The sequence below is a fragment of the Periophthalmus magnuspinnatus genome, chromosome 19 (genome assembly GCF_009829125.3).
Source record: "Periophthalmus magnuspinnatus isolate fPerMag1 chromosome 19, fPerMag1.2.pri, whole genome shotgun sequence".
Lineage (NCBI taxonomy): Eukaryota > Metazoa > Chordata > Actinopteri > Gobiiformes > Gobiidae > Periophthalmus > Periophthalmus magnuspinnatus.
Window position 1 is genome coordinate 13909866 of NC_047144.1, and position 72089 is coordinate 13981954.

Sequence of the window (72089 nt, forward strand, 5' to 3'; positions counted from 1 at the left end):
CTCAGCCAATGATGTTTGCATCAAGGATTTGAACCACCAACCTTAATACTGTAATGTGATCATTTTTAGTTTCTTAAAGCTCCACCAAGTAACTTTTAATAAAAAATAAAAAAAAAGCCAAATACCAAAAGGAAATGCAATTCTGTCAAATGGGCAATTGGCAGACTTGAATTTTCTTTTGCTATGGAACCTACCTGGACAACTGAGGGATTACACAGAATGACCTAAAGCATGTTTTGTTTTTGTTTTTTTGTTTTTACTTTAAATGTTTTTATTGCTCTAAATATCGAAAAACATTCTTATGCATCTCAGTAAACCTGACTTTGAGACATTCTTTGTGTAACAAAGTATGAAAAATATAGATATCATGATAAATGAGGATTCAAAAGAGGCCTGATAAATATATATATATATATATATATATATATATATATATATATATATATATATATATATATATATATATATATATATATATATATATATATATATATATATATATATATATATATATATATATATATATATATATATATATATATATATATATATATATAAAAACTCTACAAAATAAAATACACAGTGAGCCTACTAGTGTGTACTATTAGTGTGTACAAATAGTGACTATGGGCCATTCCTGTAGTGCCTCTGTGTTATTATTGTAACACTGTACAACTGGCAGAAGAGTTAACAAAAGTAAATTACCTAAAGATACTCCTCCTGATATACTTTATAACCTAATCATCTTGTCCTTAGAAGGCCCTCAGACTAGAAAGTGTTCCACGAGACACTTCCAACAATGGAGAGGAAGCTGTAATGTTTATTAGTTCTACTTGTATTACAAGTGATGCTCAGCTTGGGTGAAGTCAATTTACAAATGTTTAAATATTTCTGTTCAAAAATAAAAGCCATAATTTCAAACCTCCAGTGTCACCACACACTCTGCCGGTAGTTAGCAGACAATACCAATCCCACAATGACAAAATTGCAGATTCATGACATACCATCAACCTACAAACTTTGGACAAAAGAAAAAAGTCAAAATTTCAGACCAGTTTTGATTTTTACGACAGTCCTCTGAGGCTACATTATCAGAAGAGGAGGTGCAGTGAGAGTGGGTGCTTTGATGGGTGTTTTTTTTTTCTTTTCTTTTTTTCTCAAGAATCTCAACTATCTCAACAACTAAAGCATATCTCAGGCAGAAAAAAAAAAAAAAAAATTCCATTCCATACTAACAGGAGAATTCTTGTCGCAAAATGTACTAATTTTTTTCAAATTGGGCCTATTATTGAGCCCTGTGGAACCCCACTTCCAAGTAATGTGGCAACTGCATTATGGTTTAGTGAACCTACTACACATTGTACATTGGGGGCATTCATACAGTTAAGGACTTCACACGTGCACAAACACCACATTAAAACTAGAACTAAACCAGGAACTAAACCTGGACTCGACCAGGACTATAGGACCAAACCAAATCAGGATTAAACTAGACTCAAACAAGGAACTTGTGCAGTAGACAGTGTAATAAAGTGTGATATATATCCGGTTTCTAGATGTTATACTGTAAGGTCACTGCCACTGATCCACAGGTTGGCGGTGCGATTCCAGCTCCCACAGATGAATACTGTTGTTGTGTCCTTGGGCAAGACACTTGACCCACCTCAGCCCTAGTATCTGCGTACACTGGTGTATGAATGCATGTGTTAAACTTTTTAAGGCGTCTGTTAGTTTCCCGTCAACATTTTTTCACTTCTTCGCTAACTGTTTTTGTGCTGAGTTTGAACATAAAAGGTGGTCTAAAATGTCCCCGTGTTTAGGTTTCGGAGGCGTGCCGTGCTCCCTGCTCTATCATTAAAGCTGTAATGAGCCACTTTTTACACTGCCGAACATTGTCTGGGATATCACAGGAGCTGCAGGCTGCTAGAGACAAACACTGATCTGTGCAGTTCAAACGGCTCATTCAGACCCGAGCCGTTTATCAGAGCTCAGAGCAGCTCTCTAAATACGAGCCTTTGTGAAGACAGGATAAAAGACAGAGCTAATCGTCTCATCACAGACTGAGCACATGGATAATTATCTCCATTTGACCCTAATGTCCAATGAAAATGCTTTATACTGATGAGGTTTTTGTTGTTGCTGTCTTTAGAAATGTGTTATTCAGTACGGCCGCGTCATAATTAAGCTTCGTCAGTTTAGTTTACCGTTTTGTGCTCAAGTATTTATCTAAAAGTACTTATCTTAAGACAGTATTTAGTGTCATCACACCACTATAACTGCAATGTATAGGAGGAGAGGAGAGAGGAAAGAGAGAGAGAAATGTGTGTAAGAGAGACAGGGGGAGAGAGAGAAAGAGGATAGGAGAAGAGAGCAAGAGAGGAGAAAAAAGGACAGGAGAAGAGAGACATGAGAGAGGAGAGGGAGAAAGGGAGAAGAGAGAGAGGGGAGAAGAGAGGCGGGGTGAGAAGAGAGATATGAGAGAGGGAAAAGAGAGGATAACAGAGAAGAGAGTTGAGAGAGCAAGAGAGGAGAAGAGAGAGAGAAATGTGTGTGAGGGAGAGACAGGGGAGAGAGAGAGAGGATAGGAGAAGAGACAAATGACAGAGGAGAGCAAGAGAGGAGAAAAAGAAAGGATAGGAGAAGAGACATGAGAGAGGAGAGGGAGAAAGGGAGGAGAGAGGGGAGAAGAGCGGTGGGGTGAGAAGAGAGATATGAGAGAGGGAAAAGAGAGAGGATAACAGAAGAGAGCAGCGAGAGCAAGAGAGGAGAAGAGAAGAGAAGAGAAGAGAGAGGGGGAAAAGAGGATAGGAAAAGAGAGAGAGGCAAGATAGAGGGAGGAGAGAGAATATGACGAGACGGAGAGGAGAAGAGCAGAGAGAGAGGAAGGAGAGAGAATATGACAAGAGACAGAGAAGAACAGAGAGAGTGGAGAGAGAGGATAGGAGAAGAGACAAATGAGAAAGGAGAGCAAAAGGAGAACAAGGGAGGATCAGAGAAATGAGAGATGAGTGAGAGGAGAGGGAGAAAAGGGGAAGAGAGAGAGGATAGGGGAAGGTGGAGATTGGGGAAGAGCAGAGAGAGAGGAGAGGGGTTGAGAAGAGAGAGATGAGAAAGGGAAGAGAGAGGGTTAGAGAAGAAGGAGGAGGAAGGAGGAAGAGTGGAGAGAGAGCAAGAGAGGAGAAGAGCAGAAAGAGGGAGAAAAAGAGGAAAGGAAAAGAGAGTGGGAGGAGAGGCAAGAGAGGGAGGAGAAAGAATATGACAAGAGACAGAGAGGAGAAGAGCGAGAGAGAGGATAGGAGAAGAGATAAATGAGAGGAGAGAGAGCAAGAGAGGACAAAGAGAGAAGGATAGAAGAGAGATGAGAGAGAAGGAGAATTGGGAAAGAGAGAGGGAAGAGCAGAGAGTGAGGAGAGAGCAAGAGAGGAGAAGAGCAGAGAGAGGGTGAGAGAGAAAATAGAAAAAGAGAAAGAGAGAGAGGAGAGGCAAGAGAGGGGGAGGAGAAAGAATATGACAAGAGACAGAGAGGGGAGAGAGGAAGAGAGGTTTTTTTATCATAAAGAGGAGAGAGAGCCTTGTTCCCTTGACCGACCGTCCCATCAGTCGCCACACTGAACCAGCCACGCCTCCGCCACTTTTAAATGTCAACGATGAAACTATGTGACTGTGTGAACCCTGCTGCAGCAGAACAAAACTCATCATTTATGTGAACAATTTGAAAATTAAAATTGTCTTCTTTTTTTTTTCCTTAAAAGGGCCGTAACTGATTTCTTTTCATGAAATACAGTAAAATTGGTATAGTACTAAAAAAAAAACAGCTCACGGTCAGAACAAAACTTGTGTTGTCTGCATCTAATTATAAGGGGCTTTCAATGTGAATAGAATGGAGGTGTACTGTTAGCATGCTAGTCACTTATAAACTCATATTGGTGAATAATTAGGATGTTAGGAATGAATTTGTTCTGTTTTTCACATTTTTAAAACAGTCTGGGTAAAAAAGTGCCTATAGAATTGAGTACTATGGTGTGTTATTTTTTAGTTATTTCAATTTAAATTTTGTAAAACACTGTTACTTAAATTACTTTTTTGCATGTAATAATTTTCTCAATTTTTTTAAAATTTTTTAAAATTTTTTATTTATTTATTTAATTTTTTTTTTTTTTTTTTTTTTTTACAATTTATATTTACCAGTTCCTACATCACCTACTTTTTGCAGTAGACACTTTCCAGCCATAATCTGCCTTTATATTGTTGAAGCGAGTCTGGTATAGGCCAAATAATTTAAAGTATGTCAGGATGAGCGGGTGGATGATCCATTTCTAAATACGTCCATCTAAACATATCCTACAGTGTGTTTTTATAGCCCCACAAGTCAAAATGAAATCTAGATATTTACATTCACCAAGTGTCAGGGCATCAAGTCAACACGTATCAGGCAGGTCAGACTGACAGGAGCACGCTGTGTTTAGATTTACGCTCTGTGGAAGGGCATCTGGAGAGACCGGGTGGATTTAGTGAAATATTTCTCACATATTTTTGGTTCTATTGGATAATCACAGGTCACGTCTGCAGCTCGGGTCAGACAAGTCAATTACACTCAAAATACAAGGTGAAATGTGGTTGAAATGGGAAGAAAAGAGGTTAACACTTTATAATAACAAAGTTTGAATTTGTTTTAAAGATACAGTGTGAAACTTTCTGGAGGTCTGTTGTCCCGGGCCCCAGGGTATTAAAAGCCCAGAATTGGACCCTCAGGTTTGTGGAGAAGCAAGCTCGATCTCAGTAAGGACACATGCTTCTTCTAAATTTGTCAGTGCAATAAAGAAAAAATTCATAACATTATTAGGAATGAATCCCTCTCTCTGTTACTACGCAGTCGCTATTGAATCATTCTTAATAAATAGTGTGTTAATTATGAATGAAGTCTTTGTTTATGTTTTATTATAGATAACTGAGATGTATTTCTGAAGTGGGGCAAAAAACAGTACTCCACAGTATTTTCACAAACGAAATTACAGTTTCAGTTTTCAAATATACATTTTGGTGGAAGAAATAAATAGTTCAGGGACAAAAACTGATATGTAATTTTTGAAAGACATTGACCAAAAGTATTTTTCTCCCATTTTCTACAGATATTAGCATTTGACTTTTGAAAATATTGATGTATGATAACTTGTTTTTGTAAATACCTCTTCAAATAAATCTTATTAAGTGATCAAACAGGGTAAAAAGACCACTACTACTACTACTACTACTACTACTACTACTACTACTACTACTACTACTACTACTACTACTACTACTACTACTACTACTAACTACTACTACTAACTACTACTACTATTATACTACTAACTAGTACTAACTACTACTAACTACTAACTACTACTATTATACTACTACTACTACTACTATTACTATGTTTACAACTTACTACCTAAGATTACAATAAATATTAACATAGGTAACGTGAGCAATTGATTAATGACTATTACTATTATACTACAATTATACTACTACTATTGTACTACTATTATACTACTATTATACTACTACTACTACTACTACTACTACTACTACTACTATTGTACTACTATTATGCTACTACTACTACTACTACTACTATTGTACTACTATTATACTACTACTACTACTACTACAACTACTAACTACCACTACTACTACTACTATTACTACTACTCCAAGAACTGCTATTATTATTACAAGTAAAAGTGCTCTTACTTAAATTAAAGTTACAAAAAACTGCAAAAACTGTCCCAAAAAGTATTGTATTTGAGTTAGCTAAATACAATTACATAATAAAATGAAAACATTACCAAGATACTAATTACTACTTAAAAAAATAAATAAATAAATGCATAAAACTAATAATAATAATAGATAACAGATCATTTGAGCAGATCCTCAATATGGAAAATTCTATGTTGTTAATTAAATATAAAAAAAAAAAAGAAAGATTAAATTATTTATATAATGTGTTATTTCAATAGAACTAGTAATACGTAATTGGTTTCGTGCTGTGGTATTAAAATAACTCACCAACTTTTTTCCCCTTTAGTATCAAATTTGAGTATTTTGACAACATTAGTATTATTTGAGTAAAAAAGGGGTGTTGAGTTTATTTAAGAGAAAACACAAGTGGAATAGAGTTCTGGTTTTCAGATGTAGTTCCTCGCGGTGCCATTGTAAATAAACTCTTGTCCTAAAATGGAAGAAGTGGGCCAGTGCTGTGTGGTCCCCGCTCCAAACCTCCACCACGTGCAGCTCTCCACACTCACAGCCTCCTGGAAACACCACAGCTGAGGAGGCTGGGACATTTTTGAGGTTTTCCTAAACTTCTACATCAATTTGTCCACAAACGCTCAACTACTGCACATTTTCAGATACAAGTACACACAGAGTTACAAAGTGCACATTTACATTCAGAATATTCATTGTTTGGAGTAGTTTTAATGTTAAATCAGCAGTGCGGATTTTTATTGTGTTGCGTTGTGCTTTCAAGTCATCTAGTAATGGTCTTATTTAGGTATTTTATTGTGAAAGGGAAGAAAGAATGTTAAAATAAGCTTATGTTCTTTACGGGCTCATTTCAGTGCATCACCTGAGACTTTTATTGTGAAGCTATGAGGAATGTAGCGTATTAAAGTGTACGAAATCTTACAATATACCTAATGTTTTTTATTGTTAAGCGGGGGCTGATAATGTTTTTATGGCATGACAAAACTGATATATCTATAAACTTTTATTGTGAGAGGGAAGTAATACAATCTCCAGGCCTGACTGTGAAGTGTCTTGCTCGAAGACGCAAGAACTTAGAAAATAATGGGAACTGGTATCCAACGTACAGCGCTTTTCATATATAAATACAAACTAGTAATGTCAAAACACATGTATTTGCTTTTAGTTATGATAGTTTTATCATATCAGCTTAAAGGTTCCATCACAAACAGACCTGGAGTTGTGTTTTGTTTCATTCACACATGTTTAACACACAAACCCTGCACATTTAGACAGAGTTCTTCTCTCAAACTGAAAACACACTGTTCCACCTTGTGATGTCATCATGGGGTAATACAGGAAGTGCTCCACAGTGTTTTTAAACTCCACACACTAGAATCATTTGGATGATTTCAGCCCTGTAATTGCCAATCTCTACTGAACTAAAGGTAAAAGGAGCTGTTAACTTGAAAATTACCACTTCATGACATCACAAGGTGGGACAGAACATTTAATAAACAGTTACTCAAACATGTGTGAATGAAACAAAACAGAAATCTGAGTATGTTTTTGAGGAGGTAACGACATTATAACATGACTTAAAGCTCACAAGAGTCAATTTTTTTGTGTAATATAGGACCTTTGAAGCAACTTTGGTGGTTTGGGGCTTACCAACTGCTTGTCTCCATGGAGATGTCATTGTTTAACCTGTAAAGCTTCACAGTACGGCATAAAACTTTGCAGCTAGTGAAACATACCTTGAAAAAACATGCGTAAGTACAGATCTGTCTGTCACTTGGCCTGTTGGTGTCTCCTGCTTCTCTCCATGAAGGCAAAGCAATAACATCTCCATGGACACGAGCGCTGTTCCTATATGTCCGGTTTTATCTTTGTTATAGTGTCACGCTTTGCCCTTTTACTTCGTCCGAATATAATAAGACAAGATGTTTTTTGGGTCTGTTTTGTAGTTAGCCTCTCTTGGTTCTTTTATCCAGCTGTACGCCTTTCCCCGAGCACCTAAAGAGCAGTAAAACGATGATTAAACTTCGGGGTAGTCTCCAAAAACCCTGACCCCTGTTCTTCAATACTCCCTCTTAATACCACTTATGCACTATGTATAAGTGATGTAGAGGTTTAGAACTTTATCAACACATTACTGAACAGAACAATCCACTGTGAAAGCTCCACAGTGCAACTTTAGTCCACTCCCAAGCTTCTAAGAAAATTACTTCATTAAATCTAACTTCTTCTTGACAGGAAATCCCTCTAAAAACAGAAAATGGAAGTGGTCCAGGAGGCAGAGGAAGGCCACGAATGTTAAAGTTTACATAGGATATTTAATACGGCTTTAAATCAAAGACACGTTAAAGTTGAACCAAAATAAAAGTAGCTATTGAACCTCTTTGTCCCAACTACACAACCTAGACCACTTCATTTACCAGTTTTGACTTTAATAACCTCTTAAGGTGGACACGAGGGGTCTACACTACGCACAAGGCGCTGAGAGGTTTGTCGCAATGGAGGTAAACGGGTACGAGAGGCACTAGGAAAGGTAGTTTTCAGAGTATTGCCGGTGCTACGGACGTCAATGTACAAAACTCACAGGTCAGTGCATGACTAGACACAGAGAAGCAATAGTTTGAGTGATCCTTACACGATAAAGGACAAAGAACATGTAAAATACAACTCTTTATATACAGAAATGTAACCACAGACTCCTCCCTGCTTAGTCATTCCGAGAATCAAATTTGCATCCTCTTTTCTCGGTATAACCAAATTAAGACTTCTGCGGTTTACACATAACACAACGTCCTTTCATCTGTAGGTGCAGCGGACACATGATACCACATAAAAAGTGTCAATGTGCATTACGCAATACGCAAACACACATATTGTTGTACCAAACCGTGTGTAAGATCTTCCTGAAGAATAAAAAATGTATAAAATTATAATCATGAAATCACCTGTTATTAACGATTATCCCGATAAACCTTTAACACAAAAGTAGATCTCTCAATAAACATTTATATTTTAAGGATAAAACTTGTAAAAATACTGCAAAACTTGAGGTCAAAATAAATTCAAATGACATAAAAATTATAAAAATAGATTCAACTTATAAGAGCCATTGTAATACTCTTGTCCCTCTAAACCACATGTGTCAAACTCAAGGCCCGCGAGCCAAATGTGGCCCTCCACATCATTTTATGTGGCCCTCGACACGGCAAATTTAAAGTCTTAAAATCTCAATTTATCAGGAGATACACAGTTACACAACCATATTTTTACATCTAGACAAATGCATATGCAATATTTAAAACTTGAATAAGTAATAAATACAGAAACAGTTAATTAACAAGTTTTAAATTAGTTTGATTTATTTTACATTTGGCCCTTTGAGAGCTGCCATTTTACTGATGTGGCCCTCGGTGAAAATGTGTTTGACACCCCTGATCTAAACAGACACGACGACAGTGTTCATCTGTGGAAGCTGGAATCGCACCATCGACCCGTGGGCCACTGGATCTTACCGCCTTACCAGTGAGGTTAATGTTGACAGCGGGATTCGAACCGCCAACCTTTAAATGAGTGGTACCAACTCAGCCACTGTCACATTAACATTGGTTTTCGATGCTGTGTGTTCCTAATAAAAGTTACCATGAGTTTACTATGGTATTGCATCTTGTTGTTTTCTGTTAAATACTCAAACGCTTCCTGATCTGAAGGTTGGCGGTTCAAATCCCATTCTTGACATAAGCCGTGGCGCAGGTGGAGTGTCTTGCCCAAGGACAGAACAACACTAAGCCTTTCTAATTATAAAAAAACACTAAAGTACCTGAACTAAAACTCATAAAAAATAAAGTTTGTAGTACATTTTCTCTCATGTCATTTGACTTCCACTCCCTAAAGGAACTCCAAAGTCCAACCTTGAGGAGCTGTACAGGGAAGGCCCGACCACATGTGAACACATCTGGTACAACGTAAACAGTAAAGGGAAGGGCGGAGCTGTAGTGAAGCCTTGTTTGTCTATTTCCTTTGTTCCTCATTGCAGAATCTGTGTGAGCTCATCCCATACACTTGACATGCAAACCAGGCCTGAACACAAGGAAACGCCTTTGTTTTGTATAAATATCACGCAGCAATGATGGTAGTAGCCAGAAAGTACAAGAACTGTTACTTCAAAATGGTCGGAGTACAAATTAGTGGTAATAAAAAAAAAAGAGAGAAACTTTTAGTCTAGTAAGTGTCTGGGGATAACTTTTGATTCACAATTTTAAGTTAAAGCAGATCTATTGTGCTTGCGTCTGGTATTTAGTTCTAATCTATGACAACCGTGGAAAGGCTTAATAAAAGAAACAAGTTCGCTGACTTCTGTTTTAGAAAACTGCAGTGTCCAATGGGAGCTGACGTCACTGTAAACGTCAACAAAACAAGGAGCTGTGTGTCACGGTGGGCCTGTGCCGGTGGTGATGAAAACGGAGGTCGATCGGCAAAATTTCATCTTGAAAATAAGCAATTAAAGATCGCTCGAACATGCACAAATCACTCCAAATATAACCTCAACAGGGTCAATGAGAAGGAAACAAGTATAACATTGTTCTGAAACGACGGTGAAAAGTTTATTAAAGACAAAACATTAAACGATAGATAAAATCTGGCACTGTATTTTCCGGAGTATAAGTTACACCAGCGAAAAAAAGCAGCATAATGAAGAAAAAAACATAAGTCGCACTGGACTGTAATTTATTTTACAAAATTCAGGATCAAGAACAGACATTTTATCTTAAAAGGCAAGTTATAATAATAACAGTAAAATAGAGCTGAATATCAGTACAGCACACTAACGTAACACATTTATATTTATTCAGCTACATGAAGCATAAACAGGAAAATGAATGTGTCTGGTGTGTTAACGTAAGATATTAACAGTTAATCCGAGAACTAAAGCATAAAAAACAAGTTTATTCTCGATCTCACTCCAAATCACTAAATCCATTGAATTCTTCATCCTCAGTGTCACTTCTGAACAACTCCGTCTGCTCCTGAAGTAAATGAAGCACCACTTCCATGTGGCTGTTACTGCTACACGAGCCTAGAGTGTCCTCACACGGTCGTCGATGTGAAATTATATATTTTAATAATTTCACATATAAATCGCATCAGAGTATAAGTCGCACCCCCTGACAAACTATGAAAAAAGTGTGACTTATAATCCGTAAAATACAGTATTTTTGAATTAACACCGCAAAACTGAACAATCATGTTTGAAGGAAGGCAAGACACACACACACACACGCACACACCCCCACACACACACACACACACACACACACACACACACACTAGCTTTGTTGGCAATGTTCCACAGTATGGTATTCCATTTATCCATTCTGAGTAAATATAACAGTGAAGCCCTTTTGCTCAGAGAGGAAGTCCAAGGCAGAGGTTAGATCCCAGGGCCCGGAAGAGCAGGGAGGTGGCCCGGAAAACCTGGACTGACAGCGGGAACGCGGGAGGAAACGTGACAGGAAAAGTCTGACTGCTTTTGAATAACAACAGCCGGACACGTCGGGTCACACGGGGTGAAGAGTTGTGGAGAGTCCCTGTTGACTGGTGACACCCAAGATTCCATTGTAGTTGATACAGATTTGTGAATTCATTGAGGATATTTTGAGAAACAGAGGTGTTGCCAAAGTGCGTAGAGGCCAAGGGGGCGGGGCATGGGTCTGATTGACAGCTGTCACCGACTTGTGAGATAATGTCAATTGGTTTATGTGACTCCCACTCACTTTACACATTCAGGCACATCATTTTGGTCTTAAAATGTTCGTATTAATCCACTGTACATGATCCTGGTGTTCTTATTTCACTATTGTGTCTGTAAATCAAGATATGACCAGGCGCCTTATTTCCCAACATCGCTCTCACTAGCGTTAGAAACAGGTTTGATTGACAGTGTTGCTAAGCGTCTGCTTCCTGCTAAACGTCATGTGAGTAAATGGTGAGAAGGAAACAACTATAATTAAAAGCTCTGAAAAGTTGGCTCTGCAGAACAGGTCCTTTAAAATGTCAATATAAACTCATGACGCTGTTGTTTGACACACTGGTCACATACAGGAACTCCACAGATGCAGTAGCAGTAGTACATGCAGCAGGTTTTGCATAAAAGAAAATAAGAAAGGAAATGAAAATAAAATAAAGGCCTTGTCTCTGCAGCTGAAACTTAAAACTATGAAAACTCAGGAACTGGGAAACAGCAGCATTCATGAAGACACAAGTCACATGGACATCAAAATCTGTCTCATATCAGGAAAGACCAACTCTCCGCCCTGGCATTTAATACTAGCTAGACAGGATTTCTCTGTGTTTTATTGTTCTTTCCCTATGTATTGTATTTGTTTTCTGACTTTTTATGTGAAGCACTCTGGGCAGCTTAAGTTGTATGTATATGTGCTATATAAAAACAACCGAATGGAACTGAAAAAGAACAAAAAAATGTTTAAAAAAAGTCTTTGAGTGATATGAAATAGATGGAGGTGTTAAGTAAATGTATGGATAAGGTTTAATACATAAATAGTGGAAAAAAAAGTGAATTGTGCATATCTTGATCAAATGATAATGATAAACATAATGCATCAAATATGTGATTTAAAACTGGGGGAAAGGGGCAGGGATAAATATGTTTATACAACAGCGGCAGTAGCTCAGTTTGTGTCACTTATCTGAAGGTTGGCGGTTCAAATCCCGCTCTTGACACACACAAAAAAAACATCATTGGTTGAGCGGGCAAAGCCACTGATGCACAGGTTGGCGATGCGATTTTAGCTCCCACAGATGAATTTATTGAGGAAATTTTGTGTCCTTGGGCAAGACACTTGACCCACCTCGCTCCCAGTGTGTGCTTTGAGTTGAAGATGGAAAAGTGCTATATAAAAATGTGACCGTTTACCGTTTACTTCCATCCACTCCTTTGTAAAGATGTATATACAGTGGCCAATCAGGACGCAGAACACAACGCACGTTTATACACTGTGGAAAAAAAACAAAAAAACAAGCAAAATTGTACAAAAAAATCCACAAAACAGCGAGGCCGTGAAAGGTGAACCGCAATATAGTGAGGGACAACTGTATATGATTACGTTTGAGGTTGACTGAGGGTAAAATATCACAGTTTCATTTAAAACATTTCACAAACTTGATTTATTCCTTTGTTTTTACTGACCCCGACCTTTCAGCCAGTCCAGATACAAGAATCGGTCATGTTTTGTTTCTTTCGCTGGGGCCAAGGTTTCATTTACTCCACATCTTTGCTTGATCAGACACTGGACTGGTCATTGTTTAGTCTGAGATTGATTACGCACATCACATCCGACTTTACTTAACCTTCAAAATCTTGTTTCCAGAATAATAATACAGATTACAAATAGGCCTGAAATCATAATCCTGTTCCAAAGGTGCACTGTGTTTGCCTCGGACTCATAATACACACTTGTCTGAGTCTTGAGTCAGTTTTCAGAAGGAGCGTGATTGACAGGTGGATTAGCCAATCAGGGACGAGCACGGTCCATCTGTATTGGAAATAATAAAGGAAAAAAATATCACAGGGAACTGATTTTATTTGTAAATTATAAGTGACCAATGAGCTCCTTTGTTTCACATGTGTCACTGAAAAAAAATAAATCTGATTGGACGATCACGTTTGACCAGGTTTGAGACACAATGGAGGACATGGGGACTGGACTCATATCAGTCTGTATAAAAAAACACAGAGAAAGATCATTGTAGATTTGCCAGACAAGCACTATGTAACTTTCACTGTTGCGTCTCCATGGAGATTTTATTAGTTTGCTTGGAATGTTCCACAGTTGGTAAATTGTCACATTTTTAAAAAAGTGCTTTTCCATCTTTTCCATCAAGGCATCACTCACTCACACACACACACACACACACACACACACACACACACACACACACACACACACACACACAATCATACACCAATGTACGCACACACTGTAGTAGTAGTAGTAGTAGTAGTAGTAGTAGTAGTAGTAGTAGTAGTAGTAGTAGTAGTAGTAGTAGTAGTAGTAGTAGTAGTAGTAGTAGCAGTAGTAGCAGCAGCAGTAGTAGTAGTAGTAGTTGCAATAGTAGTAGCAGTAGCAACAGCAGTAACAGTAGTAGTAGTAGTAGTAGTAGCAGCAGTAGTAGTAGTTGTAACAACAGTAGCAGTAGTAGCAGCCGCAGTAGCAGAAGTAGTAATAGTAGTAATGTATGTTTTGAAGAAATACTGGTAAGATAAGATAAGACAAGTCGAAAGCCACACTATGGAACCTTCATGGCAAACAGTCGCTACCAATAACCTCTTGACATCTTTTCCCCCTACAGAAGTTCCATAGTGTTCATTAGTTTTTTGTGTTTTTAATCAGTGCTTGAGCTGCTTTTATATTCCAGACGTCGTATTTTGACCATGAGCATAACTCGTGTCCAGTCAGACCGGTTTGTGCTGCAGCCGCTTCATTAAACATTCATCACTGTGTTGGACCACACTCTCATTTACAAAGATGAATTGTGTGTCACACCGCCTCAGCTCCACTCAGAATAAATATTTGACTTTTCTGAGGTATGTGCACACTGCTTTGGTTTTCTAAGCAATGCAAGGACTGTTTTTTTGCAGAACAACTGTATACAACTGTACCAAATCACATACATTTCTGTTAAATTCTATGGAGTTTTGAAAATTACTATCTGTGTTTTTCATGTTGTTACAGAAGATTACAAGGGGTTTACAGATCGAGACTAAACACGACTGAAAAAGATGTCTGCTGTTGTCTTAAAGTGAGTTTTAAAAAGAACAGAAACGTGAAAAAGATAAGGCACAGGCTGAACAGAGAACATCAAGAGCGAAATGAAATGTACTGGCGCCATCTGGTGGTTGTAAAGAGCATAGCGTCACCTGGAACTGTAAATTGTGTTGATCTGTCTTGTGTTTCTTTTCTATATTTTGTCTATGAATTGGATATAAATATGTTGTATAAAGAAATTCTGTTACTTTTTGTAAGGAGTATTGCGTGGAGGAATTAAAACTATAATAGCAAATGGATAAATGTGATAAAGTGAAAAAAAAAACAAACAAAAAAACAATGATGATAAAATAATAATAATAATAATAACAATAATAATAATAATAATAATAATAATAATAATAATAATAATAATATTTTTTAAAAATCTGAAAAATCAAGGTTCAATTTAACCCTTCAAGGACTGAGCACATAGGCCATTAGAGCTCACCTACACTCTTTTTTTTTCTTTTTTTAGCCATAAAAGTCATGTTAAAAAAAAGTATCAGAATGTACTTTTGCCTTTTTTCACACAACTACCTCTATTTTACATATCCATCCTTATTTTTCCTTTAATACATCAAATAAGTGTGTAATCTCAGTTGAAGTAGAAGAAAAATATAAAAACTAATGTTACTGAGTAACTAATCTGGCCAGCTTAGAAACACATTAAATTACATATCTGAACAATAATCAACATTTATACAAGAGATTATGCATATTGTACTTAGGGTTAGGTTTTCACAGCCCTTCCTATAAAAAAAAATGTCAGGCGTTTATGCAGCTAAGATACTGATTTTGCCAGGTCATACTTTTTGGATCGTCTATTAAAGACTATCTGAAGTTCTGCAGCTTATAGGTTTGCAATCTTTGGTCAAATATCCTTTAGCAATAGTTTATTTATTTTGTTTGCGATGTCATTTTCTATATTCAGCTTTTTTAAGTTGTTGCTATCATTTATTATTATTATTATTATTATTATTATTATTATTATTATTATTATTATTATTATTATTTTATTTTATTTTTTTTCATTTTAGAAATCAGTTCTATTAGGCACTATTATTGGTTTGGCATATTTCTTTCTGAAAACAAGTTAAAAAAAAAAAGATCAAATTAAATGTTATGTTCATGTTAAGTTGAAAATGCTATGCTCAAACTCTACAAAAGTTCTTTTCTAAATCTACTTCATATTTGATCAAACCTTTGGCCTTTGAATAACACTGCTCCACATGCACCACTAGAGGGCGCCTTCACATCACAGTAAAAATCTCAAAACTCTGTCCACCACCTGCAAATTAGCTTCAAGATTGTGCATGAAACATCACATTTGAATCATATTTTGAAGAATTTGAAATGAGAGCTTCCAATACTTCACATGATTTTCAAAAGTAGAGATCACTTCATCACGTTCTATTGCACAGATGTGAAGTTGGATGGTTACTCCCTGTGAAGCCTCATATATACACCACAGAATAATCGCTCAGCTAGGTACTCCTGATAAAGATCCTCACTCAAACTGTGCCAATATAAGCTTTGTGAGTAACATGTCACATCCTGCCATAATTAAGTGCATTAATATGTAAAAAATGGTGCTGATTTCATGTGTGTACAAGTCTAGAAGCTTCTTACTAAATGACATTCTTGGGCAAATATCAAGGCAAGAGACATGTAAAACGTTTGATATGTCTGTGTATTTTTTTATACAGATTGATATCAGTCTTGTCGTTGTGTCTCAAGCTCGGACAAACGTGATCGTCCAATCAGATTTGTTGTTTTCAATGACACGTGAAACGAAGGAGCTCATTGGTCACTTATGATTTACAAATAAATTCAAATTTCTCTCACCTCAGATTAACAGTTTAGTGCTTTGCTCACTGGTATTGCAGAAATCCTTGATGTTTTTCAGCCTCCTGTAATATATTTTTTTACGTAATGGACCATGCGTGTCTCTGATTGGCTAATCCACCTGTCAATCACATCCATTTGGAAATTTACCAGGGACCAGACTCACATCTTCATACAGTTGTGAAGAAGTGTGTGAAGTGCATGTTCTCGATCCGACGCAAGGTACAAGTATTATTGCCTCATAAAATATTGGGGCAGATAAAAACTTCATATTGGTAAGTTTTAAAAAAAGCATTGAACTTTCTGTGATGTATTTATTCATTCACTGGATCCACATTTAGCTGCAGCAAAGACATTCCATTATTAGATTAGACCAGGGGTGTCCAAACTTTTCTCATTAAGGGCCACATATAAAAACACAGACAAAGCTGAGGGTCAATTGAGGGCCATAGACTGGTCGCCAATACAGTGAATACTTCAAATCTGTGTTATTATTACAAGTTAGACTGAACCACTAGACCTTTATTCATGTTTACATCCTCAATAGGACACATTAAATATTTGATATGGGCTTGTTAAAGTAGATTTTCAGAAATGTGCAGTAAAAAGTTTTGTTTAAGGTAATATGGGTCAATTCACCTGGAAGATTGAGGGCCAAGAAAAATTGGTCTGAGGGCCGCATTTGGTCCCCGGGCCACAGTTTGGGCATGCCTGGATTAGACCATTTCATTAATCAAAACTATTTTTTTTAGAATGAACCCCAAAAACAACAGTTACTATGGGCTTTTAATGTTAATCAGTGTAACTTTTCATTAATACCCATACTAATACTAATACTTATTTACAAATTTGCATTATTTACTTTACTTTATTATTATGAAACAACTTAATGGGCCTGTAGCAGATTTTTTTCCCAGGTAATTAAGAAAAATATGTAATGTATTACTCAACTCCTGAGGTCAAAATATGTGCGTGTTAGCATGCTAGTTAACGTTAGTGTCACCATCGTGGCAAAACTCTGCTCTGGCCTGGTCTGAAGGTTGTGAAAAGTGCTTATAAACTCATCCAGGTGAATAATTAGAATGCTCAAAATGCGTACAGTAAGTGAGGAATGACGTCGGACCAATGCACAATGTTTTTCATGTTTTGAAGGCAGCAAAAAATCAGGTACAACCCCTAAAATGCACTCTCAAAAGTATTAAAACTTAAGAAGTACATTTCCAATAGGAGGAGATTTGCATAGTTTAGATATGGGCAAATTACCATAACAAACATCAGGGCTAAGTGTAAATATTAAAAACACCAGAGGCAGTGTTAAAGATTACCAGCTTTTATTTATTGAAAAATAGAGCTGTTATTTCAAAAGAAGAAAAGTGAAGGAGGTGAATATATTAATATACTGTAAAACCAGAAGAAAGAATATGAAAGACTTGGCATAGCGCTACCGCCAAAAAACAAAAACATTTTATCTGCAGTCCAGTCATTGGGGCACTTAAATCGTTTTATAGTTCATTTTGGTCAAATCTTTCCAGAATTCTCACCACGTACCATGAAATTGTACAGTATTTTATTTCTCAAAGTACAGCATGTCGGCTTGGTTAAACGCAATTCTTTTCAAATACTTAAAACTATCTGCAAATGCGCTACTTAGTGTTACAGCCCTGGCATTCTTCACTGCTTTGTGTGCTGGTACCGCAAGGTCAAATAGCAGATAACATAGTAGACTGTAATATAAATTCACATTGTAAGCTTTATAAACAGCTGTAAAAAATGTATACGTTTTTTTCTATGGTATGTACAAAGTATTTGGGAGAATGGCAGCAGCTATCTCAACAATCATAAGAAAACACTGGAAATTTGGCCCGTAACATCAAAATGTAAGACTTCAATATCTATAAGTAGAAAAATAAACCCCGAACCCCATATTATAAAGTCCACAGGGGCTTGTAACGCTCTCACCCGCCTCAAAACTGTGAGCAGGAACCACAAATACAGCTTTTAACGCTATTATTACGCTATTTTCTGATTTGTTATAATGTTGTTTCCTCATCATAAACAGACCTGGGGTTGTGTTCGGCTTCATTCACATTTTTAACACACAAACACATCTGTATATTTCAGCTGAGTTCTTCTCTCAAACTGAAAACACTCCGTTCCACCTTGTGATGTCATGGGGTAATACAGGAAGTGCTCCATTGTGTTTTTAAACTTCATACATCTTCGCTAAAATCATTTGTTTCAATTTCAGCTCATCTCTACTAAACTTTAGGAGGTAAAAGGAGCTGTTAACTTGAAAACTACCACTTCGTGACATCACAAGGTGTAACAACGATGTAGATGAACTAATAATCCATTACTCAAATGTGTGAATGAAACAAAACACAACTCCAGGCTTGTTTTTGAGGCAGTAACATCATTATAACATGGCTTGAAACTCAGAAAACTCACATCACTTGCGTAATATAGTCATAGTAATAGTAACTTTAACACAAAATGAAACCAGGCATCAATCGGGATAGGAACAAGTTGTGTAAACCTCTACTTAACAACTACCACGTGATAAATGATCAAAAAGCCGTGTGCCAAACATCACAAGCGCACACCTGTCGTCTGCTTTTGTTGGACCAGAGTCAAAGTCCGTTAACGGTTCAAAATTGTTTACTGAAATTTTGGAAATTCCGGTTGATTTAATTATCCGTTGCATTCAGTTTTGATTTGGGGTTGTGTGAAAATTTAAAAATACAACCCGCCTACTCTTCCTGCCTGTCTGTCTGATGTTTAAATAACACTCTGAGCACATCTCATTCATGAAGATAAACTTAAAGGGCACATATTACACTCTTTTCTGATCTATGTTATGATGTTTCCTCATAACAGACCTGGAGTTGTGTTTTGTTTCATTCACACATACCCTGCACATTTAGGCTAACTTATTTTCTTTTCTTCAAACGGAAAACACTGTGTTCCACCTTGTGATGTCATGAGGTACAACGCAGGAAGCGCGCCACTGTGTTTTTATGATAATATATAATAATTTAAGACCTTGAATTGCCAATCTCTACTGAACAAAAGGTAAAATGTAGCTGTAAACTTGAAAACTACAGCTTTATGACATCACAAGGTGGAACAGAGCATTTTGAACGTTGAGTAACCTTTTATTATTCATCTGTCTACGTCTCCAAACACATGTGAATGAAAAAAAATACAACTCCAGGTACGTTTTTGATGAAGTAACAACATTATAACAAGATTTTGCGTAATATAGGACCTTTAATATTTATTTTTGATGGTACCAATAGATCCACTTCAAATCACGTAACTTCTGTTTATCTTTTGACCGGCTCCAACTGATCCCAACATTTTCTGTGTGTCTTTTTTTATTTCACATTTTTTCCATTTTCAGCAAAAGTGAGTGATATTAAAGGCGCACTATGAAACATTTTCTGGTGAAGGGGTGATCTGCTACCTGCGTTCAATGCTTTTCTTGGAATGTCCCACAGTACAGCATTAAATGTATCTATTTTGCATTTATTCAAATACAGGTGAAAAAAAATACACTAAAAACATGCATTTCATTAGTGAACAGTGATCAAAGCTGTAACTTGGGCTAGTTGGGTCTTCAGGGAGAAGTTTAATGTCATACCGTGGAACCTTGGAGGCAAGCAGGTGACAGACCTCCACCAGAAAGTTCCCTAGAGCGCCTTTAAACATGTCAGCTAAAGTCCCCTGATAGTTATAGGAGTGTTCTTAGTGTCAAGTAAGTGCCACGATGTAGAAATTACGCCGCAAACTGCAAATGTTTTCAGATAATACATTTTACATACAATTTTCCCTTATAAAATTAACATACTGTAGTGCCCAAAGATACGAGATACGATTATCCCAGTTCAAACGGCTCCTGTAAGTCCATAAACAGCACGAAGCAAATGGGGATATCCACACTGCACTTACAAATCATAGTTTCACTTCCACTTCTCTGTAGTGTCGAATGTGTCAATTTTTTCTACTTGACATATGACTTTTGAATCGCACAATCTCCATGTGGATTTCATGTGACAGACCATCGCAGTTCTTTAACCTTGTGGTCCAAAACCCTTTGCTTCAAATGCTCGACTGTCATGGTAATATCCCAATGGCTCGTTCAAACAATATCTCCGTCTTTGCTCTCATGAGAAGGGCGCTTTTTAAATACAGGGTTCATTTTATTATTAATTAAAAAGAGAATTCTCCAAAGAGCTATATCTCCCTTGTGAGTAAGGCTTAAATGATTATTGCTGATGTCAAGATATGATTTCAAGAAGCAAGTACGACCTTTGAAAAGTCTTTTTAAAGTCTGTAGATACTTCAGAATGACAAGTCCTTATGCCCATTTAAATGTTTAGCTTACACTCGGATTTCATCATCGTCGTCTTCATCCATAAATGTAAAATCCCCGTCTTCTCCATGCCGTGGAGAGCTGTACTTAGCGCTATCCGTATCGTCGTGGATATACTGGCGTTTGTCATTGCCGATGGATTCGGCGCTAGAAACGGAGTAGCTATCGTCGTGGTTGTTCATGTTGTTTCGGGTTTGGATGGCGAAGTTGTCAATACTTCTTGGAGGCCTTACCGGTGGAGCCTTCACCTCTGCATCATCATCGTCGATATGTGGGATATAAGACGGCGAAGCTCTACCGTCACTAGCTTTGTCTTCCTCAAATCCCAAATCGTCATCTTCCCATTCCTTTTTCTCCATTACTTCCAGAATATCATCGAGCATGGAAGGCCCCAAGTCGATATGGAACGACATCATGGACTCTGCGTGCTTCATTGACGTTGGTTTAGGCTTGGATGGCGGTAAATCTGTTAGTTCGCCGAAATTACGCTCATCGAAGTCGGTGTCTAGCGTAGCCATAGCCGCCGCTCCATTAGCTGGTTTCATATCAATTTCTGGTAAATTCTTCACCGGGCTTGAGGAGACGCTTTTTGGCAGACGATTAGCGCCGTTGTTGCTAGCATCTTCGTTAAGATAAGGCAGAGAGATCGCGTTTTTGACATAAGGAGCCGATATGCTGTTGTGTGCTGGCATGTTGTAGCTATCCGTGCGGTTTACGGACTGGGAACGCTTGCTACTTCTGAACGTACGAGACAGTAGGCTAGGTTTGGATACAGGAGAACCTTGTTTGGTCTCTTGCTCCCTCGGTGGTTCCCCCGATCGGGTGCTGAGGAAGGACGTGTCCCCGAATGCGTCCCCGCCCCTTCCGACATGCATCGTGTGTCGGAAATCTCCCAGAGGAGCGCTAATCATCTCAGCAGTCAGGTCAGCACGAGACCGCCGCTTGGACTGGTGGGAGTTGGACACCAGCTGTTTGAGGATCGGCATGATGGCAGTCTTTTTAGAGGGGAAAATCCACAGGAAAAAAAAGGAAGTAGATGAAGTAGAGTCCGGGTTTGGATATGTATAAATCTGAGTTGTCAGAACAAGCAGAATCTGAAGAGGTCACGATATATTTCCATTATGGTCCACGATGTTGAAGTGACGAGACGGAGATCTGTAAGAGAGAAGAGAGTAACATTAGAAACTAGACCCAAGACAACGCAATGTAATGTTAATTTTGCTGTTGAATGCGGTACCTTTAAAATGTCACTATCTCAACCACATAATCTGCATTTGTGTGTGTACAGTACAATCCTACAGTGATATTCATGGGTTGTTCAGTCACTTTCATCCCCGGGCACCATTTTGAGGACTATAGTAACAAACAAACAACAGCAAAATCCTTACTTTTTTCATTCCATTCCTCAATTACATGACCTGCTTTATGAAATGAAACTTGTTGAAGAGAAAGTAGTTTATTACTAAAACGATGTGTTAGTTAAAAATATTGTAAACTCAAAAAGCACTACTATTAGCTAAACATTTTGTCCCGGTAAAACCCATGGATAAAGCAAAGAGTTGAAGTTTTATGCAACAGAAAAATCTATATTAATTTTATTTATTTAATTATTTTTTTTACATATTTCTATTAACAAAAATAACTGCCGTCCACAAGCATTTCCTTCCACACAGTGTAATGGTCTAGACATGATCCTTCAAACTTCATTCAGTCTCGTTTCAGTCTGTTGCTGTGGATCCAATTGAAAAAAAAAATAAAATAAAATCCTCAGAAACTAATTACGAAAAAAACATAAATGGACACTCCAGATGTTTTTATGTATTCATATCTCCTAACACTTGGCACTGAACAGACTGAGACTAAGAATCTTTTGTCTAGCGTTGCCAATAAGCCCTACTTGAGTATTTTCTCTTATTCAGTCGCCTGTAAGGGTGTTATATAATACCAAAGAAAAGCTCTCTAGGCTAAAGTTCACAACGCTTCGAGCCAACCAATAGAAAGAGCCAAATTTGAGGTTACCCATCCCATTCCGTCCATTTTTGGGGTTTTACTTTAAAAACTTTAATATGTCGTTTTCATTTTTCCAAGGCGGCTATCACTACTGTGCCTTATAATGCGTTCAGGCCCCTCGCTGTTACATAAGCAGCGAGACACAGGATGCCCGCAGTCTGAGCAGTTCACGCTGGCAGCAATGAAAGAAAACTGCGAGGGGAAAAAATGTAGCGGAGCAGCATTTGGAGCTCAGAGAGTCCAGATCGTCGGCATTGTGTTGAAACTGCGCTATCACCAAAGGGATAAGATTCTGTTTGTTTTTCAGCAAATATTTCAACACGTCCAGCTGAATATCGCACACCACTCATCACAATTGTGTCTGTTCAGTTTAAAGAGACAGTGCAATGTGCTTTCAATTGATAGTGTTCCCAAAGGTAGTGCAAAGTCAGCGTAGTGGCGTTTTGTAAACCCGAGCGGTGGAATAAGATAAACGATATGGAATGTCCTGTCTTGTCGTGGTTGTTACAAGGTTAATAGAAACCATCTGGAATTGATCTGAAAAGAATCTTTCCTTCAGACGAGCCAAGATAATGAAAAAACGTTGACTATGGTAAAAATATTTGAAAATGAGTTTATGACCTGTCGATTCTTTCTAGTCGGGCGCTATGCTATCGACCAGCAAGGTTTTCATCAAAGCTGCTCTCTGTAACTTTTTTTGAAGAAAGGGTCATCACCTGCTTGTCTCCATGAATTTAGCTTATTCCGAAATGTTGCACAGTATGGCATTAAGCGCATCGATCTTACAATAGTGAAGTAATACTTTCGATCTTGCAATAGCGAAGTAATACTTTCACAGACAATAGTAATACGTTCAAAGACATGCATTTTTACTATGAGCAGTCTCGCCCCTCCACAGATCTGATTTGCTGCAACTTTGCCTAGCGTCACCACCCATTTGTCTCCATGGAAATAAGCAAGTTAAACTATGTGTCACTCAAAGCATAGCGATATTATCTCCACAGAGAGAAGCAGGTGGCAGAACCTCTATCAAGAAAAGTTATGAGTTACATCTTTAATATTCAAATGCATTTATCCATAGTGCCAGACTGTAATGCTTATTTTCTATCTATTATAAGCTACAGTGATGTTGTGGAAATTTGTTGCAAAAACCGTTAAAAGCAATAAGAAACAGATGGACACAAAAATAAAACTGGAATTTAAGTAAGACGCATTGCCAAATTATGCCATACTAAAAAATACACAGCTTTGGCTCTGATAATTACGCCTTTAGCTGGAGCATCGGACCAAAACAGAACTCATTTCAGTAGGATTTCAAACAAGTGTCCTTAAGTCACCGATAACGTCATGCCATAATTGAATCTTATTGGAGACTCCGTTTAAAACACCCACTGGCCTCGTGCGTAACTTTAACAAGCCACTCTATTGTTGTACGCAGACAGCAAGACTATCCTTCAGCAGTATTTTCGAAAATCCCAGCCAATAATACCCCACACTCCGGGCCTGTCTGTGAATGAGCTTCAGTATTTTCAAAAAGCAGCAACGTCAGCAGTGAAAACATTTACATCCCCCCAACAAGACGCTATTGAATTGGAAAGGCAACAGAGGCACTAGAGGGAACAGAGACGGGGTTTGAGTAGGTCTATGAGAACTGCATAATGCGCACGACAAGGGCATTGTTCAGCGCTCAACAACTTCATTCAAGCGATCATCACGAGATAGGGCTGAAGTGTCGTGAATGGTTGTGTACTGTAATTAGATCGTTGTGGAGTAGTCCATCAACGCAATGAGTATGTAACAAGTATGAAATCAAATATACCGTTTCTCCAGTCAACAATTAAAAATATTGCTAATTAGTTGGTACATGTGACCCATAGGCTGTATATATAAATGGATATAGCTAACCTGCTAGCTGCTACGTTCCAAATAGGAAGTGAGCATGGGCGCGCTTTCGGCTCTATCGACTCTGGCTCCAATTCACTTTACATAAAACTGTCGGCCTTCTCTCTGTAACTGCTGCAGTGAGCCTCGTCATTTTGGTCTTAAAATGTTTGTATTAATTCACGCTACATGATCCTGGCATGTATTTCGCTATTGTGTCCATAAATGAAGATATGAACATTAATAACAGACAAATCAGGTGCCTTCTTTCCTTGGGGTCACTCCCGCTAACCTTAGCAACAGGTTTGATTGACAGTGTTGCTAAGTGCACGCTCCCTGCTAAACCGGTAGTGTGGGCGTGAAGGGGTTACCGTTACTTTCAACGGCCTGGCTCCCAGTTGGCTCTTTGGTTGCCATGATACTTGTGGTCGGAATTAAATTCGAAATGTGGCTCCAAATTCGCCGAATGCTATAGTTGACGTCACACTCACTTAGTCCACTTCTTTATACAGTCTATGGTATGAACCTAGATTTTATGACTTAGCCCCAAATGCAAAATAGTTGCAGTTAGGCGTCAACACAAGAGTTTGCATCACATGTCTGTCCAATGACGACTGCAGTTAAGTTATCAGTATCAAAGGTCACTCTTCAGAAACTGATGTGATTTTTATCGGTTTTATCTCATAAGTAAGCCAAGGACCAATAGTAGTGTCAACACAAGCTGAAAAACAAATGTCTTTAAAAAAACAGTGCTACTTTATTTTAAACTGTTTACTTACCTAATACATTCCCAGCATCCTGTTATTTTACCATAATGAGTTTATAAGCACTTTTCACAACTGACTTATAATTAGATGCAGACAGAACAAAGCGGTCTCATTTTGACTGTAAGAGCTGCTTTTATAATATATCTGTACTGGGGCATTTTTATTACATGAAAAAGCACATCAACTGGCTCAAATTCACTTTCTATTGAAAAAACCCTCCCTTAAAATGGTCTTAAAATGTTCGTATCAACCCGCTCTACAGGATTCTGGTGTTTTTATTTCACTATTGAGTCCGTAAATCAAGATATGTACATTAACAACAGACAAATCAGGAGCCTTCTTTCCACAAGGTCACTCCTGCTAGCGTTAGCAACAGGTTTGATTGACAGCGTTGCTTCAACAGCCTAATATGGAACTCAGCCCAAAATTTGCCCCATAACTTCTAGCCTCAATGAGCTTCATTTGACTGGAGCCGAGCGCTATAGGTGACGCCACACTCGCTTAGTCAACTTCTTTATACGGTCTATGATATGAACAGTATAAGTAAAGCTATGAAGTATTATCTATCAGCAGAAGGACAAAATGCTGATGTTATGTTAAGTTCATAATAATTTTGTCTATGCAGCAAGGGCAAAGTTTAGTTTTGAGATCAGTAACCTCGCCGAAACCAGCTTTTTCCACAATTTCAGGAATTCCTTGCTTGCATCCTTCCTCGCTCCTTTATCTCTTTCCTTTCTAACCTCTTCCGAATTCATTTAGGATTGCCTTTTATCCAACGTCTCATTTTTAAATCACTCACGGCACTGTAGAATAAAAAACAACATGAGACAATAGAGAGTCAGACACAATATAAAAAAACAGCTTCCGACAGCATTATTGCATTATAGTATCCAAAGCTGTTTAGGCTGTGACAACATTGCCAACTTATAAGATTAAAGCTTAGTGCAAACAAACAAATGCCAAGGAAGGCCCCGGGAGCAGATTTGCGGTAGTTAGATTAGCATAGAATCATCATTAGCAAAATCCTTTATTACTTAATGTGTTGTGAAACCGCCAATTAGTCTATGCAGCACAAAGCTCACTGACTGTATGAGTGACCGCTATAGAAAGACCCCCATTGGATACATTGCCCCCTACTGGAAAATGCTTTGTACTTCTCTATGGCAACTGGAGTGGTGTCAGCCAACCAAAGTTTCCTGTTTCTAAGCTGGAGAGAGGCCAATTTTGTTTTTTTTCCTGTCCTCTGTAACGAGCTTTAGACAAGATAGATTAACCCTTCGTGGGGGCCACAAGCAGGGAGTCCGAATGCTACTGTTACTGGGAATGCTTTTGAAGTGTTTCATCACCGGAGGGGATTCAAACTTGGAATAAAAAGGTGTCGCTTGCTACTCAAATATCAATAGGTCCCTTTTGCACCCAGGTTGTTTCTGGAAGTAGACCGTTTCAAGCCATTTGGGGCTATTCGGTTTTTGATGGGATCTGGTTTTAAAGGACCCTCCCCATGGATCATCAAATCTCCAATATTGTGAGCATGGCTAAAGATGAAGGCTAGCCCTGCAGCCAAACCCCCCTCATACACACGACTCACTTTTCAATGGACTTTTGAAAAACAGAGAGCCAATGTCAAGGGCGATTCTGTTTCAAAAACACGATGGCTTAAACAGCTTGGACTGATGGTAAATGTGCAACCACGTTTAGCATATAAAGTGTAGCTTGTGATGCTAGCTTTTGGACTATAAAGTAGGGACTTGTGAAGCAACATTTCAAGATTAGCATGCTAATTTAGAGCTATTTCTGAAGGAGATCAACTGAGGTGAGGGGGAGTATCAGGCTAGAATACTGTTGCAACCAGTGCTAATCTAAAAAATACATATCTAAACATTTCAATCCATTGATTAGGTGTTTTATACAAGAGAAAGTTATACTCTTCTTGAGGGAATACTGTTCAATGATACTTGTTTGATTTTGGCTATTCAAAACTGGCTGTTGTGCATACAAGCAAGCAACCCAATAATTTAGTGTATTGTGTAGTGTAAGTAGTAGCATGAAAAAGTCAAATACTGTACTTCCAATAGAGCATTACGTTTAAATAAAATGATTACACAGAACTGCTTAGACCTGGCTGAGTTCTGGCTGAGTTCCAGCTTGGTTCAGTTTTTCAGGTTTAGGCCTAGATCTCTCATGGTTAAGTACTGGTTTAATATAACTGTGAAGTAGAGTTTAGACATGATTTGGGCAAATATTTGTTCATTTTGTTGTATTTTCGGAATTTATGCTTTTGTCAGTAGTTAAATTAACCAAAATATAATCAATATTTGTAATGGTCCTTTTCCAGCCTTCTTTATGTAACTGAGATCTGAAAGAGCAACACGACTCCGGTTCATATATGATTTAGTGCCAACAGCAGTGACTTCACCAGCTGAACTCATGTAATTCAAGGCTTCACCTACAAGTCACTCTCCCTCCAGTGAATACACAGGCCAACTGGCTTTGGCTACAGCTTAGGTTTGTCACAAGTATTGAAAATTAGATGATATATATTGACTTATTGCCCCAGTTTTCATATATTGAACTATATCTTTTGGGGCTCAATATTTATGGTGAGTACATTTTATTTGTAAAAGTGGGAGATTTGAGGTATTTTTGTTCAAATACGATAACATGTGAACTGTGGAGGGGTGAGTAAGTCCCTTCTATGGCTAATTGTAATGATCTATTTAAAACATTATTTAAATCTTAATATTGAAGTTACTTTATGTCACTAATTATCGGTTATCGCAATATTTTTTTCTGTAGTGATATATCATGCTTCAAAATTTGTTATAGTGACAGACTAATCGACACACAAATGAGTATCAAAAGTAGAGATTAATCGATGTGTATGTGTATGTGTATATATATATATATATATATATATATATATATATATATATATATATATGTTTTCATGGCTGATGCCGTTACCGATTGTTTAGAATCCAGAATAAGCAATGGCCCAAAAACTCTGCTGAGATTTTTGGGCTGATATGTAGGACCAATTTAGAATATTTGCTCCCAAATTATGTAATTTAAATTTACTACAAACTCCCCCCAACCCTTTTTTTTTTTTTTTTTTACTGGAAACCTATAAGAGAGCGGTGCCGTCAAATTTTGTGCAGCTGTCTCTAGATTTATTTTTATTTTATTTAACCTTTATTTTAACAGGTAGGTCGGTTGAGAACCAATTCTCATTTTTAATGACGACCTGAATGAGATTCTCCTCATTTGAGCAGGTATCATATGAAATATTTTGAGCTGTTTCAGAACAAGTATGGAACCTACCTGGACCACTGAGGGATTATAAACACCACAGGTAATATAAAAGAAAGTACTATGATTTAATGTTGAAAATAACATACTTTTGTCGTCGTGGTATCGGCTTCACTATGGAGTATCGAGTCTATTCCTCAGTATCGAAATCAAGTTATATATCACTTTTGTGACAACACCACTATAACTCAAGAAACACAAACAAGGATGGGGCTTAAATACAGTTGAATATTTTAACAGGAAGAGATGAGATTATCATTTATTTATGCCATGTGGGAGACTCAGTACAACTGTGAAACTGTGTCAGATGAATGGTGGTTTCTGAAAGTTGGGAACCAGTAAGAGCAATAGCTTCATATGCACACATCCCCCGTAAAGTCCAACAGACATGCTCTTAGCCTGAAAAATTGACTGGCGATGCTAAAAATAACTTGACACACTTACTCATCTGTCCAGGTCCAAATGGTTATAAGAACTGCTCAAATGGTCTTAGTGTCCATCTTGGATTTTATGTTTTATGTTTTAACTTTGTCATTTTCTTCAACATAAATTTTAACCTGAATCTGAACCATGAGTGGAAAAACATGTTTCAGAATGAAGTGTTAGCTACACCCACTTTGTCACGTCTGTCACTCTGTTTCAGACGATCCCAGACTGATGTTTGAACCATAACCATAATGCACCCAACTATATCCGAGATTGGACAGAATAGCAGTTGTTTCGTTATACCTCAAATTAAAGCCGTTTAAATCATATATGCAATATCATGTAGTCTCATTATTTGTTCTATAGTAGCTACTTTCATAATACACTGCATGAATAGTTATTACATTTGCTAGTTCTTTATTTAAAGGTCTTATATTGCAGAAAACCAACTCTTGTGAACTTTAAGCCATGTTATAATGCTGCTATCTAATCAAAAACATACCTGGAGTTGTGTTTTTTTTCATGTTGCGTTCATATATGTTTGAGTTATCCTTTATTATTCGTCTGTCTACATCTCCAAAGCTCATAATGCTCTGTTCCACCTTGTGATGTCATGAAGTGGTAGTTTTCAATTTTATTTTAGTAATTTTAGTAGAGATTAGCAATTCCAGGGCTGAAAGGTGAAGATGCATGGAGTTTAAAACACAGTGGAGCACTTCCTGTATTACCACATGACATCACAAGGTGGAACAGAGTGCTCTGAGTTTGAGAGAAGAAATCAGCCTAAATATGCAGCGTTTGTGTGTTAAGCATGTGTGAATGATACAAAATACAACTCCAGTATGTCTGTGGTGAGGAAACAACATAATAGAGATCAGAAAACCGCATAATATGAGCCCTTTAAAAAATCCCAACCTACCTCTGTTATGTCGAAGTTTATTTGACCAAAGGACAAGTTTGATATCTATGAAAAAAAAATAGTGCCATATTGGTATGACGTTCATGGCTTTTCTAGTGTGATTTGAGCTTGAAGAAACTGAGAAAAGCAACAACGCTTGCAGCTTAGCCACAAGCTCTAATGAAGCCCTGCTAGCATTAACATAAGCCTATATCTTAACCTTGAACTAGGGACAATCTCCTCCATTGTTAAAGTCCATAACAATAGAACCACACAGCCCCGTCACCAGCTCCATTGATGTGCTAATGAGCATACAAGTTAGCCTAGCCTCAGTAACATTTCATAATCAATTAATCAATGGGGCCAGCGCAAGAATGGAATATACGGGACAAAGAGGAGGACAAACCTAATCAGGCCCAGCGGTATGAGGCCCATAACCTCCAGCCCAAACACAGGATTCTCACGGGGGGAGGGGGGGGACGGGAGCTTCAAAACAACAGGATCCAGTTAGACTATGAGTACTATCTTCCAGGAAGTTGTTAACTGAATACAATGTAATCTGTAAAACGCTTTGGGTATCACGAAAGGCACTGTATAAATCCGCTGCATTATTATTAGTTAAATAACAGCGTTAAAAGATGTTTGAAACTAAAGGCCGGGTTTGTCTTCACCGTGAACTCACTCGAACTAGTATTGTTGGAGTGATTCATGTTTGAGTAATTTTGTGATCAAGCATTTCCAGTTTTCACCTATCCCCTATCCCTGCCCACAGAATCACACTTAAAGCTGCACTATGTAACATTTTCTCATTAGACTCACCACCTCCATGGAGATGATGTTGCTTTGCCTGAACAGTTGCATAGTATGGTATTGAACGTATCTGTAAATATTGCAATAATAATTTTTTTTTTTTTATTGTCATGCATTATTACTGTGAGTGAGGACGCCTATCCGCAGATCAGAGCTGTAACTTGGTAGCTTGGCTTGGTTGTGCCACCTGCTTGTCTCCATGGGAATAAGTTTGACTGACTTTGGAAAATTTCATGTAAAGCAATAACTTTTCCATGACAAGCAGGTAGCAGACCCTCAAGAAAACGTTAGCTGCAGCAGGCCTTTCCTTGTCTTGCTATATTAAAGAAAAGGGCCAGATTAGCTAGCAACAAAAGAATAGTTTATCAGCAGTAACAGCAGTAGTAGCTAAGCTCTCAAAAAACAGTCAAAAAACTTCCATAGACTTCTGTACTTTTAATTTCTTGTCTTTTACTTCCACATGAGTAGCAGAGTACATCTTCTGCCTCTAACATTTTCTTTTCAAATTGAGTGAGTTGCTGATTTATGCTTTAGCATTTGCCAAATTAGCATGAAATTCCTACAGCGGAGCTTCAAAGCGGTGGGTAGATAGGTGTAACAAAACTAAAAACTGCTTTCAAGTGTTACGGGAACGCACTCCCCTTCAAAACTGCAAGCTAGCGTGTTTCATTTAAGTTTTCAGCATCTCCGTTCTCCACGCAAAATCGAGCTAATCACTCTCAAGTTGCCGCTCTACAAAATTAAGACAGTTGTGTTGAAAGAAAATAAGAGAAAGTATAAACAAACCGTGGTTCTTCATGCTTTAGATAGAACCGGTTTAACTTGTCTAAGCAATTTCGACACAACAACTCCCAGGTTACGTCTTGGGTGACAAATGGCACAAATATCTTCAACACAATAGACTCGGCTTCTTGGAAAAATTAGCATGAAGGAGCTATTTAACGCAGGTAAGTCTGGTTATTAGCAGACGCAAATCCACTGTCAACATCATTAGGGCGACAGGTAGTCTCGCCCGGGGCCAATTTGCTTCCGCAACACTCCCTCTGTTTCGTCAACACTGTACAAATGTGTTACATATCGTACGCATGACTAGACGGAGTGATGACGGTATAGAGTTACAGCTAGCAATTTAGCACAATGTGATATTAGAGGGTGTGTGCAAATGCTCGTACAGCCGGGGAGTAAAAAGTTTTGATCAGATAATAAACTTTTCAACTGCTCCCAAGGAAATTGCGCTACATCAAAACAATGCAGTAGCTGATGCTCCAAACAAGGCGGTGGTGGCTCAGTTGGTAGAGTGTTTGTGCACTGAATGTTCCTGCTCTCGATGTAAGCGGTCTCATCCACAGAGCGGTGTAATTCCAGCTCCCACAGATGAATGTTGTCATTGTGTCCTTGGGCAAGACACTTAACCCGCCTTGTGTACGAACGTGTGTGAAGTGGAGTGAAGTGTGAAGGAGTGGTTCCTTGATGTAAAGCGCTTTTGAGTGCCTTGAAGGTGGAAAAAACGCTATATAAGAATGTCCACATTTACCATAAACATAATTTTGTTGTTTTCTTGAGTGAATGTATGAAGTTCTGTTCCACAAAAAAGGTGAAAAGTAAATATTGAACATGTTTGTGGGTTGTCTAAATCCAGTCTCCATGTAGTCAAACAGATTTTTTTCCCAAACTCACTCCATTCTTACAAAAAATGTGTTTTATATTAGTATAACAAAGGCAGTTTTGTGCATTTTATAAACATCATGAATGAAAAGGTACTACTAGGAAAATGCCATATTATTTCAGATTTATGTGTGAATTATTGTTGCTATTTCAGAAAAAACTGACTTTGACATTAAGGAAAAGACGTGATACTGGTGTTCTAGACCTTTAATCCTTACTTATACTGATTCTGATGTAGCTCAAGATCATTCCAAAACTATCTTTTGACACAAGAGTAAGATATAGTGTGTAACTATAACAACAATAGTGTGTAACTTGATAAATCGACACTGACACAAGAAACATCTCTCTTTACACACAATATTTAACCCTGAAACATGCCTGAGGAGGTCTTGCACAAGGGTCAAAGGCGTATTTGGTTTACCACCTGACAGCAAGATGAACAGTCCCTGTATTGATGCGAAAAGGCAAGTCCTAACACCTAAACTGGGCAAATATACCGGCATCAGCAGTACCACGCAACTCTGTGTGTGTACACTGTGATAGCCTGGCCTCCGGGGGCCCAATGCCACACAGGCAGAAACTAAACCACACCAGGATTAAGGGCAGCGCGAGCAGAGGGAGCAAACACAACCAGCATGCTCGGGCTGGCCTCTGCTCTGAAAGGACGGCTCCGACGCTAACCATATGTCAGGGGATCTATTTGGCAGTGAATCGTGGGCTAGTGAAGGCGGTAAGTATTTTAAAATGTTGTTCTAAGCATTTCAGGAGTAATAATTCAAATTCAAAACAGAAAAAAACGTTCACACTGAATAACAATATGTAAGATTGATCTATTTGACCATGAATCGTAGCTACGAAAGGAGGGTAAGTATTTTAAAATGTTTACATCTTTGGTCAAACTCATCGTGTTGTTACAAGTACTTTACACCTCAAATATAAGAAATACGACTTGGAAATGTCATTTTTCAACTCCGTGAGTGTGTTTTTTGTCTTTGGAGCAGAGCACTGGTTTTACGTAACTGTTCCTGATCTTAAGTTCATGCCATTCATGTAGTCTTTTTTCTAGTTTGGAGATATATTAAGGTTTATGTAGTTTATGAGGTTTATTATAACAAAAATAATTCAAACGTTATACAGTACATTATGAATAACCATATGTAAGGAGATCTATTTGACAACTGACTAGGCCTATCATGAGAAATACTATATCAACTTATCGTTCCATACATAACAGATGGAACAATCATTTTTGGGGTCAATATGGTGGATGCTTTGACTTTGTACTACTGGGAAATATTTGGCACTACGATGAGATTTGAGCTGTAGAATTATGAACTTCTATGACTTATTATAGACACAAACTACTTAATTGTTAGCTGTTATTTATTTATTCATTTATACATTTAGAATAATGTTTGAGAGATGACTTTGCTTCATGGTTTGGTTTCAATATTATCGTTTATAGTTACTTCGACAATGTAATTCCTCAGTCGTCCAGGCAGAACTATAGTAAACGCCAAAGTTAAATCTGTCAACTGGACAAAAAGTTGTAGAAGCAAAGATGTTTCGCTGCTCATCCAAGCCGCTTCTTCAGTTCTGGTCAGACACAGCTTTTTATCCAGTTGACAAGATTTATCTTTGGCTTTTATTACTTCCACAAGATATCGCACTTTAAAATGTGTTATAGTCATGACAAGAGTGTAAAGTATAAAAAGCACAATTATTATCGATGTAACAATTCAAAACAGAGTCAGGTAGTACAGTCATACTCATTAATATAAATCACGGGAATGCTAATTGAGTACAGTTACTTTAAAATATTAATACGTAAGTAGTAGAACAAAGTAGTGGTAGTGGAAACTACTCAAGTGAGAGTAAAAGGCTTTGTGGTACTTTGGGGTAATCTAATACTGAGTTACTGTTGGCAGACGTGAAACACTTACTCACAATAAGTAAATAAAATGTTTACTCACATAGAAGTACTGTTACACCATACACTTATATTGCACTAAACTATACTATACTAAAGTAGGAGTAAAAGTATGGAGTCTAAAAACTTCTCAGAGAAGTACTCAAATAAATGTACTTGATTAAACGTGAACTGAAACTGAGCACTCCCCTCCTCTGGTTGGAAGTGAATTATTAAATGAATGATAATATTGTTGTACCAATTATGACAGTACTACAAAAAAAATAAAAAAAATAAAAACACACAAAAAAAATTTGACTTATTACATTCCTATTACCACCTACGCCGTCCGGTTCCCCACAGTCTGAGCGGCTCTGTTTGCATCACCAATCCCTCCATTCAGTCCTGAGGTTACACAAGTACATGCTCCTGCAGGTTGACCTCATTACACTGTAAAGGCAGGAGTCACGTGACGCACATGAAAGATGGTTTTTAATCTGGTTCAATTAAGCCTGTCAAGATAATTATTATGTGAGTATTTATCTGCGTACTTTTCCTTTGACTACTGAGACATTTTTGATTATTTTTTGGCTATACGATAAGATTTAAGCTGTAGAAGGTTACACTAATACTACTATGACTCATTACAGAAGTGTTTCATGATTTTTTTAACAATATTGTAGATTTAGAATAGTTTTTGTACTTTAAATCTGCTCTTAGGTTTTTGTGTCAGTGGCATAAATTAGTTTCAGTATTATCGATATCGTCTATACTTACTTTAGTAATATATCGAACTTCAAAATGTGTTATCGGGACAGGCCTTGGTTCAGTAATAGAAACAAAGCCTCCTCTCGTGATAACTCAAAATGTTAGCACAACATCAAAAAAATAAGAAAATGGAACCTAACCCATTCATATATTTTAAATTGAAGTCCATTTTGTTCTGAAGAGGACAAAATCCCCTTATCATGGTCTTACTATGGCATTGTAAACAAAGATCTGAACACCAAAAGTTCATGAACTTTTTCACTTAACATCAATACAAACTGCCTGGACAAAATACGAGCCTATAGGTACGAGTCAGGTCTATGTTCAGCAACAGTCTGTGCTCCAAGAATGAGGTCAGCTGACACCTGAATATACTGAATGACCAGGTTATTCCATCAATCGATTTTTTCTTCCCTGATGGCACGGGCATATTCCAAGATGACAATGCCAGGATTCATCAGGTTCAAATTGTGACAGAGTGGATCAGGAGCATGAGACATTATTTTCACACATGGATTGTCCACCACAGAGTCCAGACCTTAACCCCATTGAGAATCTTTGTGATGTGCTGGAGAAGACTTTGTGCAGCGTCAGACTCGACCATCATCAATGCAACATCTTGGCGAAACATTAATGCAACACTGGATGGAAATAAATCTTGTGTCATTGCAGAAACGAAATCGAAACAATGCCACAGCGAATGAGAGCCATAATCAAAGATAAAGGCGGAACAACGAAATATTAGAGTGTGACCTTTTTTTTGGTAGCAATTTTTTTTTTTGGCCAGGCCGTGTACATGATGAATTGTAAATTATCACATTTTTGTATAGCACTTTTCCATCTTCAAGGCACTCAAATCGCTTTACATTAAGGAACCAGTCACCCATTCACACACATATTCACACACCAGCGTAGACAAACACTGGGGGCTAGGTAGGTTAAGAGTCTTGCCCAAGGATACAGCGACAGTCTTCATCTGTGGGAGCTGGAATCGCACTGTTCCACCAATAATGTTTATGTCGAGAGCAGGATTCAAACCGACAACGTTCCGCTCAGAGGACAAACACTCTACCAACTGAGCTACTGTCGCCTGGACTCGTGTTATGATTATGTAAATACAGCCAATACAGCTATTTTTAGCCCGATCGGCCTTCTATTTGCATATACACAGATCTGGGGGAACCATCCCTAAACAGTATTCCTGGATTTACATTGTGTGTGTTTGAACATTTGGGTAAAAAAAAAAGTGCAAGCTGCTAAAAATCCCAACTACATAATAAAGTTCCCATTTTCTTTTGATGCTTGGAAAAATACCCGGAAGAAAAATGCAAAAAATGCCACCATGTTTCTGAAGCAACATGGCCATTGGGAGTTCACAGAGAGGAACGCACAGATGGAGGAAAAAGGGGACAGAACCAGAGCCTCAAAGGAGAGACCGAGGGTGTCACCAGTTTTTGGATCCAATCTGTAGCGTCCCACGCCAAGCCACAGTGGCAGACGCTCTTTCACCCTCGTCCGGAGAGACATGTACCCAAAAATCCTCATTAAAACTACAGCAAAAGGACTGTGCGGCGCTGTTTGATGAGGAATGCAAGTCTAATTAGTCATCACGATCCTCCCAAGAGTTATGGGACAAAAGACCAAGCCAATGTCCAACAGCAAGTGGACATGACAGGAAGTAGTACTGCCCGGAAGGTTACGTTTGTGGCCAGTTACAAAGTTTTACACCACAAGAATCAAAAGTAAAACAATTTAGTCCTTTTGAGAAAGGACAGGAAAGGGTCATGTAGTTGTAGCAGTTATAGGAGCAGTTGTAGTAGTAGTAGTAGTAGTAGTAGTAGTAGTAGTATTTCATTTTCTGGAAAGTTATTAGGTTTTGCCATCAGAATAACCCACAACAAGAACATGTAAAGTCATTTGTATTGGAGCGAGAGTGGCTAAGTTGAGTTTTTGTCCACCGATCCAAAGACTGGCGGTGCGTATCCCGTTCTCGACATAAGTTGGGGTAGTAATGGAAACAATGGAAGTAGTAGCAGTAGTAGTAGTAATTAATACCAGTAAATAAAGCCATCTTTTGTCCTTTCCATGCGTATTATGATTTCTATTAGACTAGACCGGTGTACACGTCCAGAAAAGAACGTAAACTAAATTTCAAATATAAAAAAGTTAGCCTGTTTTGTCTGTTTCAACTTCAAGCTTTCTTCTTAGTTAGTTTGAAGAAGACCTTATAGCAAACCAAAAAGATAAGTAGGCCGATTCCTTTGAGGCCACCTTTTAAGTCTATTTTGACAAATTCAGCCAGGGCTTTTCATCGCGCCTCTAAAAAGATAAGTGACTGTATCTGCGCTGCGTCAACTTCTGAGCACCTTCTGGCCTTTTTTAACAGCGTGTCCCGGCTAAACGCCAAACAAACTCACAGCCGGCTCCAAAGCACTGAGCTAACAACACCAGTTCATAAACCCCATGGCGCGCGCTTTAATGAGCCAACAAGCCACGGCAAACAGGGGCCACTTCACACGGATAATGGTGGAAAGAGACTCAAAGATCAAGACCGGAGCGTGTCCGTGATGAAGCATTGTTAATGTAATTGCTTCCTTGTTTGATTTTGCATAACTTGCCTGACATTAAAGGTAGAATGATATGATTATTGCCCATTAATGACACAGGACACGAGCTAAAAGTAGACATAGATAATGATGTAGATGTCTGTTAAATTACCGTAAATTTCGGACTACAGAACGCACCTGAATATAAGCCGCACCAGCTAAATTTGAAGAGAAAATCAATTTTGTACATATATAAGCCGCAGGTTTTCATATTGTAACATGAGATATTTACACAGAAAGACTGTGCACCGACACGCTTTTTTAAAAACTGTGCCTGAAAATTGGCACCAACACGACATCAACACGGGATGAAAACATCTGCAGGTTTAGAAAATAAAACTGCACCAACACGGAAAATCTGCTTTTATTTCCTCTGAAAACTTTTGTCGTCTTTTTACATTGACCAAGTTGGATTCATTGATGTCGAGCTTACGTGCAGTGGCTCTATTTCAGGGGTCGGCAACCCGCGGCTCCGGAGCCGCATGCGCCTCTTTCAGCCTTATACTGCGGCTCTGCGTGGCTGAAGTGTATTTTATTTGTGTTAGCTCTTTTTTGTTGTAGTTTAAATTGGAAGATTATTATGATCTCAAAATAAAATTATATTTTCTTATTTTTCGTTGCTCAAAATAAGCGTCACACTCGCAGAACAATGTTCAAAACAAACACCGCTCACGTCTCACGTCTCACAGACACAGACACAGACACAGCTCACAGTCCTGCGTAAAGAGCCCTGATTTTCAGACGCTGTGCGCACAGGGGTCAGGAGCAACTTTCGCCCGTCCCTAATGACGCACTAATAAGCTCGTCCGTAGATGTATCATGAAAATCCTGCTGGAAATCGCCACAGAAATCTATTTGATGTAGTAGCAAGTATATTATCTGCTCTTGTCTCCGCGGTGACGTTTCACATATAACACATCAGACACGTCACCCAAAAGTAGAGCCACAAGCGAGTGAAAATGAGCCAAAACAAAAGTCTTTGGAGAGCTTTTAACAAAGGGGAAAAGGACAACTGAGGAGCCAGAAGAGGAGACTACGACCTCCAAGGAAAAGAAAGATAAATTTAACAGACAATACCTACTTAAAATCTGGGTTTGTCGCTGCAGGTGACTCTCACGCACAGAGTCCGCTCTGCGTAATATGCGGGAAAAGCAAATGAGGCAATGAAACCTTCAAAACTGCTTTGGCACATGGAGAATAAGCACCTGGGATTAAACGATATGCTTTTAGAGTTTTTTTGTTTTGTTTTTTTTAAAGAAACTGCGGAGCAGAGTAGACATAATCACATAATCAGCGCAGAGCTCACACTGATGCAGCGGTTTGGTGAGTTGTATTTTTTTAATGCACTTAAGTTGTTTTTGCCATATTTATCTGCCACGTGTAGAAGGCTTGTCCATGAAAATAAAACCTACATTATTCCGTTACATTATTGTTATTATACACAGTGTTATCTTCATTTTAGATGTCAAAAAGTATTTGCGGCTCCCAGTGTTTTATTTTACGTGGAAAGTGGGTCCAAATGGCTCTTTGCGTGTTAAAGGCCGACTCCTGCTCTATTTCCTTCTTTATCTTAAAAACTGCATCATATCCATTTCATGATGCGCAAAATGATCGTTCAAAATCAAAACTAGTGAATTCTTCAGAGCAGAATCTTTCCCCACGTCTGTCTCACTTTTACGTTTACAGCTAGAGAGCGCCCCCCAGGGGCCGTTATCCAGTAAAAATTCCATAAATAAGCCGCACTGCTGTATAGGCCGCAGGGTTCAAAGCGTGGAAAAAAGTACCGTCTTATAATCCGAAATTTACGGTACATTATTACAGATAGTAACTTCACGCTAGCTTAAATAGCATTGAACTGTAAAGCATAATATTACTGTGAGTGCTGTCTTAAAGGTTTTATTTTTACCAGTCGATAGCAGATGTGAACTCATATCTCTAAGAGTGACGCAAGAAACAAATGTTCAAATCATCCACATGAAAGTTTTGTCACTCACAGTGGGAAGAGAACTTGTACTCGGGTAAGAGTACAGTTACTTTAAAGCAGGCCTATTCTGCAAAATCTACTTTTCAGAGCTTTTAAACGTGCATGTTTGAGCAATCTTTAATCGCTTATTTTCAAGACGCCATATTGCAGATCAATCCCCATTTTCACCTCCACCAGTTCAAGTCCACTGTGATGTACTTACTTCGTTCTTCAGTTTAATTTCCTTAATCAATGATACTCATAACATCTGCAGCGCTGCATAGTTATTTTGGTACAGATGAAAAAAAAAGCTTCTCGTTAGTGAGATCTGCAGCTGTCCACCAGAAAGTGTTATCAGCTCCCATTGGGCACCACAGTTTTCTAACACGGAGTCAGCGGACTTGTTTCTTTTAATAAGTCGTTTTAGATTAATATTGTGATTTCATATGTGCAAATCATAACGATACACGGGTGTCATAGATTATAACTATAAAGCAGACACAAGCACAATAGGTCTTCGTTAATAAAGTAAAGTACGTTGCAAGAAAATTACTCTGAAAAGTATGATTTCTTTAAAAAGTTACTCAGTTTATTTGCATAACTTTATTTCAGAGTAATTTTCTTGAGTATATGTAACTGAGTACTCTGCTAACACCTCTGACAAAAGCCTTGTTATTGTCAGGCTTGAGTCCACATAGAAGTTACTGTCACCCTAAATGACTTTGCAGGCACGTCTGTGTAAGGGCAGCCTGGCGGGTCACATGTCTGGGCTCATCACCACAGATAGATTTCACTTAGAGCAGAGATGGAAGGGCAGCAGGGTGACAGCATGTGGCAGTCTGCTAAGCACTGCTCATTTACACATACCACAATGCTGACTCAACAATACAGCGCGGCCTGAGAGCACGAAAACAGTGACGCAATGTAGATTTTGTGACTATATGAGCAACAGGAAGTCAATATTTAGATAACCAATCAGAAGAAATTGAAAGTAAGCTAACAGGTAACTACAGGTGGACTACACGGGCTAGACTGGAGATTATAAATTGTCAAATCAGGAATAGCATCTGGCAAAATGTTAGAATTATTGCAAGTAACTAAAGTGTTGGGTGAGAAAAGATCTGAGATATTATATTTAAGTCATGATTTTCTCAATTTTAGTTTTTAGTAACCAATTTTAAAGACGACCTATTGTATTATGTTTGCTCTATAGCTATAATCTATAACACCCGTTGGTCATTAAGTCATAATTTGCACATTTTAAATCGCAGTATTTATCTAAAACAACTTAAAAGAAACAAGTTTGCTGACTCTGTGTTAGAAAACTGTGGCACCTTCAATGGACAGCTGCAGATCATGCTAGCAAGCAGTGGATTTTTTTTCATTTGTACCAAAATGAAAAAAAAAAACTTTGCCGATGCCTACGCGTATCACCGAAGGAAATTAAATTGGAGAACAAAGTAAGTACAGAGCAGTGGGCTTATGCTGTGGCGGTGAAAACGGGGATTGATCGGCAATGAGGCGTCTTGAAAATAAATGATTAAAGATTCCTCAAACATGCCCAAATCACTTCAAATACAGCTTTGAGTGAGATAAATGTTGAGAGGAAACAACTAAAACATGGTTAAAAGCTCTGAAAAGTCAATTTAGCATAATAGGTCTGCTTAAAAGTAATTAAAATAAGCGTAGTTTTGTACAGCCTAGTCGACGTCCTACCATCACTCTCCTTTCACCTTTGGTTTGTGCCCAATTTTTTGGTCTTGCACCGTACAGACATATTGTATGAGCACTTCTTGAGTTCAAAATGACTTATAAAGCGTTTTTGTCAGAGAATTAAGAAGTGCCCGTGCATGCTAGTTATTGTTTGCATTACCGTAGCAGCATAACGCGCTGATCCCTTAGTGTATCTTAAGAATAAATCAGGTACAGGTAAAGGCTCTTTAATGTACACTTTTTGGCCAAACGGATTTTCAATATGATTTTTACAATTACCCAAAAACTTCAAAAAGCAAAAAAAATTCCCATGACTATCATTTGGGATAGTCATGGTAATTTTTTTGCTTTTTGAAGTTTTTCAAAATGACTAAATGACCTGATCAAAAAAAATAAGATGGCTGCCATAGTAATTACCAATTTGGAAAAAGAAAAACATCTTTGAAATGGGAAAAAAGTCCAGTATGTTGCACAACCGAACTGAAACCGTGCATAATGTAAGCTGCATTGGGGATTCTCTTACCATTACGTTTAAAGTCTTTTCATCTTCTTTTCTGGTCATGGTATTCTAAGTCAATAAATCAGTAACCATCTGGATATAGTTTTTTTTAGGCCTGGAAAAGTTATTTATTTCCCCTTCAAAAAGTTGTTCCATCTGCCCCACATAATACAGTCTACTCTACAGACATCAACAAGTAGCAGAAGGATTGGCAACTTCTGGGGCTTTCTGTAGAACTAATCTTCCCATTTCATCAGGAATCCATCAGTATCATTAGAAGCGTCATATGGTGGTGTATTTTTAAAGCAGTTTTCCTTTCATCATTGCTTTTTGGATTTGGCAGTAGAGTTGCTAATTCCTGGAAATGCTACGTTTGGGAAAGCTATGGATACAGATGGCCTTTTGTGCTCATGTTTATCTATTGAGAGTGAAAGCAAAACTGTTCAATATTGTTCATATTGTTGTTGCATTTGAGCCGACACCTGCTGATGTTAAACTGACCATAAATAGACAAATGAACAGTAGACACATCAGGGAGAGTCGTCTGTCGTCTGCTGAGTGAATCAAAACCAATATAACCAAAATCCAAAAGAGATATTGTCTCAGTGCTAGAATTTCAAACACAATTTTGTTATCAAGGAAATGATTTGGGAGTATGCAGCTCTGAACAATATTGCCAGTACAAAAAAGTTATTTTAAGACAATAGACAGTATTTTTTAAATGATAAATGGTCAAATTTTTATAAAAATTTATATCAAGGAACCACTCACACATTCATACACCAGTGTACACAGACACTGGAGGCAAGGTGGGTTAAGTGTGTTGCCCAAGGACACAACAGCAGTATTCATCTGTGGGAGCTGCAATCGCACCACCAACGTGTGGGTCAGTGGATCTCACCATGCTCTACCAACTGAGCTACTGTCGCCTAATACATCACAACATAATAAATATAAATCAAAATAACTTAGTATTACATGGTTTTCAGTATCAATACTTCAGGAGTAGCTTGTTCTGATACTTTGAATTGAATAATATCTGGGTATCAATACTTTTGACAAACCTACAGCTTAAAATACGTGTATTCTCTTTTTCTATTCTAGTTTTATTTCATTTAAACATATTTCATTCACAAAATCAGCTTTGTTTCAACACTATGCCACACCACAAGCAACCACAATTCATGATTAGTTTCCAGTATCATTATTATTATTTTTTTTATTTTTATTATTTTTTTTAAAGTGATTGCCAGCCTAATTAGTTGTAACAAGCTAATCAGTTTTTACATTTACTGTATTTCATTAACCTTATTATCACAAATTCAGTTTGTTGCCATAAAGTTATATATTTTTATTGTGTTCCACCATCAAATTTATTGTTATTTTATTCAACATATATCCCAATTACCGAACCCAATGGTTACATCGAGAACGGCATCTGGCATAAACATTGACACTTTCAGATTGGCTTTTTGGTTGCTATGAAACTCGTGGTTGGAATTACAAATACGGGATATGGAATGTTCACCCAAATGAAGCTCATCATTTGGCTGGAGCCGAACACTGGGTGACGTCTCACTTAGTCCACTTCTTTGTACAGTCTATGGTCCAACAGCATCGTTAGTCAGAACTTTTTCATTTGCTTCTAAAATTCTCACATTGTAATAAAACTGTTTTTACTGTGACAAAACCTGCCAGTGGAAGAAGCTGCGCATGTGTGTTTTTTTTGTTTTTTGTCTAATCTAACTAACTGATGCCTTTTTCACGTACGCTACACACAAATAACATTATACTCCCACAGGTCCACAGGCACAACAATGGAGAAACATTCACTGTCACACCAAGAACAACAATGGCCAAAGTACAAAAACAATGCCATGTAGTTCAGCGGAAGACGGACCAAACCCAACAGGCCGACGCCCAAACCACACGCAACCACAGTAACAAAACGTTTTCTACGCACAAGCCCCACAGGAACTCGTATTACTGTGATCATTCATTCAATTAATGCAACTACGCAGAAGCCTGATCTTAATCTAAAGAAGTATTGTAGCGTCTAACTAAAGTCCATTCATGAGTCAGGGATTGGGGACCTGGAAGTGTCCTTGTTTGACCTCTTAGCAAAGCACTGAAACAAAGCAAAGTTATGTATTATGTCAAACTTTTAAATCTATTTTTTTATCATTGTTTTATTAAATAAATAAAAAAAAATAAGTTATGTGTTTTGGCACAGCCTCAAAATGCAGTGATTCTATTGCTTATTTAGCACTTTTTGCATCAGAGGCCCTTCCTTTTAAGATTCATGATATAACTTTTCTGGTTGGGGTCGTCCACCTGTTTGTCTTATGGAGCTGTTACTGCTTTGACGTGAATGTTCATTTTAATGGCATTAAACTTATCCACCTTGTATTTATTTACAGGTGTTTTTATGGCCAAACGTTACCCTGAAAAACATGCATTCTTGATCTGATCAGTAATTTGGTCTGTTGGCATGTCACAGTTTTAATACTGTGGAACAATCCAGGAGAGAAGTAGGTGAGAGATGACAGACTGTCCACCAGAAAAGTTACATTGTGCACCTTTAAAATGGTCCAAGGCACAGACTGTATATTTAAATGGACATAGCTAACCTGCTAGCTGCGTTCCAAATAGGAAAAACTTCTGGCTCCAGTTAGCTTGGTATTGAAAAACTGTCGCTCCTGTCTGTATAACTGCTGCTGTGATCAGGCTTGTCATTTTTGGTCTTAGAATGTTCTTGACCCTCTCTACATGATGCTGGTATTTTTATTTCACTATTGCGTCCGTAAATTAAGATATGACCTTTAATAACAGACAAATCAGGCGCCTTCTTTCCCTGAAGTCGCTCCCACTAGTGTCGGCAACAGGTTTGATTGACAGCATGTGGGCGGGAAGGGGCATCACCTTCAGCAGCCTCGCTCCAGATTGGCTCTTTGGTTGCTATGATACTCTCGGTCGGAATTTCAAATATGAAACGGCTCCAAATTTACCCCTATAAACCACTAGCGTTGATGAGCTTCATTTGATTGGAGCTGATGCCCACTATCATCCGAGGGCATCATTAGTCAGCACTTTTCATTCACATTTACTTAATTTTGCCTCTATAATTCTCACATTCGAATGACTTTGTGTTTTTGTTTTTACAAGTGACCTGAATCCAAATACAGAGATCCCTACACTGATCCATCGGTTTTAGAGTCAAACAAAAGGCTTACCGACCTGAAAACATCGCTGTGTGGGATACAACATGTGTAGAACAGACGTTGTTTAAATACAGAAGTTATTTTCAGAGGATTCGCTTTGATAAGTTCCATGATGTGGCTTTTCCATGTTTTCATGTTCTGGGCCGCGTCACGTAGCCAGAGGTGAGCGCGGTTAAACCAACAGACTGCCTTTGTCTCTGTGGTGAATGCTTGGGTTAGACCACCTGTTCCTCTGCTGCAAAAACAATGAGAGCTTTTTGGACCAAAACAGAACTTTGTGCAGGGGCGGAGCCAGACATTTTTGGCTGAACGAGCGAACTGGGAGCCAAGGATATGGAATAATATGGAATTCTTTTATTGGAGTCTCATTTTTAACAACATTTTTGATATGAAAGTGGGGCAGCAATCTTTGAGTGCATTGACCATTCTAGGGGAGGCTCGGGCCCCCTCAAGCCCCCCTCACGTCCCCTCACGTCCCCCTGGCACCACCCCTGCTTCTATGACTCATTATAGACACAAACTAAACTACTTCAGTGTTGCATTCTGTTATTTATTTATTGCAGTTTGTGTTTTTAACAATATTGTACATTAAGAATACTTTTTGGGAGAGAATTCCGCTTTATGTTTTGGTTTTCATTATTATCGTTTATCATCAGCAATATATCACACTTCAAAATGTGTTATCGTGACAGGCCTATTGGTAACAGCATTAGCCCTGACATGATAATATTGAAACTAATTTACGCCACTGATACAATAAAGCAGGATTATCGTCTCATAAATGCACAAAAAAAAAGATATTGTTAGAAAAGAAAAACACCTGACATGATTCAAATAGAGTGAAACATAGACCATGGCTAACCTGCTAGCCGGCACTTTTCAAATAGAAAGTGACCATGGGGGACGCTTCCGGCTCCATTTCACTTTCTATTGAAAAACTGTGTCCCTTCTCTCTGTAACTGCTGCTATCAGACTTGTCATTTTGGTCTTAAAACGATCACATTGTCCCTACATGGCTCTACATGAACTTGGTATGTCATTATTGTGCCTTTTTGGCTCTTTGGTTGCTATGATTGACTTTTTGATTGCTATGATGGCTGCTATGACTGGAGCCAAATGGTACGGGTGAAATCAACCCCAGTGAACCCCTTAGTCCACTTCTTTATGAGTCATAGAAGTTCATCTATTCAGCTCGCTACAGCTTCAGTACCTTGATAAATATTGACTCCCATTGGCCCAATACTGTTCAATCTATCATTTATTATTAGCCTTATGTCGTACTATACAGCTTATAGTAGTTTGTACATAGATTGAAATGGAGCAGGTGAGAATGATATGGCAAAATACAGATGGTTTCCTGGTTTATGGTTAATATCTGTGGGTTTAATGTCTTGAGGTATGTCTGTGTAATCCCTCAGTCGTCCAGGTCTGATAGTATCTCATAGTAAAAGCCAAAGTTAAATCTATCAACTGGACAAAACGTTGTAGGAGTGAAGACGTTTCGCTGCCCCTTCAACGTTTTGTCCAGTTGATAGATTTAACTTAGTCTTGGGGTATGTAAACATGAAATAAAACTGTCAGCAGGTCTGCCACAATAACAGAATTTTGAAGTTATAGAGATATATTGGTGAAGAAAATACAGACAATCACCTGACACGATTAGGTTTGACTATACTAACTATATATAACAGCTGGAACAATTTAGAGAAATTTTGTGGTCAGTAGATTGTGTAGATTTTCTTTGCACAACTGGGAAATTTTAGATTTTTTTGTTTTTTTTGGCTGGATGATAAGATTTAAGCTGTGAAAATGTACATAAATAAGTTGTATGACTCATTACACACGCAAATTATGAACTAAAGTGTTTCCATCTGCTATTTATATACAGTAGATCATGATTTTGAACAGTATTTTAGATTTTTAGAATATTTTTATGGTTTAAATCATCTCTTGGGTAATTGTGTCAGTGGCATAATTTAGTTTCTGTATTATCGTTAATCGTCTATATTTACTTAAACAATATATCAACCCCCCCTCCTCCCCCCCAAAAAACGCAATTTTATATATATATGCAGTATTTTTAATGGACATGAGCTGCAATGTACCAATGAAAAACTAAAGAGTATTTATTAATAAGTTCTTTATTCAACCCTTTACTGCTCAAATCTCCATAAAAGTACAAAAATAAGAAAAAGTTTGCAATTAATACAAGGAAAAAATACCCACAATTAATATTGACCCCCAAAAATGTTTGTTCCAGCTCTGTTGTAATGAACGATAGGTTGATATAGTAATTATCATGATTGGAACTTTCTGACAGTTGGGCCTATTTTTCTCATCAGTCAAAATGAACCATAGTGGAATTATTTCTTTAATTATCAAGGCAGAAACTGGTGGCATTGTTCAATCAAGGTGTCATTGTTGCCACTCGAAAAGACATTTAGGTATTTATTTAATATGGCAAAAGTTTGGAAAAGGAAATCCACAAATGCTCCTTTCAAAAACAGCAACGCGCACAAAATAAAATAAAATTCGAAAACGTCATGAATACAACCTGTTTAGAGCGAGGCGTTATTAAGGCTGCGCAATCAATCAAACTTTAATCAAGATGTCTAATTGTCAGGGATATTTTTGGGTCTTTTTAATCACGAGCTCTGCAGCCAATCCTCTGTCAGTAAGAAACATGAGGTTTGGAGCAGAGCATCAGAAATCCAAATGCAACTATACGAGGGAAAAATGCATTTGGGTTACTTGATGTTAGCATTTTTTCAGCCTTTGTAGCACGTTTACGTTTATGCGAACACCTTTAAGAGACTTTAATTTACATATTTGTGCACTGTTGAGTTTCATTTTCAAGGGAGAAAAGCGATAACGCCAAAAATGGGAGTCACGTCAAGTACCCATTTATTTATTCGATATTTTTGTCATGTCGCCGCAGACTGTATTGTAGTAAGACGTGGACTAAGTGAGTGTGACGTCCTCCATTTGGCTCCAGTCACATGAAGCTCATCAAAGCCAGAGCAGTTATAGGGGCAAGTTTGGAGCCGAGTTCCATACTGGGAATTCTGACCGTGAGTATCATAGCAACCAAAGAGCCAATCCAAAGCGAGGATGTTGAAGGTAATGCCGGACCGCTGGTTTAGCAGGGCGCGGGCACAATCAAACCTGTTGCTAATGCTAGATGGAGCGAACTCTGGGAAAGAAGAAGTCTGATTTGTCTCTTATTAATGATCAGATCTTGGTTTACAGACACAATAGTGAAAAAAATACCAGGATCATGTAGAGCGGATTAATACGAACAGCAGTTACAGAGAGAGGGGCGACAGTTTTCCAATGTAAAGTGAATTGGAGCCAGAGTCGATGGAGCTGGAAGCACATCCTATTTGGAACGTAACGGCTAGCAGGTTAGCTATGTCCATTTATATATACAGTCCATGCATTGCCCAGCCTCACCTGCTGTTCATCTGACTGAAAATGTAACAAAGAAATGTTCAAATATCAACACAGAACAAGAAGTGATAGCCCGTGGTTTGTGGTTATGTCTTAACTCAATGTACGGCAGACTGTAGTACAGATGCAGGGCTCAGGCAGTAGTGATTATACTTGGATATTGGATTTCAATAGAGCCCTACACCAAAGCAACGCGGCGCCAAGAGCTTTGAGACATTCACTTTACACACCCAGATAAAACTGTACAAAGCTTAAGGGAAGATTTTCAGCAAAGCGCTCCAAAGTGAGACCAAACGGCAACTTCTGGGATTTTGACTGTAAAAATGTGCGTTCAACTGAGAAAAATGAGTGAACTTTTAATGAATATTCTCATGAGGGGGATTATAAGTTAGCAAAACGCGTGCGGTAAATCTATCCATCATCCCTCGTTTAAAAATGTTTCTCAGGTCCAAAAATCACAAGTTATACAGCAGTTAAATTTAGTAATAAAAGTTAAAATAAAGAGACAGGTTGTGGATAAGTTTGTGCTAAAAACATGAGAGCAGTGTAGTCATGTTTCTGCAGTACCTCTTGGGACTCAAGTGATTTAAAGCCGATACCTGATACGTTAAAAGTGCAAATATCACCCCAATATTAGGCCTGTCATGATAATTATTACATCAACACATGACAGATGGAACAATATTTTTGAGGGTCAATATCTATTGTGAGGACTTTTTCTTTGCACTAGAGGGTTATATTGGTTATTTTTTATTTATTTTTATTTTTTATTGACTTTTTTTAACAATATTGTACATTTTGAATAATTTTTGGGGGGATAATTCTGCTTTCTGATTTGGTTTCAGTATCACCGTTTATCGTCTATATTTACTTCAAAGATATATCCGTCTATCTCTACAGTCAATTACTAAACATGTAGCTATAGATAGACATTATGTAGGATTTGCAAGTCCATAAACGCTCATGTTATCCAGGTAAGAGTGAATCATTTTATCAGTGTGTTTGTTTCTTTAATTTATTACTATTATTAACGGGGGCTGAAGTTTATGGGAAAATATTTACTTGCATTTTTTGTTTGCCTTGTTTTCAAAGATTCAGTTCACAACCACAAAGAGAAAATTGAAACATATGAATGTGTTTGCGGGGCCTAAACTACATTTTAGATTTCAGGGATTGCATGTGGCATTACCTCAAAAATGTGAATAATTCAAATCCCATCCAAAATCAAGCAAAAGATGAGATACAAAAGTTAATTTTCCATTCATTTTTCCCACAGACTTTTCGAAAAAAGAGTTCAAAGCCATCGTGTTAGCTAATATCATAATGTGGTCATTTTAAGCCTAAAAAGCACATTTAAAATACAAAATCCAGCGAAATGTTTTAACAATTTAGCAGTTTATCATTTCAGAAACGGATTTGAAATAAAATTATAGGGCGTGTGGCCATTAATTACCACACAGCTGATGAGCCCTGAGCAAGCTTTCAAACTATGAATCAGATTTTTTTTTTTTTTTACAGAAAGTCAGAAAGAAATAAAGAAATTACGTTCCAGCACTCGGGGTCACTGTTGAGCTCTATTGATTTAGGCAGACAGGTCACACACGTTTACAAATAAGTGTGTGAAGTGTGACCATCTGGTTTGATCCTGGTTTGCTCCGTGTTTAGTCCGGATGTAGACTTGGTTTAGTCCAGGTTTAGTCCCAAAACTGATATGACGTCTGTGTGATGTTCACCTAGAATATGAATCACTGTCTAATCGATAATTGCAACCATCTAATACTTATGTAACTCCCAATAAGCAGCACCCATTCTCCTTGTGTGACGCACCTTGACGTGTTCCCATATGAGTGACAGGAGTGACAGGTGCATCAGGCGCGCTGACAGATGGAGTTCCAATGTGATAACACTAAACAGGTACCACATTCTGAGACGCTTACACAGACAGACCAAGCTCACCTTCTTCCAAACTATAGCTTTCACACGTCAATCATTGCTACCAGTTCAACAACTTGTTAACAATCCTAACTACCACCCAAACAAAAACGCTTAGCAGGAAATCCACAATAAATCCAAATGTATTGTCAGTGCTTTAAATGATAAACAGATATTAACATACAAAAGTTACAGACTATGGGCATTACATCCACCACACAATACAAATTACAATGTTTCTGCCCGCCCTACAGGAGTGGACTACTTCCTGTTCAACTGGTTATTTACCGTTTGAGTGAGACAACAGCCCAAACAAACTGTCTAAACGGTCTAAAGACGTTATCTGCTGCCCAAGGACTGTCGCGCAAAAGCAAAAGAGTTTTATTGTCTGATTATGGGGAAACTTTCAAGGGTTGGAGATGTTTTATATTGTATAGAAGTAGAGAAAGTACTTCAAGTTTGTTAAGTACAATTTCAGTTTCTAACCATTTTTTTCTCATGGACCTTAAGATCAATATGGCCTTGGTCTAATTTTCAGTTAAAGGCTTGACACCAGATTTTTTTTCCCTACATATTTGAGCAAAATTCGCCTTGCTTTGTACAGATTTATTGTATCAGGAGGTGCATGGTTAGCACGCTAGTTGTCGTCAGCTGCACAGTGATGGCAAAACTGCGAACCAGTCTCTAAAAGTTATGAAAAGAACTGGTGAGGAATAACTTTGGACGACTGCAAACTGTTTAAAATGCAAACTTGCATAAAATGGATTATTGTGAGAAATGGTAGTTTAAGTTAACAGCTACTTTTTACCTTTAGTTCGGTAGAAACGGGCAATTCCATGGCTGAAATTATCCAAATGATTCTAGTGAAAACACAGTGGAGCACTTCCTGTATTACCACATGACATCACAAAGTGGAACAGAGTGTTTTCTGTTTGAGAAATTAACTCAACCTAAATATGCAGGGTTTGTGTGACTGAAACGAAACACAACTCCAGGTCTGTTTGTGATGAGGAAATAACATTATAACATAGATCAGAAAATAGGGCAATACGAGCCCTTTAACTGTTTAGCTAATGTGAATCAAATCATCTCACTCGAAACTAGATTCTGTTTCACCTCTGAAGTGAAAAACTATGGTGACGACAATGAACAGGAATTTGTCATCGGTATCACAGAGCTTCAAGCTAGATACATGCAAACAACTATTTGGCAAAAGTTTTACCAACATGCTTTGACCTTTTGTAAATAGTACACTTGTAAAAAAATACAAATGCCAAGACTTTCCCTGGCTGTTCCATCTGTGTTCCCCCTGTGGAGTTTGGGATCGAGTTGGGTGGATTAGACAAGCTGAGGATAATTTACATAGGCATTTCCTGTGGCATGAAACTACAGCCATACAGTTAGGATCGCATGTGAAACTAATGAGTGTTTTTCCTATTAAGTGCAAGTTTAGATTCCCTTAAAGACAACAGTACACAGGAAGGAAGTAAACTATAGTCCTGGGCCGATGGGTTTTCTAGTGGTACTCGGAAGTCTCAAGTCTTGGTTTTGGTCCAGGAATGAAGAGGAGATGTCTTTCATGCAGTATGTTAATGGAGGTTAGGTAAGAACTGGTTTAAAACGTGCTTGATTCAACATATTTTAGCCCTGTTTAGACTGGTTTGGTTTAAGACTGGTTTGACTGGTATAGTTCCTTTTTTTCTATAGTAACTCACTACAATCATAAAACCATAGACTGTATACGTAAATGGACATAGCTAACCTGCTAGCCACGGTGTATAAAATAAGAAGTGATCATGGGCGCGCTTCCGGCTCCATTGACTCTGGCTCCAATTCACTTTCTATTGAAAAATCATCACCCCTCTCTCTGTAACTGCTGCTGTCAGACTTATCATTTTGGTCTTAAAATGTTCGTATTATGATCCTGGGATTCTTATTTCACTATTGTGCTTGTAAATCACAAATTAATAACATTTACAACAGACAAATCAGGCAAATTCTTTTCCCATGGTCACTCCTGTTTGATTGACAGCGTTGTTAATCATTCATTACGTGCTAAACCGGCTGTGCGAGCGAGGAGGGGCGTTATGTTCATCATGCTCGCTCTGGATTGGCTCTTTGGTTGTTATGATACTTGCGGTTGGAATTCCAAATATGAAACTCCAAATTCATCCCCTTAACCCAGGGGTGTCCGAACTTTTCTCATTAAGGGCCACATATAAAAACACAGACAAAGGTGAGGGCCGATTGAGGACCATAGACTGATCGCCAATACAGTGAATACTTCAAATCTGCATTATTATTACAAGTTAGAATGAACCACTAGACATTATAACATGTTTACATCCTCAATAGGACACATTAAATATTTGATATGGGCTTGTTAAAGTAGATTTTCAGAAATTTACAGTAAAAAGTACTGTTTAATACCTTAAACAGTACTTTTTGGCAAAAGTTTTACCAACATGCTAACCTCAACACTATGGGTGATGTCATACTCCTTTATTTAAAAAAAAAAAAATTTCAAAATGTATTGTTGCCCTACTTGGGCGACAGTAGCTCAGCTGGTAGAGCGTTTGGCACTGATCTGGCGTGAATCCAAGTCCCACAGATGAACGCTGTTGTTGTGTCCTTGCGCAAGACATTTAACCCACCTCGCCGCTAGTGTCTGCGTACACTGGTGTATGAATGTGTGTGGTTCCTTGATGTAAAGCGCTTTTTATGTGACCATTTACCACAAGCTTTGCCACATTTTGGTCGACTACAATCACAAAAAAGAAGAACATGCAAATCTAAACATTTTCTGAAAAAGTGCATAGCGTAACGTATTTGAAAAACCACAGCTATTCTTATTAACCTCATGCACAGTGCACTATTTCATGCCTGTAAATGGACTTGCCTGTGTGTCCCTTCCCCCTCCAGTCCTCCCTTATTCCAATATAAAACAGTGATGACCTCATAGCCGGGCAGGTAGCCAGCGTTTTCACTACACCAGTCTCCAGAGCGCACTAAAACTCCAGTACCATCAGAAAACCCATATGACACATACACAAATCTGCCCCCTCTCTCCCCCCCGTCCCCCGTCTCTCTCTGCACACAATAGACCGTAACACAGAGATAGATATGTGCCTGGTAGCTAACGGTCGAACCCCCCATGGCAGTGAATAGATACAGGGGAATGTGCGATAATGTGCAACTGTAGCAAAAATACAGGAACAAGAATAAAGTGGAATATGCACGGGGTGAGTCAGGGTGGTGACGCAAACCTGAGCTGTCCCTGGACTAATGGCTCTGGTTAACTTCAAGGGAAAGTCCAATGAAGCTCAAGGAGTGTGGATTGTACAGCTTGGCGTTATGGCAGTGGTGGAAGAAGTACTCAACTAAAAGTATCACATGAAAAAATTTAAGTAAAAGTATTAAGGCACCTGTTTAAAAATGGACTTAAAGAGTAAAAAGTACAAGTATTTCACACTGATTTTGAGGTCTATTAAAGCTTCAAATGGACTGAGTTTGATAAAAATTTGTGTTTTTATTTGTATATTTTTGTTTGCTCAAACTACGAACGTGTTAAAAATGAACCCCTCAGACTTTTCCGCAGGTCTCAAACAATCATAAACAATACTTTTACTTTCCAATCCAGTTCAAAAATGTAGTGGAGTAGAAAGTACAGATACTGCTCTCAAATGTAGTGAAGTGAAGTTACTTAAGTACAGTACTTTACTACTTTTACGTCCTTCCGTTCCACCACTGCATTATAGCATAAAAAAGTTATATCTGATACAAAACTGACTAATTAATACTAAAACTGGTATCAAAACTAGCTACTCAATTGAAGAAGTATACTGAAAATGATTGACCTTTTCTGAAAGGGTTTAGAAAAGGATAGCATAACTAGCAATAGCATAATTAGCATAAGACCACATGCTGACATTTAAATAATAATTTCATTCTATTGTATAAAAAATATGTTTCCTTGTGGTATCAACATCAGCACCGAGCATCAAGCCCAATCAAGCGCTTAGTATCAAAATAAAGTTTGAAATCTCGACGACACTATTTAGTAAGCTATACAACGAAACACATTAAGACACATTAAGATTTCCTTGTTTGGTTCTTAACTGTAATAACTTTATCCAGTATTATCCATGTAGCTAACTTAAGCAAACATAAATCAAACCTCAAATCTCACCTCTACCGCAATGTTGTTCTTTGGATTAGCTGCATATTATGAAGCTAACATTAGCTCATCGTACCAAGTCAGCCTTTTTTTTGTCTTGTATGAGGCATTGAGATTAAAAAATGCTCAGAACAAAATGAATAAATGTTCTGAGTATAAACAAATACTATACCATGATAAAGTGAAGTTTGGGTTAAAAAAAAATCCAACAGACGCCTTTTAGGTTGATAAGGAAGTTCTCAAAAAACTGAATCAAGTTCTCCATTATCTTTGTTATAGCATCGTCATAGTTACCAAAACTCTTAAAGCTAATGTTTGCTAAAAAATAAGTAAGTAAGAGTGGAAACAATGAACACAAGCAAATTAAATTCTTGAGAAATTTGCCTTATTTTGCTTATTAACGTGGTTTAGTCACTTAGCAACCTATGACAAATCCTGTGCTACTCCTGCTCTGTCGTTAAGGTGTGGTAATGTGTGGTTTGGGTATGAAAGGTCAAAGAGCATAGGTCACACAAACAGAGTGAACACATTAGCACTCAAGCCAAGAGGGCCTCCATTTTACCAGATGGATTGGTTACAAGACACAAACAGGGCAAAATGAACTACAGGGTTTTGAATCAGCACTGTTAGTGTCAAGAAGTGAGTGAATGTGTTGTAAATATGCGCAAAATTTGAATGTTATGTTAAAAAAAATGAAAAAAATATGATGAAAATCCAAAAACAGAACAGAAATTTGCTGTTTAATCTTCAAAATAGAGGTATAATGTGGTGTTTTTGTGATGTATCTGGAATATTTAAACCTCAACCAAGACATTTTTCAAGGAGAATATCGCACATTTATGGTGTATAGCAAAAAAAATTATAATAAAAATGCCAGGATCTTATAGCTTGGGTTAATATGAACATTTTAAGACCAAAATAACGCGTCTGGCAGCAGCAGTTATAGAGTAAAGAGTGACAATTTATCAATGTAAAGTGAATTGGAGCCAGAGTCGATGGAGCCTGAAGCGTGCCAATGATCGCTTCCTATTTGGAACACGGCAGCTAGCACGTTAGCTATGTCCATTTATATATACCATCTGAGGGGAAATCTCCAAAAATATTGCCATTTTTGTCAATACAACCCAAGTTACCAACAATAAACTCCTCCATTAGGCTTCGACAAAATGGGCAGGTGCAAACACTTGGCGCCACTTCCATTAAATTACCCATCTTATTAGGCACATGGACCACACGAGGGAAAATCACATCCCGGTTCTAACCTACTTTAGTGATAAGGAAAGGTAGTCAAATCCAATATGGTTGATGGATTCATGGTCTTAGCAGCGGAAATGATCAGATAGCAGCTGTGAAGTAGTTGAGCCAATGACATTGTATCTGAACGAGTATGTTGGGCCTCTATAGAGAATTATTGTTACGTAAGTCACTCAGAGAAGTGCAGTCTCATGCTCCATCTGTCCGACTAAGCCATATCCACACATAGGTATTTGGGACACTGTTTCAAGCCGCTCCAATATGCCCCCACCGCCACTGAAGATATTAATATTGTATTGATAAATGTTGGAAAGGTTCACGGAGCAGTAAGCAATAGAGCAGAAGGGACTATCCATTATCTGAATACAGCAGTAGTCAGATAATGGACAATGTAATGACGTTGTAAATAATATGCTATCTTCTGTGAATATAAAAAGTAGAAATAAAAATGTATATGAACTTCCATGTCGATATTCAAAAATCTACAACTGTCATTTCCATAGTGAAGTAGTTGGTCACAATGGGCGTCTTTCCTCTTCTGCTTTTACTCTTTTCTGCTTTTACTCTTTATAAACTACCTTGAATGTCAATAGATTGTTACTGACAAGTAGAGCAAAAAGTGTGCGAAGTCTGCAAACAAAAATTACTTTTTGTAATGATTAATGACTAGGCTAAACAGGGCTTTGATAATTAATAATAACAAGAAGTAAGTTTTTGCAGACTTTGCACACTTTCTGGTCTACTTGTCAATAAAAATCATTTGGCATATAGGCACAGTCTATGATAAATAGCTGCTGTGTGTTTCTGTTTACAAAAAAAGTTTGCCCACGTTAATACAGCTGCCAACTTTCCCTTCATTTTCCTAAATCTCCAGCCCAGTCAGTGAACACAGAAAAAACACATATAAATAGTTTATGGATTAGCAGCAACCAGGCCCTCCAAGTTGTTATACAATACCTGCGTTAATTCAGTCACCAATGAAGTCTTGTTGTGCTTTAGTCAAGTTTGAACAGAAGAAAATGGAATAGTCACAAAAAGTTTGAAATATCCAAATTGATTACTCTTTATCCATCAATCATCTTTGCTGTGATAAGCCAAAAGAGCGGGCAGATAGGACGTAAACAAGCGACCGTTCCCTCCTACACAACGTGACAGATTACGCACAGATGAGCCCCTATTGTTGATCCATATGGAGTACCCCAGGAGAGGGGTTGGCCAATCAAATAAGACGCAGATTTGTATATTACTTTTTGTCCTAAACTTGGGTAAATACATTGGTAATAACTGTTTTGTGACGGAGAAATCATGTAAAGTTGTTGCGCGTAAAGGCGAGTTAACTTTGGACTTTTACGCACGCTGGTTAAACAATAGCAGATGAGTTTTGTAAAAGTTACCTTGCTTTTATAGATCCACGGGGAAGTTCTAGTCAATATCCCAACTTCCTGAAGCCTCTCCTGAACGTAAAAACAGCCAAAAGAGTTTCAAGTGTAGCGTCCTTGGATGATCGCGGGCTGGAGAGGGTGTACTTGGTGCGTATTTGCTTCTCGTAGTGCGACTAGTGTCCGTGTGGAGCACAAAGCAGAGCACCAGGCAGGAGCAGCGGCCGACCCCCCTCCTCTTCCTCCTCCTCCTCCTCCTCCCCGCAGAGCCCTCCTCCCTCTCCCCGGGACAGCACCGCCCCCGCTGCGTTTTAAAGAGCCAGTCATCTATTTACGAATAACAATGGAGGTACAACTTAAAAACATTAAACGCAGCTTTTAACACTTTGAAATGATTTATGGCTGACGTTGGGCACGACACGTTTCCGCTGGCGGTCACGTGGGTCTTTAATGTACTAAGTGGGATAATGACTAGAGGAGAAGTGCAGCTTTAAACATGCAAATTATGCTCTAAACAAGAATACTCTAAACAGGAAATTGATAACGTAAATTCAGAAAGTTATAACATAGTTTATGAGGGTTTTTTTTGTTTTGTTTTGATTGTTTTTTGTTTGTTTTTTTAACTTGAACAATTGCATTTATTGAGTACTTATATATACTGAAGTACCCAAGTGTGTTCATAATGGAGCTGAACAGTGCCCGCCCACCACTCGGTTCCAGAACAAAATTTCTCATTAATTTTTCTAATAGACTTTGCAAAAAAATAAAAAATAAAATAAAATTAAAAAAATTAAAAATAATAAAAAAAAATAAAAATAAAATAATAATAATAATATATAAACTTGGGCATAATCAGATACATTTTAACTAATGACCACACAAACTTTATTTCAAATCTGTTTCTGAAACTTTATAAACCACCAAGTTATTGAAACATTTTGCAGAGTCTTGTATTTTAAATGTGCTTTATGGACTTAAAACCCAAACATAGCTACATGCTAATTAATAATGTAACCACTTTATGGATATTAGTTAGCACATAGCTTGTTAGCATGTAGCTGGTTAGCCTCCGCGATGTCTTTGAACTCTTAATATTTGAATTTTTCGATAAGTCTATGGGGATAATGAATGGAAAATTGACTTCTGTAACCTGAGTGAGTGGTAAGTAAGAATTATAAGGATATATTGGGCTAATTTTTTTAACTTTTATTACCAACAAAAAACACAAACATTTTCAAATGCCAAAAAGTATATCTGTCTAGAGGAAGCTGACAAAGAGAGAACATGTTGACACCTTGCCCAGAGTTCATTTTTGAGTTTATTTAGACTTCTTTTTGCCTTTAACTTTGTGGCAAGGTACTTCACCACAACTGGGTGAACTTTGTCTGGAGTGTTCCACAGTATGGCATTAAACTTGTATATCACCAGGGAGACATAAGGTGACACAACTACGCTAAGTTACGGGTGCATGTTTTTGAATAGTATTTTTTATTTTATTTTTATTTTTTTGCACTATATACACCTTTAATTGAATAAAACAAAGCTAAATGAATGTAATTATAATATCATCTTTGTGGAGACGAGTAGGTGCCCCACCCTTCAGCAGATGTGCACCTTTAACGCTGCTTAGCTCATTAGTTCTGGTGCCGTCATCTGTTTCTCATGTGTAAAGGTTAATAACTCACTCCACAGACTTCAGCCACCCACCTGTAAATATCATCAGGATTTACAACACAACACCATGGACCAATTAGCAGGACTGGTTCTTATACACAGCTCTATTTAGGAACATTATAGCCACATTTTAACCGCAACTTTGATGGTTTATTCCCCCTCCTGGGCCCCCTGAATCAGATATTGCTTCCGTGTGTGCGTGTGTGTTATATAATAGGTACAGTTTGAATAGCCAGAATGAATCCAGGCCAGCAAAGAGCGTCTTTTGAAGATAAATTGGGTCAACTGCACGGAAAGGCTGCTAAAATTACTCCCATTTTGAAGCCCGGATCACCCAAATTGCTGGAGAAAGTGGAGATTTTCACTAGGGTACAAGAGCTCAAGGTCGGGAATAGTTGATACTCTTTAGTGAATACACTTTAAGTAGTAGAATAGTAGTTTTAAAAGTATAAATTGGGTAAACGATTCAGACTTAAAAATGTCCTAAGTAGGTTATGTAGTAGTTGAATCAATAGTTGAAAAAGTAGAGGTTATTGTGGTAGTCAGTGGTGGAAGTAGTACTAAATTTTGTTACTTAAGTAAAAGTACAGATACAGCAGCAAAGAAATACTCAAGTACAATTAAAAGTATCACATGAAAAAATCTACCTTAGTAAAAGTATTAAAGTACCCGTTTAAAAATCTATTAAAGGGTAAAAAGTAAAAATATTTCTCGCATAGTTTGAGGTCTAATAAATGTTCAAATGTAGTGATTTTGATTCAGAAACAACAGAATATTTTTTTCCGAACTGTTTTTATTTGTACATTTTTGTTTGCTTAAATTATGAACATGTTAAAAATAAATACCTCAGGCTTTTTAGCAGGCCTCAATAATAAAAAAAAATTAAAAATGTACTTTTCAGCCTAGTTAAAAATTGTAGTGGAGTAGAGAGTACAGATACCTGCTCTCACATGTAGTAAAAGTAAAAAGTATCCACTGTAAAATTGACTTACATTACATAATATCAGCATTTTTATAGTGTACAGTACTTTACTACCTTTACTTGGCTACATAAGTACAAGTAGGCTACAGGAACAGTTAAATAAGTACTTCTTTAGTTTATAGATTACTTTAAGCTCTTTTTAGGGGGTAGCACCACATTCTTGGTAAAAATCATCTTCGGGGGCCCGCACTACATATTGTCTTATAAAAAAATACACATTATAGACTTTGTGAGGGGCCCCTCCCCGCACTGGGCCCCGGATAAACAATACCCTTTACCCCGCCTGTCCAACGCCCCTGCTTCTTTTTATTTTGAAGTAAACACAGACTCGGTACTACATTATCTTGCAACTTAATTAGAAAAAAGTGAGGTTAGGTTAGATAAAGTTGTGTTTGAAAGTTGTACTCCAACACCATAAAGGTATTGCTTTGCTTAGAATGTTCCACAGTATTACATTAAGCATATAGATTTTTTCCAGTTACAGATGTTAGAAAATACTTTTTTTTAAAAACTGTCATTCTTACTCCAGAGATCTGACCTGTAACTTGGCTTGATGACACCACTTTCTGTTTCAATGAAGTCGAATGAATTTAATGCCACACTGCTGAACATCTCCATGGAAACAAGCAGATGGCAAGCCCTCATCCAGAAGTTACACAGTGGACCTTCAAGTGCAACTCACAATACAGTCAAACGTATTAAGTACTTTTACTAGTCTATACATCTCTTGAAAGTAGCGTGAAAATGAACGCAAATATATACTTTACTCTGTACTTGAGAAGCACTTAGCGGACAACTTCACTCCTGCTAACCTAAGAAGCCTTGTATTTTCTCTTTGTTCAGACCCTGTGGCCACCCTCAGTGTAGCGCTGCTCAAATGAAGCAATTATATCGAGGCTTTTTTCACCTTCTGTTCAAATCCTTTAATTTCACTACTGTGGTTTTCAAAGCTCATCAGGACTATATAGGGCCCAGGGCTCCTCTTTTATACCAGGGACCACCATCTCGCTCTAGTGTATGTCATTCATGCGACGGGAGAGACTGTAAAGAGGAGGGAAAGAGGGTTTTAGCTGTACCTTCTGGTGAAGCAAGAAATTTCCCATGTGTTTTCAAAAAAGGGATTAGAGTTTGGATGTTCCCAATTCCCCAATCCCTCGCAGCCCGTCTAATCGGCTCCTCTCTCGCGCCCGTCTTTAGTAGGTTAGCGCGGGATCTACTAGCTTCTTATCCAATTAGCATCCAACGCGATCTGATATGCAGGCGAGACTTTTACTAGAGTCCATTTTGTAAGGCGTTAAAAACTCTGTCTTATGTAACTTTCCTATGGGAGGATCTGCCTACCGCTTGTCTCCACGGTGATGCAATTTTTTCGCCTAGAATGTCCCACTGTAAGGCATTAAACGTTTTTCTTGCTTTCTCTGTGTTTCCAAAAACGTTTAAAAACATGCATTGTTACTGTCACTGGGGCCGCCTCTCCACAAATCTGACTTGTAATTTGGCAGCGTTCACCTGCTTGTCTCCATGGAGATAGATAAGTTTTATGCCATATAGTGAAACATTCTGGGCAAAGAAATTACATCTCCATGGAGACAAGCATGGAGATGTAGTTTGTGAAATGAGTACTTCAAATTTGTTTTCAAGTCATAGTACAGTATCACAAAGGTAGCAATAATATTCGCTGATATTAAAAGGTACACTAAGTAACTTTTTGATGGAGGGCATGCCATCTGCTTGTCTCCATGGAGATAGATAAGTTTTATAGTGAAACATTCTAAACAAACATGGAGACGTAGTTTGTGAAATGAGTACTTCAAATTTGTTTTCAAGCCATAGTACAGGTAGTAGTAGTAGTATTTATTGATATGAAAAGGTACACTAAGTAACTTTTTGTATAGATACATTTTATGCCATATAGCGAAACATCCTAGGCAAAGAAATAACATCTCTGTAATACTGTACTATGACTTGTGAACAAATGTAAAGTACTCCTTCCACTCGCTACATCTAATACAACACCTAGCTTACCTGACGCCCCCTGCTGCGATGGTGATGACTGTGGAGAGAGAAGCAGCCCAAGCAACAAATAATGAATTTAACCCGATTTTACCGCCACCTGCAGTACGACATCTTCAGAATAATACCCCAGGTGTGTGACAGTAGAAAGGCCCTCTCGTCCCGGTTTAAAGTCCTATTTCAATTGTCTCCTTAATCCAACGACGATGTTTGTTGTCCCCTGTCCCGATGATGTTCGCTCCGTCCCAGTCCATAATGTGGCTCTCTATTTAAGAGCAGTCGGGGACAAGTCATGAGGGCACATTCGTAACCAGATAACAGGATTTCACAGCAGCTGCACTTATCCAATTTATCCTCACCCTGCAAACTGCGTAAGGTTAGCAGTAATTGTATCAACGGACTAGCTAATTTCAGACAAGATATCCATTGAATTCAGAGTGATGGAAAATTAGCACCGTTGCCATAACAATTTACGATTCAAAACTAAATATTATCTTTTGAATGGTGAAAAGTGCTCAAAATGGCGCCTATAAACAGAAGGCTGAACTCCATGGATTATTGTGCTCTGTGTATTTTAATATTACACTGTTTTCTGATCTCTGCTATAATGTTGTTTCCTCATCACAAACACAGCTGGAGTTGTGTTTTGTTTCATTTACACACATTTAACACAGAAAATACTCTGTTCCACCTTGTGATGTCATGTGGTGATACAGGAAGTGCTCCAAAAATGTTTTTAAACTCAATTCATCTTCACTAGAATCATTTGGATGATACCAGCCCTGGATTTGCCCAACTCTACTGAACAAAAGGTAAAAGGAGCTGTTAACTTGAAAACTGCCACTTCATTACATCACAAGGTGGAACAGAGCATTTGGAGTTTTAGAGATATAAACAAACTAATAATCATGGATAACTCAAACGTGTGTGAATGAAACAAAACACAACTCCAGGTATGTTTTGGATGAGGTAACAACATCACGAGACTCCATTTTGTTTCATGTAGGGATATTTAAGCTTAAGTTTAACTACATAAACCTTGAAATTAAACATTTTTTGTGAGTCATAACTGTCTTTTCTTTAGACACAAATAACATGCGTCAGTTCACAGATTTTTATTTCCTTTCATTTCTTCAGGAATTGTCAATTTGAGATTTTTTTACCTGCAGGTTGAATGTGGACTTAACAAAACTTAACTTAACACAATTCACAGCCCCAACATCCAAGCAAAAAAAAACAAAACCCAAAACTTTGTAGTGTAAAAAACAACTCCTTAAAAAAAACCCCAATGTGTTTATGTAACAGTTGCTTACCTTATATATCACGTTATGTTGAGACCTCACATTGCTTCTTAGTGGAGATAATGCATTGCTTATGTTCCAAACCAAAACCAGCTGGGACCATGTTCTTCAGTGTGTTATCCAACTTCCAGTTCACCTTTTTCATTTTCTACAGAAGCCTGTCATTGAGATCCAAACTGAATTGTTGCACTGTATAGAATTCTCAGTAAGACTAATAATAAACCAATGGGTGTCAGACAAACCACCAGAACAGTTACATACTGCACCTTTAACTACTTCAGTTAGCACTAGCTCAGCACATTATAAATCCTAGTGTCTCAGTCTAGTGCCATCAAATTGAAAGTGGCTCCTGGATTGGAGTCAAAAACAGTGTCCAGATGACTTCCTCTGAAAACTTCCTCTGAAAACTTTTCTGCATCATAAGTATTGAAACTCTAGTAAACGACTGGGTTGATTATTTTTATTACTGTTGCTATTTATTTATATATTTTTTTACAATGTTTTGACCACAGACTAAATTAACATAGCTAATGTACTATGTTAAGTGATCATGGACAGGATTCCGGCTCCATCGAGTCCAATTCACTTTACCCTGAAACATTGTCACGCCTCTCTCTGCTGCAGTCAGCCTCATCATTTTGGTCTTAAAATGTTTGCGTTAACCTGTTCTATATGATCCTGGTGTTTTTATTTTTCAGTTTTGTCTGTAAATCAAGATATGAACATTGAAAACAGCTCCTTCAGGCTCTGCAGTCACCAGGAACAGGTTTGATTGACAGCATTGCTAAACTCGCACTTCCTGCTGAACCAGCTGTGCAAGTGGGAAGGGGCACTACCTTCCACAGCCAGTTACTATAATACTCTTGGCTGGAATTTCAAATATGGAACTCGGCTCCAAATTCGCCCCTATAACTGCTTTAGCCTTGATAAGCTTCATTTGACTGGAGCCGAATGCTGCAGGTGACATAGTAAAAGCCAAAAGTAAAATCTGTCAACTGGAAAAAAAAGTTGTAGGAGTAAAGACGCTGCTCATCCAGTTCTGGTCAGATTAGTGGTGGACACTGCATTATATCTATCTGAGGGGAGGGGCTAACTACACTGAAACTGGAAACAGCTTTTGTTTACAGTTTCTGTTTGTAGGCTAAGTCTATTGAGCTACATTAAGTGTGCACTGTGTCTGAGTCCTACTTAGCATATTCATTCACTCCTACAACTTTTTATCCAGTTGACAGATTTTACTTTTGACTTTTACTATGGATCAGACCTGGACGACTGACGGATTACACAGACATCTTCTCAAGAGCCATGGGTGACGTCACACTCACTTACTCCACTTCTTTATACAGTCTATGGTTGTGACTAATGCATATCTATGGACAGCTGTCAGCATAAGTGATGATTTTCCCAAAAGTTTGATTTATGGCATCCTGTCCTGATGTCTTTATCTCTACTATTCAGCGGTGCAACACTACAATACAAAGCAAACAGAAGGACCAGACAGGCTAACATTGAAAAATAATTTATTTCAGAAATGTACTGTGTTCATATATTCATTCAGATTCTGCATGATAAGCATTTGATACAATGAAGTCACTCCACAGAGAAAAAAACTTTGAGAGAAAATGAGCTTTTTTTTTGTTCATTTTTAAGCACTGAAGTCTAGAGCACACACCACTTGATTCTTCACTATAGCAATTATGAGCACGCCAGACCATGACTGTACCCAGCCTCTAGGTGGCGCTACTCCAGGCAGGTTTACAATTGCAGCAGGACGTACTGTTGGCCGTATTCAAACCAGATACACAATGAATGGATCTATAAATTTCACCCACTCCTGACACACTCTTTCACTAGCATACGTTAGCATTGTGGAGTACAGTGATTGATTACACAAAGGGGGGAAAAGAGGTGAAGGCGGTTTGATGACATCATCCCTTGGCGCCAAAAAAAAAAACGCCGCTCCGCACTGCATTGAGGGCATGATAAGTGAACAGTTATACCGTAAGGAACCAAAGCAGGAAAAATCCTCCCAGTAAAGTTGAAATTTTTGAGGAAAACGGGGGAGCAGTCCATAATTACTGCAAAAGTCCGTAGGCAGGGCAGAACTAAAGTATTGGGAAAAACCTGGGATGTGTTTGCAGCTAGTCCGATTAAAATTCAGATGCCTTAGTCAAAAACACTGGTTCTCCTTTTAGTGTCTGATACATAAATACAGTAAGTGTGACTCTATAGGCATCATTGCAGCACACTCACAAAGACATGTTCAGATATACAAGACTTCCACATATCCCTTTACTCCTTCAGGCTCTGCAGTCACTGACATTTGAACAGCATGGGCCGTTAATCGTCACACTTCAGGCCAGAGAGTGGTTACCACGGAAACCCATGATTAGATCCTCATTGTCCGGCGAAGTCCGAGTCTCCCAGCCAAGACATCTGGAATTGTTCGATTTGGCATTATCTGAGAGCGTGTCATGACCTTTTTTTTTTTTACAACCGTGTTCGTATTTAAATCCAGGCAAATGGCTCTTTTGTAGTCCACAATATGGCTCCATCAGATGATTAGAGTCTCCATTGAGTTCCAGAGGTCTTCTATGTATACCTACAATATATAGTATATATTTATACATTTATATACTTGTGATTCAGATTGGTGCCACTTTGTACAGAATCAAGATAACCCTTAGAATGAAGAAAGAAAAAAAAGTAACATTTTATGATAACTACACTTTAACAAGCCTTAATAAAGCATAAACAAAGACTTACTTCATAATCATTCTTAATAAACTATGTTCAGTATGAATTAAACGCTATGTACCCAATTTATTTCAGTGTATTTGAGCAGCTTTTGTTTTGTCCCAGTACACATGTATAGTATGCGCAGCTCTTGAAGTCAAAATAAATGAGCTGTGTACTGTCTAATTATAAATTTTGGTACTGTTCAATAATCAGGATGTGCACTATTTGTCGTTAGCATTACTGTGATGGAAAAAAAGTTGAGAAACGCACTGATAAGCTCTTTGTGGTGAATAATTAGGATGCTCAGAATGCATAAAGTAAGTGAGGAATAACTTTGGACCACTGCAAACTGTTTAAAATGAACTAGTTGTTTTTCATGTTTTTACACAGTAAAAACCAGGAACAGGTCTTTGTTCATGCTTCGTTAAGGCTAATTAAGATGTAGGTATTATAAATTAGTACTAGAAAAACAAACTCATGCAAGACCAAAGTAAAAATATAAAAATGTTGCTAACAAAAAAATGGTAGAAAAACTCAAACTCTACTGTAAAAGTGTACCACAAAAACTAGGCTTATAAAATTACTGCTTGCGACAAAACTTAAAAAAGAAAGAATGATACTGTATATAAAACAAAGGCAAATGACTTGATTGTGTTGACTTCCCAAAGACATTCCTCAGTATTTCCACAAAACCTAAAAGTCCAAATTGTTGCTTTTCAAACAAAGGAGGAAAAACCAGCAATGGGTGCCCTCGAGCCGGGTGCTAGGCTGCTGGGTGGCCTGTAGAGGGTGCTGTGCTGGCTGGGCGGATTGGCGCTCTGCTGGGACGGGGTGGGAGTCCGGCTGCCTTTGGGTCTAAAAAGGGTGCCCTGGCCCTGAGGCTGCCCCTGGGCCTGCGGCTGGGGGGGCTGGGGGGTGGGGGAGCTGAGCTGGGGGGGCAGAGGTGGGAGCGGGGGCAGAGGAGGAGGGGCACAGTGCTCCGGTTCTCCAGATTCAGATTCGGTGTAGCTGTAAGCCTGTGCTCGCGATATTCCCTTCTGTTGACGCCTCCACGAGTTGTAGTAAGTTGGGTCGCTGATGTAGTGGTTCACGAAGGAGTGGGTCTTCTGGCGGTTGGGGTCCACCTCGTACTCGCTGTCGCTCCCCTGTGGACAAAAAGTATAGTTTGAGACAATGTTATCACCGTGTGGTTAGAATCGTTCTGTGTTCTCATATGGGACAGTTAGAAATGCTACAGCTAAGCCCAAAGTTTGTGTTTGCCCCCGGTCAGCAACCTAAAACCCACAGGCCAAGTGAAGAAATAATGGCATAATAGGCAGGGGACATCAACAAAATAAGCAAGATTCAGACTAGAATTATGAATAAAGTTGAAGAATTTGGGAAACCATATCTGAATACCTGATAGAAAAACTATAAAGATTGGAAAAAAATAAAAAAATAAAATACATTTAAAAAGTAATTAAAATATTTTATAATTAAAATAAATAAATAATAATAATAATAATAATAATAATAATAATAATAATAATAATAATAATAATAATAATAATAATAATAATAACATAAAAATTAAAATGCAGCACATATAAAAATAAAATACAAAACATATAAATTAATGAAACAAAAAAAGTCAAATTAAATTGGGCTTAAAAAAAATAGAAATAAATAAATAAATAAATAAATAAATAAATATATATATACATATATATATATATATATATATATATATATATATATATATATATATATATATATATATATATATATATATATAAAAAAATAATAATAATAAAAAAATCTTTCCAATATTACTTCCAGACATAAGCGTTACCAAAGAGATCTCAACTTCAAATTTCTATCAACTTGTTTGGGCTTAACTGTATAAATGCAAATGGACATGAGGTTATTGATGCTTCCCATTGAACACATACATTTCGGACACAGACATGCACACACGTAGTCTTACATTTACTACACAGCACGGGCACACATGGACACCGAAATGGAGAAATGATGTAAGCATGACCTTAAATTGAAGCGTGCACTGCAAATGGACCATCAACACAAGATATCTACTGATTCTAATCATTGACAAGGGGCTTTAACCCTAAATACCCCCTGGATCAAGTCACTATGGTCAATATCTCTGTATCCAACAACATGGAGGCTTGCTATGGGAATTTTACATGGGAGTTGGAAAGGGGATTGGTTTTGTAACTATAGGGAGGTACTAGGTATGGTTTAACATCGAAAAGCAGGCAGCCACGGGAACCTCACCAAATGCAGTGGAAGTGTATGTAGGCCACCTGTCCCATATGAAAACACCAGCGCCTCCTATGGGTGGACAAAACAATGGGATTTACAGTACAGAATACGTTTTAAATGTCGTCATGGTAAAGAAAGTGAAATGACCTTAGGGGTTCAAAAGTTACAAACATGGAGGAATGAAGCATAATGGGACCAGTGTACAATGCAGCTTTATGTCATTTTCTGTAGCAATTTTAACAATTTTATCTTGCTTGACTTCTGGATTGGACTTTGACTGAACTGCGTAGGGGCAATTGCGAACCAGTAGAGTGCATTTTCAGCTCAAAAGAAGGATACAGACTATAAATTTGCTGGATTATTAAAGCGCGAATGAGAACAGAAACCAGGTATATTTCCTAAGAGATAAATTAAAGGGCCAGTACTATTTTCTTCCAGATCAGGAAAATGCATTTTATTCCACACCGTCTATTGCAAAAGCTATTTGTGGAAAAAAATAAATAGATACAAACTGAGTGATATTGCAAATACATTTCAACCACGTGGAAACAACTGTATATGACTTAACCTGACAGTTCCCCACAGCAGTTCATTGTGAAATTTTACTATGGATTATACTTTCACTCATCATATTTCACTCATGGTTCTTAATCTTAACCTTAATCCCTTTCACTTGATATAAAATGAGCTAATTTTCCTTCCTCTACACATACAAATCTCATCAGATTTGCTGTACAAAATATCTCAACTTCTAACAGAAGCCACTGCGAAATAAACGACTCAGTTGACCAGTCAGTTGTCGCGATCTTTTATTAATTAAAGTTCACTAAAAAAGTCTTTCGAATGAAGTTTATCCTTGAAGTTAATTGTAAAAAGCACATTTGTGATTTCTTATTTCATGCTTTAATGCTCACTAAAGTTAATTTGGTTTCCATTTCACTGAGGCGCCCACCGCTGGCACGTTCTGACCCTCCACCTTGCTGCGGGCTGCTGCAGAAACACTATTGTATTCGTGCGGAGTAACATTCCATCTGTCAAACCTAAAGCATGGCCAGGCCTCAACACTCAAGCTAGTACCTCAGGCTAGCACCTCGCAGAGAAAAGAACAGGCTATATGAAGATTGTGATGGAGATTAATTACCTGGTCACGTAATGTGCAGACTACAGTCCCATGCCCTGCAGTGTGTGTCCTTACAACGTTGCCAGATCTTAAATTGCTTTTAAATTTTCATTGGTTCATTACTTTGGTGAGTGTTCAGATGTGAAGGTGGACTATCTACATTTTGTGGTCATTTTTTTCTAATTAGGGCCTGTACCTGATTTCTTTACATGTATTTGAGCAAAATGTGTCTTGCCGCTGTGATATATTGTGTAAGCAGCTCTTGAGGTCAAAATAAGTCTGTGTACTGTCTACCTCTAATTATAATGTGTTTTATTGTCCTAGAATCAGTAAGTACACAGATTCTTTTTGTTGTTAGCTTTACCGTAAAGGCAAACTCTGATGTGGCCTTTAAGAGTTGTGAAAAATGCTTAAAGACTCATCTTTCCCTCACTGCAAGCCATTTAAAGTTAACTATTTAACTTATATCGTGAAGGGTTTGCTCCATTGCTTTGCCTGGAATGTTCCACAGTATGGCATTAAACAAATATTTTGCATGTAGTCATTCATTTATATGTTTTCTCATATCAAAATTACCTTGCTAAGCTTCCATTCTAACAGTAAATTCACAGATCTGCTGTGTAACGTGGCCATTTGGTGCCACCTGCTTGCTCCATGGGGGTAGCTAAGTTTAATGACATTCTGCGGAACATTCTAGGCAAACCTCCATGGATAAAAGTTACATAATAGGCCTTTAGCTCCAAAGTCTTTTTAGGTTGTGTAAAAGAATGTTTTCACCAAAAATCCAAAATTGTGTTTCCAACATCTGTGGAAAAGGACATGTAATTGCCCTTCTAAGCAACCTTTTGTTTAGTTACAGAAATAAAACTCTGAGACTCGATCTGAAGTATGTGAAATATAGCAAGACTGTGCAAGATGGTGAGATTTAATGAGTACAAGATGCTGTGATGCCGGGCAGGTTTCCAGTAGGATTTCCTCTTTGTAGCATTTTTCTTAAATAAATAAATAAACTTTTATGTTCATGTATTCATTCCTTCTTTCTTTTTGTTTTTTCTTCAGTCCTGATTGTTGATTGCTGTCGCTTGGGTCCATCCACAGTCTGTTCCTGCCGCTCAGCACATATGTGATGCATATGGCTCTAGGCTCAGGTTTCCTCATTGTTGTGTGTCTCCTATGCCAGTCCCCTATACACACACTTTATACCACTGAACAAGACATCTGAACAGCTTAACTACAAAGCTCTGCCAGATAGAAAAATACAACATATGTGCCAAGTCTGTGTACTTTTATTTTTTATTTTTTCCTTACAACTTAGCGAATATTTTTATGTACACACATATGGCAAAGTTTTACAATTACACTGCATTTATGCTGGTAAAGTTAGTCGAGAGATCTGTCTGTTCTTGGGCATTGATCACACTTAACTCACTACTTTTGCAGATAGAGAGTTGTTTAAGAATATCCAATGTAAAACTATTACTGAAGAAATAATTAAAAGTTATTTAGTGGGAAGGATAATATAATCTTATTCCAGTCTAGCATAAAAATACAGCATGTCGTCTATTACTACTACTACTACTATTACTATAGATAGACCAATATACTGTATATCCTGCCTAGGCCGATATTTGGTTTGGTCTCATCAATTACTAGATAAAGCTTTATTTTAACATAGTAATGCAATGATGGCATTCACAAAATGTAATTACACAGCTCCATTATGAGTCAGTAGTAAAAACAGGGTTGCGGATGTCTAAAAATAATTTCTATTGAGATAATTTGTCCTTACTATAATGAAATTATACAAAGCAGTAGTATTAATATCAAATAATATATTTAAGGTGGAAACGATCAAAATCAGCCCTATATTTTGGCCCAAAAATATCAGTTGTTCTAGATTCTAAACAATCGGTATCGATACTGGCCATGAAAAACCCATATCTCTAATTGCTGCTACTACTATGCAGTCCAAGTTATTCATGCAGTAACTGAAGCTGTGGGTGCTTTCATAAGTAGCATGGACTTACAGTGTACTGGAATAACAAAAACTAGTAGTACCATAGGGATGAACAAAGGGGTCTGTTGTCCTGGGCCCCAAGGTCTAAGAGGCCCAAAATTGGACCCTCTTCCTATTAATTTATATTAGATGGTGGGGCCCATGTGAGGCTTCTTGCCCCGGGCCTCCAAATTTCTGTTGACAGACCTGGTAGTACTACACTATTGTTAAAACTACTCCGTAAACTACTACTGAAACGGCAACTACTATGAAAATAAGAACTCAGAGCATTTATAACTTTAACTACAGCTACTAGTTTTATCAAGTACGTGAAAATTAATAATGGTACTACTACAAATACTGCTACTACCTGCTACCATAACCTTAAAATAATCGAGAGAACAAAATACTACTACCGTTTCAACTTGGGTTTTGCTTATTACTTGAGTTACTACTACTGCTACTACTACTACTACAAAAGCTGTGTATGTCTGTATGTATTTAATGCTAATGCTAACCAGTTTTTAGCACTTGAGGCCTACTGTCGACCACTAATGAAA

At 37.9% G+C, this 72089-nt stretch overlaps 2 protein-coding genes across 2 annotated transcripts in view; both read right to left on the reverse strand.

Moving 5' to 3' along the window:
• Positions 1 to 17738: 17738 nt before the first annotated feature.
• cdc42ep4b (CDC42 effector protein (Rho GTPase binding) 4b) lies at positions 17739 to 57663 on the reverse strand. Its single transcript, XM_033985042.2, has 2 exons — positions 57455 to 57663; positions 17739 to 21954 (listed from the first exon to the last, which is right to left on the reverse strand). The coding sequence occupies exon 2, from the start codon at positions 21783 to 21785 to the stop codon at positions 20808 to 20810; it is 978 nt and encodes a 325-aa protein (XP_033840933.1). The 5' UTR covers positions 21786 to 21954; positions 57455 to 57663; the 3' UTR covers positions 17739 to 20807.
• Positions 57664 to 66446: 8783 nt separating this feature from the next.
• The window catches only part of sdk2b (sidekick cell adhesion molecule 2b), a 599022-nt gene continuing 593379 nt past the window's right edge, over positions 66447 to 72089 (reverse strand). Inside the window, exons 45-46 of the mRNA XM_055229370.1 lie at positions 68426 to 68482; positions 66447 to 67293 (exon numbers count right to left, since the gene is read on the reverse strand). Of these exons, the coding sequence (XP_055085345.1) occupies positions 66865 to 67293; positions 68426 to 68482 (486 nt within the window). The 3' untranslated portion in view covers positions 66447 to 66864. The remainder of the gene's footprint in view (positions 67294 to 68425; positions 68483 to 72089) is intronic.

What these genes read in the sequence shown, in the direction of transcription:
- cdc42ep4b (XM_033985042.2), bottom strand. Translation starts at nt 21,785, where the DNA reads ATGCCGATCCTCAAACAGCTGGTGTCCAACTCCCACCAGTCCAAGCGG.